Source organism: Dama dama, chromosome 20 (assembly GCF_033118175.1).
Source record: "Dama dama isolate Ldn47 chromosome 20, ASM3311817v1, whole genome shotgun sequence".
Lineage (NCBI taxonomy): Eukaryota > Metazoa > Chordata > Mammalia > Artiodactyla > Cervidae > Dama > Dama dama.
In genome coordinates this window covers 33,140,710-33,212,798 of record NC_083700.1, presented here as the reverse complement: position 1 = coordinate 33,212,798, position 72,089 = coordinate 33,140,710, and the positions used below count along the sequence as shown (strand labels likewise).

General features: G+C 37.3%; 1 protein-coding gene across 4 annotated transcripts; it reads right to left on the bottom strand.

The window, feature by feature from the left end:
- Positions 1 to 25,688: 25,688 nt before the first annotated feature.
- On the bottom strand, positions 25,689 to 44,854 carry LRIF1 (ligand dependent nuclear receptor interacting factor 1). Of its 4 annotated transcripts, none has more exons than XM_061121187.1 (4): positions 44,372 to 44,854; positions 30,624 to 32,125; positions 29,182 to 29,454; positions 25,689 to 28,277 (listed from the first exon to the last, which is right to left on the bottom strand). In XM_061121187.1, the coding sequence occupies exons 2-4, from the start codon at positions 32,118 to 32,120 to the stop codon at positions 27,837 to 27,839; spliced, it is 2,211 nt and encodes a 736-aa protein (XP_060977170.1). In that variant the 5' UTR covers positions 32,121 to 32,125; positions 44,372 to 44,854; the 3' UTR covers positions 25,689 to 27,836. The 4 variants fall into 4 exon arrangements, with proteins under 4 accessions (XP_060977170.1, XP_060977168.1, XP_060977169.1 ...); XM_061121185.1 differs by having other exon boundaries at positions 30,624 to 32,133; positions 44,372 to 44,853; XM_061121186.1 differs by having other exon boundaries at positions 25,689 to 28,274; positions 30,624 to 32,133; positions 44,372 to 44,849.
- Positions 44,855 to 72,089: the final 27,235 nt, after the last annotated feature.

Genomic DNA, 72,089 nt, shown 5'->3' with positions numbered 1-72,089 from the left:
CTTGAGAAAGAAGAATGGAACTGGAGGAATCAACCTGCCTAACTTCAAGCTGTACTACAAAGCCACAGTCATCAAGACAGTATGGTACTGGCACAAAGACAAATATAGATCAATGGAGCAAAATAGAAAGCCCAAAGATAAATCCATGAACCTATGGACACCTTATCTTTGACAAAGGAGGCAAGACTATACAATGGAAAAAAGACAATCTCTTTAACAAGTGGTGCTGGGAATACTGGTCAACCACCTGTAGAGGAATGAAACTAGAACACTTTCTAACACCATACAAAAAAATAAACTCTTAATGGATTAAAGATCTAAATGTAAGACCCGAAACTATAAAACTCCTAGAGTAGAACATAGGCAAAACACTCTCTGACATAAATCATAGCAAGATCCTCTATGACCCACCTCCCAGAATATTGGAAATAAAAGCAAAAATAAGCAAGTGGAACCTAATTAAACTTAAAAGCTTTTGCACAACAAAGGAAACTATAAGCAAGGTGAAAAGACAGCCTTCAGAATGGGAGAAAATAATAGCAAATGAAGCAACAGACAAAGAATTAATCTCAAAAATATACAAGCAACTCCTGCAGCTAAATTCCAGAAAAATAAATGACCCAATCAAAAAATGGGCCAAAGAACTAAACAGACATTTCTCCAAAGAAGACATACAGATGGCTAACAAACACATGAAAAGATGCTCAACATCACTCATTATCAGAGAAATGCAAACCAAAAGCAAAATGAGGTACCACTACACATCAGTCAGAATGGCTGCTATCCAAAAATCTACAAGCAATAAATGCTGGAGAGGGTGTGAAGAAAAGGGAACCCTCTTACACTGTTGGTGGGAATGCAAACTAGTACAGCCACTATGGAGAACAGTGTGGAGATTCCTTAAATAACTGGAAATAGAACTGCCATACGACCCAGGAATCCCACTGCTGGGCACACATAGGAAACCAGAACTGAAAGAGACACGTGTACCAATGTTCATTGCAGCACTGTTTATAATAGCCAGGACATGGAAGCAACCTAGATGCCCAGCAGCAGTAGAATGGATAAGAAAGCTATGGTACATATACACAATGGAATATTACTCAGCCATTAAAAAGAATTCATTTGAATCAGTTCTAATGAGATGGATGAAACTGGAACCTATTATACAGAGTGAAGTAAGCCAGAAAGAAAAACACCAATACAGTATACTAATGCATATATATATGGAATTTAGAAAGATGGTAATGATAACCCTATATGCAAGACAGAAAAAGAGAAACAGATGTAATGAACAGACTTTTGGACTCTATGGGAGAAGTAGAGGGTGGGATGATCTGAGAGAATAGCATTGAAATATATATATATTATCAAGTGTGAAACAGATCACCAGTCCAGGTTCGATGCATGAGAGAAGTGCTCAGGGATGGTACCCTGGGATAACCCAGAGGGATGGGATGGGGAGGGAGGTGGGAAAGGGATTCAGGATGGGGAACACATGTAAACCCATGGCTGATTCATGTCAATGTATGGCCAAAACCACTACAATATTGTAAAGTAATTAGCCTCCAACTCATAAAAATAAATGGAAAAAAAAAACACAAAAAGCAAATCAAAGATGACACATAGATGAAGAAATAATGGATTGGAAGAATCAACACAGTGAAAATGAGTATACTACCCAAAGTAATCTATAGATTCAATGCAATCCCTATCAAGCTACCAACTGTATTATATCAGAGAACTAGAACAATTAATTCACAATTTGTATGGAAATAAAAAAACCTCAAATAGTCAAAGTTATCTTGAGAAAGAAGAATGGAACTGGAACCTGCCTAACTTCAGGCTGTACTACAAAGCCACAGTCATCAAGACAGTATGGAACTGGCACAAAGAAATATAGATCAATGGGACAAAATAGAAAGCCCAGAGATAAATCCACGTACCTATGGACACCTTATCTTTGACAAAGGAGGTAAGAATATACAATGGAAAAAAGACAATCTCTTTAACAAGTGGTGCTGGGAATACTGGTCAACCACTTGTAAAGGAATGAAACTAGAACATTTTCTAACACCATACACAAAAACAAAGTCAAAATGGATTGAAGATCTAACCATAAGGCCAGAAACTATTAAACTCCTAGAGGTAAACATGGGCAAAACCCTCTCCGACATAAACCACAGCAGGATCCTCTATGACCCACCTCCCAGAATATTGGAAATAAAAGCAAAAATAAACAAATGGGACCTAATTAAACTTAAAAGCTTTTGCACAACGAAGGAAACTATAAAAAGACAGCCTTCAGGATGGGAGAAAATAATAGCAAATGAAGCAACTGTCAAAGAATTAATCTCAAAAATATACAAGCAACTCCTGCTGCTCAATTCCAGAAGAATAAATGACCCAATCAAAAAATGGGCCAAAGAACTAAACAGACATTTTGCCAAAGAAGACACGTGGATGGCTAACAAACACATGAAAAAATGCTCAACATCACTCATTATCAGAGAAATGCAAATCAAAACCACAATGAGTTACCATCTCACGCTGGTCAGAATGGCTGCTATCCAAAAATCTACAAACAATAAATGCTGGAGAGGGTGCGGATAAAAGGATACCCTCTTACACTGTTGGTGGGAATGCAAACTAGTACAGCCACTATGGAGAACAGTGTGGAGATTCCTTGAAAAACTGGAAATAGAACTGCCATACGACCCAGCAATCCCACTGCTCTGCATACATACCGAGGAAACAAGAATTGAAAGAGACATGTGTACCCCAATGTTCATTGCAGCACTGTTTATAATAGCCACGACATGGAAGCAACCTTGATGTCCATCAGCAGACGAATGGATAAGAAAGCTGTGGTACCTATACACAATGGAATATTACTCAGCCATTTGAAAGAATACATTTGAATAAGTTCTAATGAGGTGGATGAAACTGGAGCCCATTATACAGAGTGAAGTAAGTCAGAAAGAAAAACACCAATACAGTATACTAACGCATATATATGGAATTTAGAAAAATGGTAATGATAACCCTATATGCAAGACAGCAAAAGAGACAGAGATGTATAGAACAGTCTTTTGGACTCTGTGGGAGAAGGCAAGTGGGGGGGATGATCTGAGAGAATAGCATTGAAACATGTATATTATCATATGTGAAACAGATCGCCAGTCCAGGTTCGATGCATGAGACAGGGCGCTCAGGGCTGGTGCACTGGGATGACCCAGAGGGATGGGATGGGGAGGGAGATGGGAAAGGGATTCAGGATGGGGAATACATGTAAACCCATGGCTGATTCATGTCAATGTATGGCCAAAACCACTACAATGTTGTAAAGTAATTAGTCTCCAATTAAAATAAATAAATTAAAAAAAATACAAATACAACAAATACATGAAAGAAGTGCCTAACATCAGTAGTCACCAGGGAAATGTGAGTCAAAACCACAATGATATATCCTCTCATGTCTATTAAGATGTCTATTATCATAAGACAAGAAACAAAAATATTGATGAGGATGTGGAAACAACAGGATCTTTGCACATTGACTGCTGCTGAGAATGTAAACAGGTAAAACCATGGTGGAAGACAGTATGGAGGGTCTTCACGAAGTTAAAAATAGAAATATCATATGACTCAGTGATACCTCTTCTGAGTCTAGGTGCAAAGGGAACAAACCCACTATCGTGGATTAATATCTATAGTCCCATGTTCATTGCAGCATTACTTACAATAGCAAAAGTAGGTAAATAACCTAGATCCTAAGTGTTCATTATGAACGAATGGGTGAAGAAAATGTGATATACACATACAGATTGGAATATTATTGAAGTCTAAAAAGAAAGAAATCCTATTGGTTATAGAAAGATGGATGAACCTGGAGGGCATTATGCTAAACATAAGAAAACAGAAAGAAAAAGATAAATACTGTATGATTTTACTTATATGTGAAATATTTTCTTATAAATCATTGAAACAAAGAGTATAAAGTGGTTTCCAGGGGGTGGGAGGCCGGGGAGTTGGGGAGATTTGTACTTTAAAGCACACACAGTGATCATAGACAGAAGATCTGAGATGTACAAATTAATAACGAGAAAAGAAAGTGAGCAAATGTAAATGAACATGAGTGTATGAAACAATAATACTAGTGTTTACTGGAACTTTAAAAACTTACTTAAGAGATATACTCAGTTGTCATATAACAATAGCATTTAAAGAGAGGTATATGTGAAGCTAAAGTGTTTTAAAGTCTTTGTATAATCTGGGAGATGAGTGTTGTTGTTCAGTTGCTAAGTAATATCTGACACTTTGCGACCCTGTGGATTGCAGAACGCTAGGACTCCCTGTCCCTCACTATCTGCAAGAGTTTGCCCAAGTTCATGTCCACTGAGTTGGTGATGCTATCCAACCATCTCATCGTCTGCCACTCTCGTCTCCTTTGGCCTTCAATCTTTTTCGGCTTTAGGGTCTTTTCCAAAAGACCATCAGCCCTGGTCTTTTCCAGGGCTGTTCACATCAGGTGGCCAAAGTATTGGAGCTTCAGATTTAGTATCAGTCCTTCCAAAGAGTATTCAGGGTTGATTTCCTTCAGGATTGACTAGTTTGACCATCTTGCTGTCCACAGGACTCTCAAAAGTCTTCTCCAGTACCATATTTGAGATGAGTAGAGGTTTCAATTAAATTAAGACTTTATTAAGTTTGCAGGTTGTCACCAGTTGGTTACCACTGAAAGTACAAATACCACAACTAGCTTCCAAACTAGTAGAGGTAAAAGGTAAAGTAATTTAAAAAGAATACTTATTGAACCCCAAAATATCAAGAAAGAAATTTTCTGTTAATGGAACTAACAGAAAGCACAAAATAACAGAGCAAATATGAATCCAACTATTTCAATAGAAAAGCTAAATGTGAAATTTCTAAAGGTCCAGTTTAAAAAATTATTAAATTGGATAAAAACAAAGTTTAACAATAATAACAACAAAACCTGTTGTTAAATCAGGCAAAAAGTACTTTAAGTAAAACAGTATTATTTTAGGTGAAAAATCACTTCACCAGAAAAAAAAAGTATTAAAAATTTTTTATGTATCTAATTACACAATTTTTAAATATATAAAAGCAAAAATTGACAGAACCACAGGGAGAAATAGACAAGTATAGGTTAAAATTTCTAGAAAATTTCTTTCAGTGGTAGATGGAACAAACACTTAAAAAACATCAGTGAAGATTTAGTAAATGTGATAAATAAAGTTGACCTAACATACCCATATATTGGGTTAGCCAAAAAGTTCTTCCAGTTTTTAAGTAAAAATAAGACACCTTTTTCATTTTCATCAAGAACTTTATTGAACAATGTATTCACCATTTTGTTCCACTATTTACTGCCATTTTTTTCCAGGCAACTTCGTAATTCCATCTTTCCAAAGTTTTTAATCTTTTTGAGCAATGAACTGTGCCAGGTGCCTTTTATAGTCTTCCAGCGAATTAAATTCTTTTTCCATTACAACAACTTTGTAAAAGACTGAAATAAATGGACATCTGAAGATGTAGTGTCCGGTGAATATGGTGGATAAATCAGAACTTCCAAGCCAAGCTGTAAGTTATCCTGATGGAAGATTATGCATTATTCTGTTGACTAACTCCAGACACTTTTCATCAAGTGCAGCTTTTAGTTGGTCTAACTGGGAGTAGTACTTGTAGGAATTAACCATTTGGTTTTCTGAAAGGATCTCATAATAGAGGACTTCCTTCTAATCCCACCATATGCACACCATCACCTTCTTTGGATGAAGATCAGTCTTTGGTGAGGTTGGTAGTGGTTCATTTTGCTTGTCCCATGATATCTTTTGTTTCACAGTATTCACATTTCATTGCCCATAACAATTTACTTTTAAAATGGACCATTATTTTACATTTAAGTAGACAATGACATGTGGAAATATGGTCAACTTTGTTTTTTGTTTTGTTTAACTTACATGGGACTCAAACATCAAAGCAAATAACATAACCATGCTAGTGCAAATGACTTTCAATGATTGATTTGGATATTTTGAGTATGCCAGCTATCTCCTGCATAGTATAACATTGATTGTTCTCAAATAAAGTCTCGGTTTGTCATTATCAACTTTAACTGGTCTAGCTGACCATGGAGCATCATCCAGCAAGAAAACTCCAGCATGAAACTTTGAAAACCATTTAAAAATTTCTTTCTATCATTCTTTTCAGATTCCACATATAAGGGATGTCATAGGATACTTCTCTTTTGTGTCCGCAAACCACTTTTGACACATTTGATCAGTCGCAGTACCTTCTCCATGCACAGCACAAATCATTTCTTTGCATTTCAGTTGTGCTTTTACCTTTCTTGAAATAATATAGCATAATATACTGAAAATGTTGCTCTTTCTTCCATCTTCAATATTAAAATAGCTACATAAAAATTCACCAATTTTGATAAGATTTTTTTAATGCATGCTGATATGACAGCTGTCACAATAAAATGTAACCAAATGCTACTAGAGACATCTTATGGGAAAAAACAAACAAATGTTTTGGCCAGCCCAATAGAATGCTACCCATCCAATATGAACAATGCAGATTGTTTTCAAATACACATACTATTAGTTTCCTATTACTGTGTCACAAATTTACTGGCTTAAAATAACATAAATTTATTTTCCTGTAGTTCTGGATATTCAATGTCTAAAATGACTCTTAAGGGCTAAAGTCAAGACTCCATCAGGTTTGACTCTTTCTAGAGACTCCAAGGAGAAAATATGTAAATGCAAATGTAAAACCAGATACTCTAAAACTCCTAGAGGAAAACATAAGCATAACACTTTTTGACATAAACTGCAGCAATATTTTTCTTTGGATCTGTCCCCTAGAGTAACAGAAATAAATACAAATATAAACAAATGGGACCTAATTAAACTTAAAAGCTTTTGCACAGCAAAGGAAACCATAAACAAAACAAAAATACAACCACAAACTGGGATAAAAATGTTAGCAAACAATGCTATCAACAAGGATGAATTTTCAAAATATACAAACAACTCATATAGCTTAAAATAAAAAAAAAAAAGTAAAAAAAAATGGGCAGAAGACCTAAATAGAAATTTCTCCAAAGAAGACATACAGGTGGCCAACAGGCACAAGAAAAGACACTCAAATTGCTAATAATTAGAGAAATGCAAATCGACACTATAAGGAGGTATCACCTCACACTAATCAGAATGGTCATCATTAAAAAGTCTACAAATAATAAATGCTGGAGAAGGCATGGAGAGAAAGGAACTCTCCTACAATATTGGCAGGAATGTAAATTGATACAGCCACTATGGAGAACAGTATGGAGGTTCCTTAAAAAACTAAAAATAGAGCTACCATATGATGCTGCAATCCCACTCCTGGGCATATATCCAAAGAAAACTCTAATTTGAAAAGACACATGCACTCCAATATTCATAGCAGCACTATTTACAATAGTCAAGACAGTATCAACCTAAATGTCCATTGACAGATAAATGGGTAAAGAATATGTGATGTATATATACACAGTGGAATATTACTCAGTCATAAAAAAAGAATGAAGTAATACCTTTTGCAGCAATATGCATGGACCTGGAGATTATAATACTAAGTGAAGTAAATCAGATAAAGACAATCATCATACAATATCACTTACATGTGAGATCTAAAAAATGATATAAATGAACTTACAACAGAGAAATAGACTCTTAGAACTAGAAAACAAACTTATGGTTACCAAAGAGGATACTGGGGATGGGAGGTAGATAGACTAGGAATATGGGATTAACATATACACACTGTTATACATAAAATAGATAAACAAAGACCTACTGTGTAGCACAGGGAACTATATTCAATATCTTGCAATTACCAATAAAGGAAAAGAATATGAAAAAATATATATAACTGCATTACTTTGTTTACATTTGACATCAATATAACATTGCAAATTGCATGTCAATAAAAATGGTTTAAAAAGAAATGAACACACACATAATAATAAATATACTATTTTTATAAATCTTTTTTACAAAATCAATTGCAAGTGAAATAAATATCTAACTATGAAAGAAAAAGAAACATAAAGCTTTTAGAGGATAATATAGGAAATTCTCTTCTTAATCTTGGGGTAGATAAGGAATTTTTAAAGAACATGGCAATAATCACAGAAAGAAGAGACTGATGAATTTGATTACATTTTGTTGTTGTTCAGTTGATGAGTTGTGTCTCACTCTTTGTGAACCGATGGACTGCAGCATGCCAGGCTCCCCTGTCCTTCATGATCTTTCAGAGTTTGTTCAAATTCAAGTCCACTGAGTCAGTGATACTATCTAACCATCTCATGCTCTGCTGTCTCCTCCTTTTGCCTTCATGAGGGTCTTTCCCAGTGAGTCAGCACTTCACATCAAGCAGCCAAAGTATTAGAGCTTTAGCATCAGTCCTTCCAATGGATATTCAGGGCTGATTTCCTTTAGGATTGACTGGTTTGATTTCCTTGCTGTCCAAGGGACTCACAAGAGTCTTATCCGGCACCACAATTCAAAGGAATCAATGGTTCGGCGCTCAGCCTTCTTTATGGTCCAACTCTCACATCTGTACATGACTATTGAAAAAACAGTAGTTTTACCTATATGGAAAATTTTCAGCAAATTGATGTCACTGCTCTTTTATACACTGTCTACATTTGTCATAGCTTCCCTACCAAGGAGCAAGTGTCTTTTAATTTCATGACTACAGTCACCATCTGCAATGATTTTGGAGCCCCCCAAAATAAAATCTGTCTGTTTCCACTTTTCCCCCTTCTATTTGTCATGAAGTGATGGGACCAGATGCCATGATCTTGATTTTTTTTGCATGTTGAGCTTCAAACCAGCTTTTTCATTCTCCTCTTTCACCCTCACCAAGAGGCTCTTTAGTTCTTCCTCAAATTTCTGCCATTAGAGTGATATCATCTGCATATCTGAGGTTATTGATATTTTTCCTGGAAATCTTGATTCTAGTTTGTGATTCATCCAGCCTAGCATTTTGCATAATGTACTCTGCATAGACATTAAGTAAGTAAGGTGACAATATACAGCCTTTTGTATTTCTTTCCCAATTTTGCACCAGTCAGTTGTTCTATGTGCTGTTCTAGCTGTTGCTTTTTGATCAGCATATAGGTTTCTCAGGAGACAGGTAAGGTGGTCTGGTAGTCCCATCTCTTTAAGAATTTTCCAGTTTGTTGTAATCCACACACTCAAAGGCTTTAGCAAAGTCAATGAAGCAGAAGTAGATGTTTTTATGGAATTCCCTTGCTTTGTCTATGAGCCAATGAATGTTGGCAATTTGATTTCTTGTCCCTCTGCCTTTTCTAAACCCAGACTGTACATCTAGAAGTTCTCAGTTGAAGAACTGTTGAAGCCTGGCCTGAAGAATTTTGAGCATAACCTTACTAGAATGTGAAATGAGCACAATTGTATGGTAGTTTAAGCATTCTTTGGCATTGCCCTTTTTGGAGACTGGAATAAAAACTGACCTCTTCCAGTCTCGTGGCCACTGCTGAGTTTTTCAAATTTGCTGGCATATTGAGTGAAGCACTTTAACAGCATCATCTTTTAGGATTTAAATAACTGAGCTGGAATTCCATCACTTCCACTAGTTTTGTTTGTAGTAATACTTCTTAAGGCCTACTTGACTTCACATTCCAGGATGTCTGGCTCTAGGTGAATGAACACACCATGTGGTTATCCAAGTCAGTAAGACCTTTTTTGTATAGTTCTGTGTATTCCTGCCACTTTTTCTTAATCTCTTCTGCTTCTGTTAGGTCCTTACTCTTTCTGTCCCTTATTATACCCATCTTGCACTAGATGTTTCCTTGATATCTCCAGTATTCTTGAAGAGATGTCTAATCTTTCCCACATTACTGTTTCCCTCTATTTTTTTTTTTTGTGTTGTTCATTGAAGAAGGCCTTTTTATCTCTCCTTGTTATTCTCTGGAACTGTACATTCAGTTGTATATATTTTTCCTTTTCTTCCCTGCTTTTCACTTCTCTTCTTTCCTCAGCTATTTGTAAAGCCTTCTCAGACAACCACTTTGCCTTCTTGTGTTTCTTTTTCTTTGGGATATTTTTGGTCATTGCCTCCTATGCAGTGTTACAAACCTCTGTCCATAGTTTTTCAGGCACTCTATCTACTAGATCTAATTCCCTGAGTCTATTTGTCACCTCCACTGTATAATCGGAAGGGATTTGATTTAGGTCATAGCAAAATGGCCTAGTGATTTCCCTTACTTTCTTCAATTTATGCCCAAATTTTGCAATAAGGAGCTCACAGTCTGAGCCATAGTCAGCTCCAGGTCTTGTCTTTGTTTACCATATAGAGCTTCTCCATCTTTGATTGAAAAGAATATAATCAATCTGATTTTGGTATTGACAATTTGGTGATTTCCATATGTAGAGAAATCTCATGTATGTTAGAAAATGGTGTTTGCTATGAGCAGTGTGTTCTCTTGACAAAACTCTGTTAGCCTTTGCCCTGTTTTATTTTGTACTCTGAGGCCAAACTTTTCTGTTACTCGATCTCTCTCTCTTTTTTAGAATTATGACTGATTTTAATCTTTTTTTAAAATGTATTTATTTTAATTGGAGACTAATTACTTTACAATATTGTAGTGGTTTTGGCCATACATTGACATGAATAGCCATAGGTTCACATGTGTTCCCCATCCTGAACCTCCCTCCCACCTCCCTCCCTATCCCATCCCTCTGGGTCATCCCTGTGCACCAGCCCTGAGCACCCTGTCTCATGCATCGAACCTGGACTGGCGATCTGTTTCACATGTGATAATATACATATTTCAATGCTATTCTCTCAGATCATCACCCCCCCCCCCCCCGCCTTCTCCCACAGAGTCTAAAAGACTGTTTTATATATCTGTGTCTCTTTTGCTGTCTCGCATATAGGGTTATCACTACCATCTTTCTAAATTCCATATATATGCATTAGTATACTGTATTGGGGAGAAGGCAATGGCAACCCACTCTGGTACTCTAGCCTGGAAAACCCCATGGATGGAGGAACCTGGTAGGCTGCAGTCCATGGGATCGCTAAGAGTCAGACACGACTGAGCGTCTTCGCTTTCATTTTTCACTTTCATGCATTGGAGAAGAAAATGGCAAGCCACTTCACTGTTCTTGCCTGGAGAATCCCAGGGCCAGGGGAGCCTCATGGGCTGCTGTCTATGGGGTCGCACAGCATCGGACACGACTGAAGTGACTTAGCAGCAGCAGCAGCAGCATACTGTATTGGTATTTTTCTTTCTGGCTTACTTCATTCTATATAATAGGCTCCAGTATTGACTTCATCCTTTTACATTCTAGCTCCCTGTGATGAAAAGGGCATCTTTTTTTTTTGGTGTTAGTTCTAGTAGGTCTTCATAGAACTGTTCAACTTCAGTTTCCTCGGCATCTTTGGTTTGGGCATAGACTTAGTTTACTTAGGTTTACTTTACTCAGGTTTACTTACATTTTAGGTTTACTTTGATTTACTTAAGTTTGGGCATAGACTTGGATTACTCTGATGTTGAACGGTTTGCTTTGGAAATGAACTGAGATCATTCTGTCGCTTTTGAGGTTGCACTCAAGTACTGCATTTCAGATTCTTTTGTTGACTGTGAGGGCTATTCCATTTCTTCTAAGGGATTCTTGCCCAATCCCTTAGTAAATATAATGGTCATCTGAATTAAATTCACCCATTCCTGTATATTTTTTTTCATTTATTTTTATTAGTTGGAGGTTAATTACAATATTGTAGTGGGTTTTGTCATACATTGACATGAATCAGCCATGGAGTTACATGTATTCCCCATCCCGATCCCCCCTCCCACATTTTAGTTCACTGATTCCTAGGATGTCAATATTTCTCTGTCATCTCCTGCTTGACGACATCCAACTTACCTTGATTCACGGACCTAACATTCCAGTTTCCTATGCCATATTGTTCTTAACAACCTCAGACTTTACTTTCAGCACTAGAGACATCCACAACTGAGCATTGTTTCCTCTTTGGCCAGCCACTTCATTCTTTCTGGAGCTATTTGTAATCGCCCTCCACTTTCCCCCCATAGCATAATGAACATCTTCCGACCTGGGTGGCTCATCTTCTGGCGTCAAATTTTTTGTCCTTTGAAACTTCATGGGGTTTCCCAGCAAGAATCCTGGAGTGGTTTGCCTTTCCCTCCTCCAATGGACCAGATTTTCTCAGAACTCTTCATTATGACTCATCCATTTTGGTTGGCCGCACATGGCAGGGCTCATAGCTTCACTGAGTTACACAAGCCCCTTTCCCATGACAAGGCTGTGATCCATGAAAGGGTTGATTACATTCATCATATCAAAAAAACTCACCAAATCGGAACACACCACAGAGGTGGAGAAAATATCTGCATCATGGAGAATTAAAAAAAAAGGCTTATATTCAAAATTGATAAAGAATTCCTGAAACTGGATAAGAAAAGACTAATACAGAGAAAATGGGCAAAAGATTTGACATAAGTTCAGTTCATGTGGTCAGTCATGTCTGACACTTTGCAACCCCATGGACTGCAGCACGCCAGGCTTTCCTATCCATCTCCAACATCTAGAGCTTACTCAAACTCAGGTCCATTAAGTTGGTGATGTCATTGAACCATCTCATCCTCTGTCATCTACTTTTCCTCCCACCTTCAATCTTTCCCAGTATCAGGGTCTTTTCCAATAGTCAGTTCTTCACATCACGTGGCTGAAGTATTGGAGCTTCAGCTTGAGCATCAGTTCTTCCAAAGAATATTCAGGACTGATTTCCTTTAGGATTGGCTAGTTTGATCTCTTTTCAGTCCAAGGGACTCTCAAGAGTCTTCTCCAACACCACAGTTCAAAAGCATCAATTCTTTGGCACTCAGCTTTCTTTATAGTCCAACTCTCACATCCATACATGATTACTGGAAAAACGATACCTTTGACTAGATGGACCTTTGTTGGCAAAGTAATGTTTTTGTTTTTTAGCATGCTGTCTAAGTTGGTTATAACCTTTCTTCCAAGGAGCAAGCATCTTTTAATTTCATGACTGCACTCACCATCTGCAGTACTTTTGGAGCCGAAGGAAATAAAGTCTCTCACTGTTTCCATTGTTTTCCCATTTATTTGCCATGAAGTGATAAGACTGGATGCCATGAACTTAGTTTTCTGAATGTTGAGTTTTAAGCCAACATTTTCACTCTCCTTTCACTTTCATCAAGAGGCTCTTCAGTTCTTCGCTTTCTGCCTTAAGGGTGCTGTCATCTGCATATCTGAGGTTATTGATATTTCTCTCAGCTATCTTGATTCCAGCTTGTGCTTCATCCAGCCCAGCATTTCGCATGATGTACTCTGCATTATAAGTTAAATAAGCAGGGTGACAATATAGAGCCTTGAAGTACTCTTTTCCCAATTTGGAACCAGTCTGTTGGTTCATGTCCATTTCTAATTGTTGCTCCTTGAATTGCATACAAATTTCTTAGGAGGCAGGTGAGGTGGTCTGGTATGCCCACCTCTTTAAGAATTTTCCATGGCTTGTTGTGATCCACACAGTCAAAGGCTTTGGCTTAGTCAATAAAGCAGAAGTAGATTTTTTCTGGAACTCTCTTGCTTTTTTGATGATCCAACAGATGTTGGCAATTTGATCTCTGATTCCTCCGACTTTTCTAAATCCAGCTTGAACATCTGAAAGTTCATGGTTCACATATTATTGAAGCCTGGCTTGGAGAATTTTGAGCATTACTTTGCTAACATGCGAGATGAATGTAATTGTGCAACAGTTTGAATATCCTTTGCCATTGCCTTTCTTGGGGATTGGAATGAAAACTGACTTTTCCAGTCCTGTGGCCACTGCTGAGTTTTCCAAATTTGCTGGCATATTGAGTGCACCACTTTCACAGCATCCACTTTTAGGATTTGAAACAGCTCAATTGGAATTCCATCACCTCCACTGCCTTTGTTCATAGTGATTCTTCCTAAGGCCCACTTGACTTCACACTCCAGAAGGTCTGGCTCTAGGTGAGTGACCACACCATCGTGGTTATCTGGGATCATGAAGATCCTTCTATGTATTCTTGCCACCTCTTCTTAATATCTTCTGTTTATGTTTGGTCCATACAATTTATGTTCTTTACTGTGGCTGTCTTTGCATGAAATGTTCCCTTGGTATCTCTAATTTTCTTGAAGAGGTATCTAGTCTTTCCCATTCTATTGTTTTCCTCTATTTCTTTGCACTGAACACTGAGGAGGCTTTCTTGTCTCTCCTTGCTATTCTTTGGAACTCTGCATTCAAATGGGTATATCTTTTTTTTTTTCTCCTTTGCCTTTCACTTCTCTTCTTTTCACAGCTATTTGTAAGCCCTCCCCAGACAGCCATTTTTCCTTTTTCCATTTCTTTTTCTTGGGGATGGTCTTGATCACTGCCTCCCATACAATATCACAAAACTTCATCAATAGTTCTTCAGGCACTCTATCAGATCTAATCCCTTGAATCTGTTCTGTCACTTCTACTGTATAATTGTAAGGGATTTGATTTAGGTCAAACCTGAATGGTCTAGTGGTTTCCCTACTTTCTTCAATATAAGTCTGAAATTTGCAATAAGAAGTTCATGATCTGAGCCACAGTCAGTTCCCAGTCTTGTTTTTGCTGACTCTATAGAGTCTCTCCATCTTTGGTTGCAAAGAATATAATCAATCTGGTTTCAATATTGACTATCTGGTGATATCCATGTGTTAAGTCTTCTCTTGTGTTGTTGGAAGAGGATGTTTGCTGTGACCAGTGTGTTCTTTTGGCAAAACTCCGTTAGCCTTTGCCCTGTTTCATTCTGTATTCCAAGGCCAAATTTGCCTGTTACTCCAGGTGTCTCTTGACTTCCTACTTTGGCATTCCAGTCCCCTATAATGAAAAGGATATCTTTTTTTGGGTGTTAGTTTTATAAGGTCTTGTAGGTCTTCATAAACCCTTCAACTTCAGCTTCTTCAACATTACTGGTTGGGGCATAGACTTGGATTACTGTGATATTGAATGGTTTGCCTTGGAAACGAACAGAGATCATTCTGTCATTTTTGGGATTGCATCCAAGTACTACATTTCAGACTCTTTTGTTGACCAGGAAGTCTACTCCATTTCTTCTAAGGGATTCGTGCACAGAGTAGTAGATATAATGGTCATCTGAGTTTAATTTACCCATTCCATTCCATTTTAGTTCACTGATTCCTTAAACGTCGATGTTCACTCTTGCCATCTCCTGTTTGACCTGGACCCACCATTCCGGGTTCCTATGCAATACTGTTTTTCACAGCATTGGCCTTTACTGCCATCACCAGTCATATCCACAGCTGAGTGTTGTTTTTGCTTTGGCTCCATCTCTTCATTCTTTCTGGACTTATTTCTCCATTGATCTCCAGTAGCATATTGGGTACCTACTGACCCAGGAAGGTCATCTTTCAGTGTCCTATCTTTTTGCCTGTTTATGCTGTTCCTGGGGTTCTCAAGGCAAGAATACTGAAGTGGTTTTCCATTCCCTTCTCCAGTGGACCACATTTTGTCAGTACTCTCCACCATGGTCCTCCCATCTTGAGCGGCCCTACATGGCATGGCTCATAGTTTCATCGAGTTAGACAAGGCTGTGGTCCATGTGATTAGATTGGTTAGTTTTCTGCAATTGTGATTTTCATTCTGTCTGCCCTCTGATGGAGAAGGATAAGAGGCTTATGGAAGCTTCCTGATGGGAGAGACTGACTAAGAGGGAAACTGGGTCTTGCTCTGATGGGTGGGGCCAGGCTCAGCAAATCTTTAATCCAGTTTTCTATTGATGGGTGGAGCTGTGTTTCCTCCCTGTTGTTTGATCTGAGGCCAAACTATGGTGGAGGTAAAGAAGATAATGGCGACCTCCTTCAAAAGGACCCATGCATGCACTGCCGCACTCAGTGACCCCAACCCTGCAGCAGGCCACTGCCGACCCACGCCTCCACCAGAGACTGACATGACACTTCACAAAAGAGGAAATTCAAACAGCTGGTAAACATAATAAATTACTCAAATTCATGAGCAATAAGGGAAATAAGATATCACTGCATACCTATTACATTGGTTAAGTAAATAAATAAATAACAGAGCTGACTAGCTCCTGTATTAAAATATGAAATATTTGGAAATCTTATATATTGCTGAGGAGTACATAAATTAATACAATCCTTTGTACAACAGTGTGACACACTCTTTGATGCAGAAATTTCACTCTTAAATAAGGATCCTACAGAAATGCGTAGTTAAATGCTCATGGACATAGTATAAATTTGTTTTACAGAAGCCTTGTCTATAGCAGCTGAATACTGGGGAAATTCCTAATCTCTATCAATAATAGAGTAGATAAATTGTGACATATTCATGTGATGAAATATTAGATGTCAATGAAAATGAATTAACTAAATGATGATGTTTTAAAACATAGTACTGTATTAAAAAACAACATGCCAATAAATATATACAATATATTTCTATTGAAAACCTTTAGAGTTATGCTATATTTTCCATCAAAAAATTAATTATCATTCTTAATAGAGCAAAAATATAAGTATCTAGAAATAAACTTCTAAAAAGTTATGCAAGAGCTTCTTGGAGAATCGTTTAAAACTCAGTTGAAAAGCATTATAGAAAACTTAAATAGAGAAATGCACCTTGCTTAGAGATTGTATCTGTTAACATTATATAAGTTAATACATGTTAATTATTTCCAATTTAATCTATTGATTTAATTCAACCTGAATACATACCAACAGATTACATTATGGAATTTGAGAAGATATTTCTAAAATTTATATAAAGATGCTAAGGATCAAAACACCAAGATACTGTTGATCAAGAAAAGTAAGATAGGGTACATGCCAAGATTTATATTAGAGCTACTGTAATTAAGACACAAGTACTCACTGATTTATAGATATCACTTATGTTAGGTACAACTATACTAATATATATACATAGATACACTAAGAGAAAGACCAGAAAACAAACCCATACATGTATGTTCACTTGCTATATGAGAAACTTGATATTACCTGTCAAAAGAGAAAAGATGGACTTCTCAATTAAGGATCTTGAAACAATGGGTTAATCATCATTTGGAAAGAAATGGAATTGAACTCATTCACACTGTACATACATGAAAATCAATATGAAGCAAGTTAAAGACCACTCTTTGAAAGGAAAAAATTCTAAACTCTTAGCAGAAATTGTTGGAGAATTTTAAAATAAATTCAGGGTAGTGTATAAGTCAGAGTTCAATCAGAGAAGCTGAACCATTAGAATGTGGAATATGTATGTTTGTGTATGTGCAAAAGGATTCATTCTAGGAATCTAATCTTCTTGCGTCCTTGGGAAGAGCTATTGTCTACCTATCTGATTGTGAAACTTCAAGACCACAGGGCAGGAAATCAGCAAGAAATTCTGAGGGAGAGGAAGAACAAGTCGGAACACACAAGGACAAGCTGAGGGCCACAGGACAGATTGAAATTTGTGTCAATTCCTGTTGTCTCTGATCTTGATGATATGCATGTTCTCTTTGTCACAGAACTAAACTTAGTGACTTGGCCACCAAGTAAGAGAAGCTGAAGAAAGATACAGGGAAGATGAAGTAGTTCCATATCTGGCCACACCTCATGACAAAGAGATGTGCCAGTAGATCAGACAATCTGTGTGAGCAATAAAGTGGCTACTGCTCTGCTTTTGCCTCCCAAGTTTCCCACAGAAGTCTCTCTTGTAGTCCACCCTAACTAGAAATATGATATACAAAAGGAAGTTCTAGGAAATGTAGCTTAGCCTAGCCAGGGTGACTTAGTACAAAGCCACTGTTGTTCAGTCACTCAGTCATGTTCGACTCTTTGTGACCCTATGGACTGCAGGACGCCAGGCTTCCTTGTCCTTCTCTACCTCCCAGAGTTTGTCCAAACTCATGTCCATTGAATTGGTGATGCCATCCAACCATCTCATCGTCTGTTGTTCCCTTCTCCTTCTGCCTTCAATCTTTCCCAGCATCAGGGTCTTTTCCAATGTCAGCTCTTTGCATCAGGTAGCCAAAGTATTGGAGCCTCAGCACCAGTCCTTCCAATGAATATTCAGGGCTAATATATTTTTTAAAATACAATATGCAAGGAATGCCCTGGTGGCCCAGGGTTAGGACTGAAAGCTTCCAATGCAGGAGGCCTGGGTTCAACCCCTGGTGGAGGAACTAAGATTCTGCTAGCTGTGGGGCCAAAACAAAAGCCCTACAATGAGCTGTAATAGCACATGTTAAAATAGTTTTATTCAATAAGGAAACCTGAGAAGCATATTTTCTGGGTTTTTGCATATTTGAGAATATCTTGTTCTACATTTCATTTTTCATTCAGAACTTAGGCATGCAGAAAATTCTTTAAAAAAAAATTTTTTTTTGGAGCATCATTAATTTACAGTGTGTGGTTTCAGGTGTACCACAAGGTCAATCAGTTATACATATGTCCATTTTGTGGGTTTTTTTTTTTTTTTTTGGCCACACCTTGCAGCATGTGGAATCTTGGTTCCTTGATCAGGGATTAAACTCATGACCCCTGCAGTGGAATTGTTAACCAGTAGGTTGCCAGGAAAGTCCTGCACTTTTTTTTAAAAGATTCTTTTCCCATATAGGTCATCACAAAGTATTGAGTAGAGTTCCCTGAGTGAAGTCAGACACAGAAAGACAAATATCATATGGTATTGGTAATAGGTGGAATATAAAAAAGGGATACAAATGAACTTGTTTAAATTACAGAAGTAGAATCACAGATGTAGAAAACAAAATTATGGTTACCAGGAGATAAGGGGGAAGATGGGGAGGGATAAATTGGGAGATTGGGAAAATTCTTTACATTTTATCCCTCAGAACCATAAAAGTTGTGCTTCCCCTTCTTCTTAATATTATTGAAACAAAAGTATAAATTTATGAAAGCTTTTGGCTACCTCCTAAGTAATATTATATTTTTGTCTAGTTTAGAATATTCATTCTTTGTCCCTCTAAATTTTTTGTCAAAATGTGGTAGATATAGTTTTTGTGGCAGACATTATCAGTAGCCTACCCAGTAACCACTTCCTTTCTTCTTTATTCAACAGAAACTAAATTTTGTTTGAATAGTAATATTCCCAGGTCCAAAAAAAAAAAAAAAAAAATTCCCAGGCTTCATTACAGATGGTCATGTAAAATATTTGGCCAACACATGAAGATATGATGAGAGGTTTTGTTTTCCTAATATATTTCTTCTTTGAGTGTGTGTGTATGTGTGTGTGTGTCTTTCTTTCTGCTCTTGAAACTAGAATAAGACATTGGAGATGAAGCAACCTCCACATGACTATTCATTCTCTCTTCATTTTCACTGGGATAACATCAGTGAAAAAAATAGATCTAACTTTAACTTAGGTGCAGCTTAAACTCTGCTGTATTATCAACATACAATAATATAATCAGTATCAATAAAATATTCAGTATATTGATAATGGTAACAAGAGCAGTGGAAAAAGTAATATCAGAATATGGAATTTCAGGTAGCTGGTGGGTATAAAATAAAATAGGGTAGTGAGAAATGTTTCACTGATAAAATGATATTTGAGTAAAGACAAAAAATGTGAAAGAGCAGGTACTTGCAGCTAGTTACAGCCAGTAACTAGAGGAAGAACAGCCAGTGGTATTGGGAATAAACCAATGCAAAGACATAAGCCAGAAATGTGCCTGCTATACTAAGGAAAAATAAGAACTTAGTTTGGCTGAAGTTTAGTGGGGAGGGGGAGACTAATAGGAGATGTTAGAGATGAAGCAAGGGAACAGTGAGTATAAGGCTTCTCCTATATGAAATTTGTATAGGGCTTTCCTATTGTACAGAATTTGGCATCTAATTTGAGTGAGATAGAAAGCCACTAAGAGGATTTTGAACAGGAGAGGGAATATTCTGATCTGCATTTTTTAAAGATTTTGTTTTGTTTGTAAATTTTTTGCTCTAATTCTAGAATAACAGAAAATTTGCAAAAATGGTACAAAGAGTTCCTTTATATCCTTTATCCCACTTCCCCTATTTAACATCAAAAACAGGAAATTAGTACTAGCTCAATACTATTACTAAGCTACAGATCTTTTTCAAATTTCACATTTTTCATTCATGTCCTAGAATCCTACTCCAGGTCCCATATTGTGTGAGTTTATGTTTTTGTTTTCCTCCTAGTCTCTCCCAGACCACAACCGTTCTTTACTCTTTTCCTTGTCTCTCATGACCTTGACACTTTGGGAGAATACTAATCAGTAATTTTGTAAAATGCTCCTCAAATGGGGTTTACTCATATTTTCTCATGGTTGGAAAGAGCATTAGCTCAGGCTGCCATAACAAAATGTCACAGACTGAGTGGCTGCAGTAACAGATACCTATTTCTCACTTTTGGAGGCTCAAGTCCAAGGACAAGATTCCAGTCAGTTCAGTCTCTAGTGTGAACTCCAATGTGAACTCTCTTCCTGGTTTGCAGATGGCTACATTCTCACCATGTCCTCACTTGATCTTCTTCACAGCGAGCATGCTGGTTCAGTACATTCTTGCTGGGAGGGGTGATTGTGGGGGATCATTCTAAAGTCTCATAAGGACACTAATCTTACTAAATCACAGTCCCATTCCTATGACCTCATTTAACCTCATTTACTTCCTTAGAGGCCCCATCTCCACACTGGGGCTTAGGGCCTCGGTGTATGAATTTTAGAAAGGACACAAACATTCAACCTGTAACAGAAAGGTTTTGCATTTTTGGAAAGACTACCACATACAAAAATGTCGTTATGCATCATATCAAGGGATTCATGATATTGATATGTCTACTTACTGGTGTTATTTATCTTGATCATTTGGATAGGTTGGTGTCTGCTAGGTTTCTCCCCTAAATTATAGTTACTTTATTTCCCCTAATAGTTAATAAGTATCTTTGGGGAGATATTTTGAGATTGAAAATCCTTCTCAAACTTTTGCCCCCTAATTTTAGCACCCATTGGTGAATCTTGTCTGCAACAGATATTACTAGGGCACTTACAATGATGATTCTCTAATTCCCCTTTCCATCTACATTTAATTGAAATTCAACTTTAAGGAAGAGCTGTCTCTTTTCCTTCATTTATGTATTTGATTTTTATATTCACATAGTCTCCCTGAGTATATTATTCTAGAGGTTAAAGTCAAGCACTATTATATTGTTATCCACATTATTCCAGTTCTGGCCATTAAATGCTCCTTCAGATTGGCTTCTCTGTTTTTAATAAGCCTCCATCTTTCAGAGGAGCACTTCCTTACCTTCTGACATCACAAAATGTCCTAAGTTTATCTTGTATTTTTTTTGCTCCAGGCTGCCCTTGAATCAAATTATCCAAGGAACTCTGGTCCCTTATGTTGGAGCATGGCATTTAGAAACCAAGATCTGGTAGTAGGTGTGTTCATTGTTCTGGAGTGTCAACTGCTTCTAGGTCTTCTCAGTGAGTGAGTTAGGAAATATGAATATATACTAACCCACACATATGTGTGTATATATATATATATATATATATATATATATATGTCTGAATTATATATTAAAAACCATGAATCTATGTAGATGCCTCTTATTCTAATCCAATACCACAGGCTTGACTTTATCCTTCTTCCTTTCTTTACAAAGTCTTCCTCCAACAGTAAGAAGCTTGGCTCTCACTATCCACAATATACGTACTTACTTGTTCAATTCTAGTATATAGTAAGCAAATGCAGTTTCAGGGTTGCTAACTCATATACCTGTGAGAAAAACATTTACTAACTAGAAGACAGTGCTTAAGACTTCAGCTTTGCGCCTAGTGACGATACTGCTTCTAAGTTGCTTAGGTTGATTTTTTTTTTTTTTTCCCATCTCCTTAAGTATGGTCATGTTATTCTTTCATAATACATTTACTTTCATTTGTTAGTATTGGCATTCCAATTTTCTTTTGTCATTTCCTGCTTGGTTTTAGTCATTTGTTTATTTAAGGGTATGTGAAGAGTATGCAAGATTCTAAGAATCATATGAAAAGATATAATCAGAGAAATGTTACTCTACTTCATTCTTGCTAACCTATTGCCATTCTCTTCTTCTTTCTATCCCTTTCCTTTAGGTAGTCTGTCTTGTTAGCTTTTGGCTTATGCTTCTCATATTTTTTATTTTGTACAAATGAGAAGATGTTTATTTTCTTTTAGTTCTTGTGCCTGCTAAGTTGCTTCAGTCGTGTCTGACTCTTTGTGACTCCAAGAACCGCAGTCTGCCAGGCTCCTCTGTCCATGGGATTTTCCTGGCAAGAATACTGGAGTGGGTTGCCACGCCCCCCTCCAGGGGGTCTTCCCCACCCAGGGATCCAACCTGTCTCTCCTGCATTACAGACAGATTCTTTACTGCTGAGCCACAGTGGGGAGATATTATGAAGGGTAGATACATGAAGGGTAACATGCTATACTCTTCTGTGTTTTGCTTTTTTTTCATTTTAGACCATGTCTTAGAAATCACTTATCAGTTCATAAAGCTCTTCCTCATCCCACTATGTAGACATATCATGGTTTTTTTCAACTACTCTCCTATGAATGGGCATTTAAATTGTTTCCAATACACTGCAATTAAAAACTATTATAATTAATACATTTTTGTATAACTTTAATACTGTTGGAGGGATATCTTCAGGATAGATTCCTGAAAACAGAGGAGCTGGCCCCATTGGTTGAAATGTAAATGAATAATTTTGTTACATACCATCAAATTTTCCTCCAGAAAAACTGTATCCATTTGTAGTCCCATCAGCAACATGTGAACATGACTATTTCTTTATGTGTTGCCATATTCTTAAGTATTTTCCATTCTGACCAATGAAAAATGTTGAGTGGTTTTAATTTGCATTTATCTAATTGGGCTTCCCTCATAGCTCATTTGGTAAAGAATCCGTGTGTGATGCAGGAAACCCCGGTTTGATTCCTGGGTCGGGAAGATCCGCTGGAGAAGGGATAGGCTATCCATTCCAGTGTTGTTGGGCTTCCCTTGTGGCTCATCTGGTAAAGAATCTGCCTGTAATGTGGGAGACCTGGGTTCAATCCCTGGGTTGGAAAGATCCCCTGCAGAAGGGAAAGGCTACCCACTCCAGTATTCTGGCCTGGAGAATTCCATGGACTGCGTAGTCCATGGAGTTGCAAAGAATCAGACACGACTGAGCAACTTTCACTTTCACTTCACCAATCTCAAATGAATTTGAATATTTTTCGAGTGAAGATTATATCTTTCATCACGAATTATCTGTTCCTATATTTTGCCCATTCCCATTCTGCTTTTGGTCTTTTACTCTCATTACCTATACTTTTGGGGCTTCCCAGGTGGTGCAAAAGTAACAAATCTGGCTACCAATGTAGTAGCTGCAAGAGATGCAAATTCAATCCCTGGGTCTGGAAGATCCCCTTGAGTAGGAAATGCCAACCTATTCCAGTATTCTTGCCTGGAAAATTCCATGGACAGAGGAGCTTGGCAGATCCACTCCACAAGGTCACAAAGAGGTGGACATGACTGAGCATGCACACATTTATATTTTTAGCAAAATTACTTGGCTATGGTGCTAAGTAAAGGTTGTAGGAGGACACTGGTGGAAGCAGGGACACGGTTGTTTCAATAATCCAAATGACAGATGATGCAAGGTTGTCACCATACAGGTGGTAAACAATGGTCAGATTCCATGTAAATGAAGACAATTTCCTAACAGTCTAGGGTAAGAGAAAAAGAAAAATCAAGGTGTACTCCAAGATCGACTTTGGTGTATGTAGACCCTCAGTCATGTCCGACTCTTTGCGATCCCATAGACTACAGCCCTCCAGGGACATCAGTCCATGGGATTCTCCAGGCAAGAATACTGGAGTGGGTTGCCATGCCCTCCTCCAGGGGATCTTCCCAACTCAGGGGTCAAACCCAGATCTCTGCATTGCAGGTGGATTCTTTACTATCTGAGCCACCAAGGAAGCTCAAGAACACTGGAGTGGGTAGCCTATCCCTTCTCTAGAGAAGCTTAGAGTATAAGAAAAGAAAACTCAAGGTGTACTCCAAGAGTGTACACTTGAATTAGTGGAAGCCTGGATTTGTCATTAACTGAGATAGAAATCTTAGTTGAGGAAAATTGTGGGTGTGGATTAGAACTTCGGTTTGGTCTATGTTAATTTTGAGATGCCCACTGGACTTCTAAACAGAAATATCAAGAAGGTGGTTGGATACACAATGTTGAAGTTCAGAGAAAAGTTCCTGTATATAGATGGTATTTCAATTCATGAGAACTAGATGAGACTATCATAAGTGAATATAGGTGTAAAATCAAAGACACACCAGGACTGAGCTGTATGTAACTTCAACTTTAAGAGATCATGGAGGAGGGAAAAAATAATGAGACTAAGAAGGAGCAACCAATAAGGTAGTAGGAAATCAAGAATATGTCTTGGTAGCAAGAGTGAAGAACAAATTTCAGTGTTGTTGTTCAGTCACTCAGTTGTGCCCGACTGGATGGAGAAATGAGAAATTGACTAGAAACAGGAACATGGAAACTCTTTGGAGCAACAGAAACACATCTTGCTTGGTATAGGTGTGTGTATCAGTTCAGTTGCTCAGTTGTGTCTCTTTGTGACCCCATGGACTGCAGCACTCCAGGCTTCCCTGTCCATCACCAACTCCCAGAGCTTGCTCAAACTCACGTCTAGCGAGTTGGTGATGCCATCTAACCATCTCATCCTCTGTCGTCCCCTTCTCCCACCTTCAATCTTTCCCAGCATCAGGGTCTTTTCAAATGAGTCAGTTCTTTGCATCAGGTGGCCAAAAGTATTGGAGCTTCAGCTTGAGCACCAGTCCTTCCAAATTATATTCAGGACTGATTTCCTTTAGTATGGACTGGTTTGATCTCCATGCAGTCCAAGGGACTCTCAAGAGTCTTCTCCAACACCACAGTTCAAAAGCATCAATTCTTTTGTGCTCAGCTTTCTTTACCGTCCAGCTCTCACACCATACATGGTTACTGGAAAAACCATAGCTTTGACTAGACGGACCTTTGTGGGCAAAGTAATGTCTCTGCTTTTTAATATGCTGTCTAGGTTGGTCATAGCTTTTCTTCCAAGGAGCAAGATTCTTTTAATTTCATGGCTGCAGTCACCATCTGCAGTGATTTTGGGGCCCAAGAAAATAGTATCAAATTTCAATGACAGACTTAAAAAAACTGTCAAATGCTGCTGGCAGGTCAAGTGAGATAAAGACTAAGCATTGACCATTAGATTTAGCAATATGATAATTTGAAGACCTTGAGAAAAATAGCTTTAATGGAGTGATAAAGATAAAACCCTAATTTGAGTGAATTTTAGAATGAAAAATAAGAGTTTGAGACCATCAGTATACATAAATTTTGAGAATTTTGCTCTGAAGAATTCAAGCTACATTTCCATATTATGGAATTTATTATCAGAAGAAATGAGTGCTCGATAATTCCGTAAGCAGCAAAACCTTAATAATAAAAGCAGAAAACATCAAAAGGAGGAGGTAAAGTAAGAAAATGAAATGAAAATGGATGCAATATGTCTATTAGGATGATTTTAGATGATTTTATTTAACAAATACTGATACATTGCTGTCAGGCACTATCCAAGGATTTATAAATACAATTCATTCAAGAAGCTTCTGATTCTCAAAATTCATTTGAGACTACCCTTTTCCCAATCTTTAATTGTGCTAAGACATGAGCCCACAATTTCACCTTCTTCTCTGTTTATACTGTTTCCCTAAGTGAAGTTATTCAGACATATGGCTTCAAAAGGTATTTATTTACTGATAGCCTTTAATTATGTATCCCCAAGCTCCAATATTTAATATTTTAGCTTGATAGGAAAGTGAATTTTTAATATTTTAGGTTGTTGTATTTGCAGTTTTCCCACAATGGACATGTACTGCTTCTCTTTTTAAAGCTTAATTTTTTTTTCAAAGGAGGTAATTAATTCATGAACTAATCTCCCCACAGACAGATAAATTAAGAAGACTGAGAACTAACCACTGGATCTAGCAACATGGTAGTCACTGGCATCCTTAACAAAATAGGATGAAGGGGGAGAAAAATCTGCCGGGAATAATCTGGCAGCTCCTCAAAGTTAGGGTATGGCCCAGCAATTACACTCCTAGGTATATACTCAAGAGACTTGAAAACATTATGTCCATACAAAAACATATACCCAAACATTCAGAAAAACACAACAATATAACATCCTAGTAGCCAAAGTATACACAACCCAAATGTCCATAAACGAATGGATAAACAAAGTATGGTATATTCATACAATGGAATATTAGCAATTTAAAAAATTAAGTATGAATACATGTGACAGCACAGACGAACCTTGAAAATACTAAACTAACTCAAAGAAATTAGTCACAAAGGAAAATATACTGAATGGTTCATTCCATGCATATGACTGTCTAAACTACGCAAATTTAGAGAGACAGAAAGTGTACTGGTAGGTTGCCAAGGGATGGGGAAAGAAGGGTCTAGGGAGTGACTGCTAATGAGTATGAAGTTTTCTAGGTGATAATGAAAATTATCTAAAATTAGGTCATGTTGAAGGTCACACAACTCTGTGAACAACAACTGTACACTTCAAAAGCGTGAAACTTACAATATGCAAATTACCTTAATAAAGTTGTTACCAAAAAAAAGGGGGGGGAGGGCAGGAGAATCTAGTTGATACTCAGTTTGCATTTGTTTTATTCCCTCTCAGTCTTTTCTGACTTTCTGTTTTCTATTTTGTTGCCAATGTCCAGGTTTTATTTGACCTTACTTCCAGGAATTTATCATTTCTTAAAAATAACCTTTTCCTCCTTCCCCTTAATCCCTATCTCTACGCCACTCTCCAACTCTCCAAATCAAAGATAACCAGAGATAAAAATGTCTGGCTCTATTAAGAAAAGCTACACTTTACAATTTTAAAAAGTATTAAATGTGGCCATGTTCAGATTTACTTTTCCTACAGTCTTAGTCATATATTTACATATTTCAAAAAAGGGAAGCATTTGCCTAGAGATTAACATACCACTTTAAGCAAACAATACATTATACAGCCTGAATTCTAAAACCCATTTTGTGTCATAAGAAACTACTTTGTAAAAGTTACAAAACAAACATCCCTCATTCTTGAGAAATGTTTGAATTTTTTAATAATGCTGCTATAATACATTTTCTTTCATAAAATTTAAGAAAAACTTACAACAATGGTGAGTAGAGGTATTGTCATTTTACGGGTAAAGAGACATATAAAGATACAAGCTCATTGGTAAAGTTAAGCTTTGAGCTGATTTCCTATCTTGGATTATATAATTTTAAAAGTACCCAATAATCAACTATTGCTGGAATAACATCTGAGCAATTTAGCTAAACATACAAACAATAACAAATATTCAAACTTCAGGAATTCTAGTTTAAGTAATAGAAAAATAGAAAATTTTTCCTTCCAAAAAAAGGTATCTATAGACAAGGATTCAGATATCACATGAGTTATTCATAAAAGTCAAATGTGAGTTAACGTTTTCTGTATTTCTTACATAAAATTTTATAATCAGCTGATGAAAAGACAATTTTCACATTCAAAAACACTTTCAGAATGCACCTATAACTAACTTAATGCAAAAGTATATGAAAAAACACAGCTATTTCATTGATGCCTTTAAGAACAGCCATTTTACTATTTTTGATGCATCTTCTTACGCATTTCTTCAAGAGCTGCTTCTTTCTCTCTCAGCACTTGCTTAAGTCTTCTTATCTTTTCATCTCTAATGGTTTCTTCTAACTCTGGTGGTGTCATCAGGAAAATATCTTCAGTATAATTTTTATTAAAGGAATGGCTTTGCTCAGAAGCTGTACTTGAGCTCAATGTGCCTTTTTCTTGGTTTCCGTGAGTATAATGCTCTACCTCAGTTCTCTTTTCTTCTCTGGTTTTGTTGCAGCTTGTGAGGATGTTATGGTTTGACACATCTGAAGTTGGTAAAATACTGTTAATGAGCTGGGAACTGGTGACATTAGCTCCTCCATTTATAGTTGTGTTATTAACACTATTGGTTCTTCTCTTCTTTGGACGATCCATCTTCTTAGTGGTTTTTGCTTTTCTTTTCTTATCAATACCCTGCTGCAATTTGGGTAAGATTTCAAAAGAAAAACAAAATATTATTGCTGAATATATACTGTGCTCTTGAATTTAAAAATGTTTCCAGTTACAAATATTTAGCCATTAAATTCAACTCAACAAAACTACTGAGAACAACTACAGGAAGAAAGTAATGTTTGCCACTCTATGGTATCAAAGCGAATGGCAATGTCCCAATGATATTCACTGAGAATAAATTGCCTAATTCACATTTTCCTGCTTAAATCAACTATTAGAAGCTATACTGATCTACTACAAAAGCATAACAATCATTTGTGAAGAGCCTAAGAAATAGATTTAACATATTTAACATTTTTTTTCATCTGCACAGTAGGCACGTATAAAAGATTATCACTGGGAAAGGTTGACTGGTTTCTGATCTGAAGTTCAGGATATTAAACAATAAGGAAACATTTATAAGTAGAATGACAGTAGGCAAAGCTACAGGGATTTTTTTTGTTCATCATTATTGTATAGATTTCTCTTAAGGCTTATATTAAAAGCCATACTGTAGTGAATATCTACATGCTTATATTTTCCCTACATTTCTGTCATTTATTTTTCTTTTTAAATTTTTTTGGCCACACTGTGCAGCCTGAGGGATCTTAGTTCCCTGACTAGGGATTGGGTCCTTGACAGTGAGAATGTGGAGTCCTAACAACTGGACTGCCAGGGAATTCCCTAAACAACATTTTAATTAACTGGGGATATCTTTTTACCTTTTTACCTTTATTTTCTTATATGTTTTGGTATAATACATATAGACGCAAATTTGGTAAGAACTATCATTCATATTAATACATAAGACTAAAAAATAAAAATCAAGAAAATTAATACATTCATGTATCTTTGGAGTACCTACAAAGGACACTTTAAAATCTATTACCTGTTTTCTCCCTTCCTCCTTCACTATAAACTCTGCCTCTTTGTAAGTTTCATTCTTCACCAAAGGGCTAAAGGAATCAAAACCTTCTCCAGAGCCCAACTGCTGAGGAATCCGAGTAAGGCACACTCTCAAATCTTTAGTGATACCACATATCTTTTTAAGTTCAGCATCACTCTTCAGATATGACGCCTTATTGCTTCTTCGTTGAGAACTGTTCTTGTCATTTCTTTCTTGAGTAACTTTTTCTAGTGTTGATGCCATCTCATTCTGGATCTGGAAATAGGAAAAGAAAACACACAAACAATACTGCCAATTACTTAAGCTATTTTATCACACTAGCAACTAAGTAATTACCTCATCTTACTTAAAATGCCATGCTTTAAAGTCCTAAATGGTTGGATTGCATTACTCTTACCTTACCACCCACACTTGAAAAGCTGCACTTTACTGGGCAAAATCAAAATACTCCCCAACAATTTTACTTTCTTGCACTAGGAAAGTAACAGGTAGTCAATTCTCAAACAAATGAAATGAGAATACAGACTAATAACAAGTTGAAAATAATCTACATGACATTATGTTGGAAACTGTCATTTTCTGAAAAACCCTTATACCTTTAATCAATCTTGTACTTAATCAGAATTTACCTCATTATATCCCTGGAGTTCAATGAATTCTGTACAAAAGGGGAAAATACTGACATTATTAAGTAGACCTCTAAGTACAAATATTTAGAGGTCACACATACACATATCTTAAGTAGAACAGAAATAATTATGTGGATATGTTGGGTAACTGAATGAGGAGTCAGAAAGAAGGGCTAGAAAAAGGAAAGGGAAATTTGTATATTAAAAAAAACACAATCAAGATGTTGATAAAACTTTTTCCACATATGAATGAAAGGTGTTAATTAGTCAAGTCCTACCCCTTCCACCATCTACCTAAAAAACTGCCAGATAGCTCCCTACCACAAAACAAACAAACAAATCCCAGCTCTCCTCTAGGCGTAACATTAATCTCTTCATATACTAAAAGTAAGCTCTTAAATATATGTATGTACATGTACTTATGTGTACAAATATAAGCATGCATATATATTTACACACACAATTTTACGAAGCTGTGAATTCACATTATCCTTCTCCAACTCTTCTAAATCTTGTTGCTCTGTGATTTGTTTGTTTAATTTTGCTTTTAACATTTGGCATGCCAAATGATTCAAGAGAAAAATACTGTTTGGGCTCTATTACACTTCTCAAACATTTCCCTCAAATGAAAGCTTTGGCTTAAGCATTCATGTGTGTATGGTATGTGTATGATGAAAAGGAGGATGGGAGAGGAGGGAAAAAGAGGTATCATAGATAACTAACTTTAAGAATCAAGAAAGAAAAATTTTCTATATACGTAAGATTAAAAAGAACACCCTGACATGGGAAAATTACCTTTGGTTCTTGGTCTCTGAAAACACACTGTTGTGAAGTAACAGTTGTTGCATCAACAGAGGAACTTATTTTCTCTATGCTCTGGATGATATTTCCTTTCCTGGGGGCATTTTGTCCTGTACTAAATCCATCTGGTAAGACTGGCTTTGAGAATAAAGTCTTACTCTGCTTTAAGTAGTTAATAGATTGGTTCATACTATGTGGGTCTGGGGCAGAAAGAGATGGTTTCTCCACTTTCTTATTCTTCTCTGCCCTTAAATTGGCCATGGAAGCAAGCTGAGTATTTGAAACTGATTTTGTCTCCATCTGGGAAGATTTACTTTTAGCCAAAACAATATTTACAACCTCTCTGGATATTTCTGTGACTGGACTTGAACTCACTATCTGTGATGCATCTTTTCTTGGTGGAATATCAGAAGAAACTGAATTCTGTTTGTCAATTAGTGATGGCAAAACATCTGTCCCCTTTTTAGCCAAGAGATAGACTTTCCCATTAAACATAACCAAAGCATTATCTTTAATAGGCATACTTTTGGATTGTGTCCCACTAGGACTGATGGTACTCAATGGTGGCATATTTACAGTATTATCTCCCAAATTTTTTCTATCTACAAAAGTTTTTAAAATCTTTGAAGCCACATTATTTGAAGATTTAACAGGAACAAGAGATGGAGTGCAAGGCTGTAGATTTTCTTGAAAAATCCATTTCACTGGAGCAGCTTGAGAATGCTGACCACCTTTTAACTGTGTCTCTTTAGCAACATTCATTGGAATCTGTGTGGTGTTTAGAATCATTGGCTTTGCTATTTCTGTAACAGGTTTTGGGTAAATGTTTTGAAAGTTCTTGGTAACTACATTTTTCACTGTATTTACAGGAGATACATAAATAACAGTAGGTATTTGGGAGGGCTCAACTGTTCCTGAGGTACTTGTGGTGGCAGTTGCAAGTATCTTTTGCTGAACTGAAGGAGGCAATGATGACGCTGGTACAGATTTCACTTCAGCATGGGCTGGAATCTGTAAATGATGCCCAGAAGGCAAAACCGGAGACTTCACAGTCATTGGGAGACTCTGGGTATTTACTAAAATGTAAGATGAATCATTTTGTGTTGAAGAGGGAGAAACAGCAAATGTTTGCATGGTGAGTCCATCAATTTTCACACCATGACTCTGAACTTTAGAAACTGATGAGGTAAAATTTTCAGTTCCCACAGAAGTAACTCTAACTTTTTCTGCTGTATCTACTGTTCTTGTAAGAAAATAGTTTGAAGAACTGGCTGGCTGAAAAATGGGCAATTGAACTGATGCACTTGTGGAAGAGCTGGAAATCTGAGTCTGAAAAGTAACTTGAACTGGACTTCCTGTATTCCCTTTCAAAGCATCAGACATGACTGAAGATTGAACTAGTGGCATAAGATTTCCAGAGGAATTAGGAATTGGAAGTAATTGCAGAAGATTTTTTCCATCCGAGCCAATCGTCTGAACTACTTGGTACATGCAGCCTGAAACACTTAAAAAAAGATTGAGTAAATAAATACAACATACTATATGGTATATACATTTTATTTAAAAACAAGTATTTGTAAATATTATTTTTAAAAAGTAAAAATTTATAAAATATAAGTATGTAATTTGACACTTTGAGTTTTCAAAGTGAAATACTGCAAAAGAAAGATTTTGAAGTAGAAGAGATAATTAAAGATATGGCAAGCTTTGATTTAGATCTTCTCATATGATTAGGCAATGCATATGAGATATTAGCATTTATTCCTAAAACTAAAAGTAGACTTTTCTAAGGTTTTATCTTGTATAAAATTTCACCTATTAGAATATGCTCCTCTTAAACCACATATTCTCCCTTCTTCTTTTCCTTAAATTCTTTCCTCTAGTCCTTCTTCTTTACTATTACTGACCATGATTCTCATTTTACCCCCATTTATGTCATTCTATTTCCCTTTCTCTTTTCTTTCCCTAGCTAATCTGTTCTGTGTTATTCTCACTGACAATGACAAGTTCTATTGTCAGCTATTCTTTTGCTCAATGCATCTCTTAAGACACCACCTTCATACGTCACGTGTCTGGAGACTGAACTGAGTTACTCACGTAGAAAGCAGATTCTTCTTTGATTTCAGTATGTTTGACATTTAGTACTAAATAGCTCTTGGTATGGCAATTAGTCATATTAGTTTCAACTGTCAATCTATATTTTAATAGCAACACCATTTCAGCTGAATGGCTTTCAATGAATATGGAATATGAACAACATCATTCACAGTAAGCTATCAAATACACTGGAAGTCAGTATTTCTTTTTAACAGCCTATTTTGATCCTGATAGTTATTAGCCATTACTTAGCACAGGTTGTCTGATTTAAAAAAAAAAAAAAAATCAATACATAACAGTATCAGATTGTATAATCATTAGTTAAATGCAGACACCTAAAGCTATATACCTAAAACCAACCTCCAGCTCTTGGAAAATACTAAACCCTTAGTATGGGAATCAGGGTCATCACACATGCTGATTAGTTATTAATTAAGTTATTCTTCATCCACCCATGTAACTTAAGTCTCAACATAAATGATATTTCCAAGAAGATACATCCTTTGGCCACTTTTAACTATCCTTGCTCCTCCTTCATAATTAACAACATTACATTTGTTAACTTTCTTCATGGTATATATATCACAAGTTTTTACCATATCTTAATTTTTTTTCCATCAGTTTATGTACTGTCTCTCACGCTAAATTCTAGCAATATGGGTACAGAGTCCATGTCCTATACAGTTAACATGGCCTTATATGACTAAGATCAGATGAAAAAAAAATTAAGAATGAAAAATAATGAAATAATAATTAGAATTCTCAGCAGTGTAAACGTATGTTTTACTGCCTAAAGGCGTTTTTTAAGCCTCAGGTATTAATACAAATCAAAGTAAAAAGAATTCATTTGAATCAGTTCTAATGAGATGGATGAAACTGGAGCCCATTATACAGAGTGAAGTAAGCCAGAAAGATAAAGAACATTACAGCATACTAACACATATATATGGAATTTAGAAAGATGGTAATGATAACCCTATATGCAAAACAGAAAAAGAGACACAGATGTACAGAACAGACTTTTGGACTCTGTGGGAGAAGGCGAGGGTGGGATGTTTCGAGAGAACAGCATCGAAACATGTATATTATCTATAGTGAAACAGATCACCAGCCCAGGTTGGATGCATGAGACAAGTGCTCAGGCCTGGTGCACTGGGAAGACCCAGAGCAATCGGGTGGAGAGGGCAGTGGGAGGGGGGATCAGGATGGGGAATACATGTAACTCCATGGCTGATTCATGTCAATGTATGACAAAACCCACTTCAATACTGTAAAGTAATTAGCCTCCAACTAATAAAAATAAATGAAAAAAAAAAGTAAATAATTCTATGCAGTACACAAGCTAAGAATGCTTTTTTAAAATGTTTTTTTTAAAAAAAAACACAAATATTTTGTCATATGTAAAAATTATGAATTTCACTCACTATCCATGAATAAAGTTTTATTAGTAGAGAGTCACCCCTACTTTTTATGTACTGTACATGGCTGCTCTCATGCTGCAACAAGAGTTCAGTAGTTGCACCAGAGATTATATGGCCTGCTGCTGCTGCTAAGAGTCATTTCAGTCGTGGTCGACTCTGTGCGACCCCATAGACGGCAGCCCACCAGGCTCCTCCGTCCGTGGGATTTTCCAGGCAAGAGTACTGGAGTGGGTTGCCATTGCCTTCTCTGATTATATGGCCTATATAGCCTAAATATTTACTATCTAGCCCTTTACAGAAAATGTTTGCTAGCTTCCAATGTAGTTCAACCCACAATCCCTAAAAGAACTTAAACTGTTGGGTACATGAACATGTAAATAGCCAATTATCATTGAGATGATGATCTATTTGGATGACAACAAACATGCTGACTCCTTTCTTAAAACATTTTCTTCCCAAGGTTTCCTAGATACCGTATTCTTCTATCTTTGTAGTGGTTACTCAGTCTTTGCCAACTCCATCCTTGAATCAGCCTTAAAATGTTGGAATTCAACAAAGTTTAAAGTGAACTCTTCCTACTCAATAAGCTTTGCCCCAGATGATTTATTTTATATACATGACTTAAATTACCATCTATATATCAACAATTCAAATATTTATATCTTAGCTCTTTTGAGTCAGGCTTGTATGTCCAACTTCCCTCTTCACATTTCCATTCAGAATCTCAAATGCAACTAAAACTAAACACAGTCTTTCCCAGTGTTCTTCCTTCAATAAATGGTATCCCAACTATCTTAGATGCCCAAATCTAAACAAGTAATTCCAGCTTTCTAACCATATGTATCCAACCTATCTCAAAATCCTGTTGATACTATTTCCTAAATTTCTCTTGATCTATTCAACTGTTTCCAAATCAATTGTTCCCACTCCAGTCTATCTCTGGCTTGGTCTGTTACGGTAGCTTAACAACCAATCTTTTCTTCAGTCTATCATCTTCTCTTCAAATTACTTAGCACTCTTAAAGCTGGCTGGCCCTTCCCTACTTAAAATGTTCCATCAGCTTCCCAGGTTCTCTGAGTGGTAAAAAAGAAACCAAGAGATTCTGATGCAATTGAAGACAAAGGAAGAGAGAATTTCAAGCAAACTGGGTAATTCCACTGAAAGTTTCTGAGAGACCAAAGAGAAGGCAGATTAAAAATGTATACAGGAATTAATGACATGAGGATCACTGATGGCATTAAAGGGCAGTTTTGTGTGGAAAGAAGTTGGTAGGAGTGAATATGAAGAAAGGGGAAAACTGGCAAGTAGCTGGAAACTAAATGGGGTCAAAGAGGAGATTTTTTTTTTTTTTAATGTTAGGTGAACTAGAGCAGCAGTCCCCTATCTTTTTCGCACCAGGGACTGGTTTCATGAAGACAATTTTTCCATGAACCGGAGTGGGGGGATGGTTTCAGGATGATTCAATTACATTACATTTATCATGCACTTTATTTCTATTATTATTACATTAGTTACTACATCAGCTCTACCTCAGATCATCAGGCATTAGATCCAGAAATTGAGGATCCCTGAACTTGAGCATAAGTATTCATGTGAGTCACCAAAAGGAAGAGACTGGAAATAAAGGAGCAAGAGGGGTAATTATAATGTAAAGTTTGAAAAGGAGGTAGGAAATTGAGACCACAAGTCAGGTGAAGAGACCTAGAGAAGTGTCTCTCTTCATTGGAAGAGAGGTTAGGTACATTTGGAGGTTAAGTTTAAAGCTTTGGCATTACAAGGTTGAGGTAATTCTGATCTAGTGACTTTTATTTGCACTGTGAAATAAGGACATAACACCATTTGCTAAGAAGAGCAAAAATAGGGAGAAATTTCAAGAAATCAGAAAGATGCAAAAACAGTCTTTCAGCAAGAATAAACTGACTTTAGAAAATATCAGTCATCAGACAGTGTTAATGGCCCAGGGAGGTAGGTAACGATCATTAATTTATAGTGATACCAACTGTGCTGGTGAGTCTCCTTGTTTTACCAGGTATAGCCAAAAAGAAAGTGTTATCACTAAGTTCATCCAAGGTTGCAGTGACTTCAGAAGTGTATAACAAAAATCAAAGAGGAGCAAATGATTTTAGGGTATTGAAAACTTTTTTCAAATAATGAAATGCAGAATCTATACTAGATGGGATGAAAATGAGAACATAAAAGGCTAACATTTAGGGAAAAAGGGGCTTCCCTGGTGGCTCAGACAGTAAAGAATCTGCCTACAATGCAAGGGAGCCGGGTTTGATCCCTGGGTTGAGAAGACCTAGAGAAGGCAATGGATACCCACTCCAGTATTCTTGCCTGGAGAATTCCACAGACAGAGGAGCCTGGCAGGCTACAGTCCACGAGGTTGCAAAGAGTCAGACATCACTGAGTGACTAACATTTTCCCTTTTTCACTTTCATAGGGAGAAAATAAAGGGAATGGACTGAAGGGCCAGATAAAAAAAGTCAGCATGGGAGCACTTAAAACAACTAAGCTAAAATACAGGAACTGGTGTTTGGAAAGCAGGATGCCTAAAACCAAGAATTTTGTAAATGCAGCAATTTCATCTGATAACAACAACTACAGAGGTGGATTGATGGTGACAGAATGGAGAAAACATTGAAGAAAAAAGATCTTTGTTTTGAAAGACCAGGTGACAAAAGAGATCACCCACATAGATGCTGAAGTCATTTGGATTAGAGAGATGATTAGGAGGTGGGTGCTTAAATTCAGTGACAGGAAGTTGGTACATGGTGTTAATGAACCACAATTAAGACCATCGACCAACTTTCTGTTGCTGATATGCTAGAAAGTTGACTTGAAGCTCACTGTCTTCAATCTATTTTTCCCCATATTCTACTACACCTTATTTCCAAAGATTACCAAGTATGTCCTCACAGTTAAATCTGGCTTACTCTGTCTTCATTTCCTAGGTGCTCTCTGCTGAAGCTAACATTGGTAGCTAATTATCTCCCTATCTTGAACCTCTTCCAAACACGGTTTCCATTGTGTGCAGTATTTCTTTTGTCTTTCTTACTGTTCCACTTCTTATTAATTTTCTTCATTTTAAGCATCCAACTATGGCTACTCCTGATAGTACAGTTCTTGACTATTTTTCTTTCAAGACATTCCTTTGTAAATCAACCATACTTCAATTTTAAAAAACTATTTTTAAAGGCATTCTTGCATAAAGACTGCATCAAGGTAAACAGTTCAAAGCTTCATCTATTAGCTTCAATTATCTCCTTTGCAATAATGACTCTATTTATTATTTATCTCTATTTATTCATTCCGATTCTTTAATATTTATCTCAATTCTATATTTGTAATGTCTGACCAAATATTTTCACTTTTAAAACCATTACTTGAGTTAAAATTACTCTGTATTGAAAACTAATACTCTTTCTTACCATCCAGTCATGTGTCAGCATTTTCCAAGTCATTTAGGTCTTACAGTATCTAGCCATCTCTATCTTCACCACCCCCCTTATTCACCTTTAATTCACTCAGAGTACCTTGTATTGATACCTTCAAAGGATAAACATACAATAAATGTATACCGAATGAATCACCAAGTCTATATTCTTCCCCCCTTTTTTACAGCTCTTTGTCACATTCTCTTTGTCTTCACCACTTCTACTTCCTAGATCAGACCTGTATCACCTTGTGTCCTGTCCTCATTATCTCATTCCTATATTTTTTGGCTCTGACTTTTAAACTAGATTTCTTGACTGCAGCCATTATTATGATGTATCTCTGGCAGACTAAATCATTGTTTCCATCCTATTACCTTCTTGCTCAAAGTTTCAATAATTCATCACTGCCAATTCAGTCTGAGGTTAAAATCATCTACAACCTAGTCCCAACCAATCTCCTATAACATCTCAACATAAAATCTCTGGTCTTATCATAAAGGTCTTTACTATTCTGGACTGTCCCATGTACAATATTTACTCTAACTATTCTTTCAAGTTTTTTTTTTTCTTCTCTAACAATATAAAACAGTTATAAATTGAGGACCAATCCATTTTCTCCATGAAATATCTCCTAGACACTCAAGCTCACATTAATTTCTCCCAACCTGGAATCCCTAAAGCACTCTTGTTGTTGCCATTAATGCCACGCATTATATAATGCTTTCTGTATTGTCTTTAATCTATTAGTTAATTTTTTAAAATGAGTAAGCTATTGTTTTCTTCAGTAAGGCTGAGACTCCTTATGGTCAGAGACTATATCATTTACTTTCTAACTGTTCTTCCAATACCAAGCACAGAAGGCCCTAACAAAATTATATAAAAAATAACGCAACTCTTTGAAATATTTCAAACACATTAAAATGCCTCAATATCTGTATTGTTTAGTTAATGTATTTCATCTGTCAGTAATATCTGGCTAACAGATTAGAAGTTTCAACAGAACAGAATCCATGGTTTTATAATTATTTGCATAGTGGATAACATAGGTTGGACTTCCCTGGTGGCTCTGATGGTATGGAATCTGCCTGCAATGTAGAAGACCTGGGTTTCATCCCTGTGTCAGGAAGACCTGCTGGAGAAGGAAATGGCAACCCATTCCAGTATTCTTGCCTGGAGAATTCCATGGACAGAGGAGCCTGGCAGGCTACAGTCCAAGGGGTCCCTAAGAGTGGGACATGACTGAGCAACTAACACGTAGTCTTTTAAGGACTTCCCAGATGGCACTAGTGGTAAAGAACTTGCCTGCCAATGCAGGAGACGTAAGAGTTGCGGGTTCAGTCCCTGGGTCAGGAAGATCCCCTAGAGGAGGAAATGGCAACCCACTCCAGTATTTTTGCCTGGTGGATCCCATGGACAGAAAAATCTGGCCAACTACAGCCCACAGGGTCACAAAGAGTCAGATACCACTGAAGCGACTTAGCACACACGTAAACATATTTTAATCAGCACAGTAGTTAAGCAAATCACACTGGCTCCCAATAGGTCATTCACATACTTCATTATATGACCCCTGTATTCATTTTATAAAAAAACATTTTTCTTTTTAAAAATCTGATCCAGTTTTTTTCCTCTTTTCCACTTCCCCTCGAAAAAGGGATGGAAAATACAGTCTCTTTTATGTCAGTATATCAGTAGAGATTCATATGATCCGCCAGAGACCTATTCATATCTATGTTCTCTATACCTAATAGAGCAATTGGCACACTGTTAACAGTATTAGCTAATTTGAATCCTACAAGCTGTAATTTTTTTAAAAACCCATGATTTCCTAGTAATAAATGGAATGAGTTCCAAAGATTAAACAGAAATGCAGAATGCTAAGGAAAGAAGTAATAAACCAGGATGAAATTCATACTTCTTCCATCACTACACATTTTTTTCAGATACAGAAGAGACCTTCCATTTAAGATACTAAAGATTATATTCTTCTAGCTAAGGTTAGAACTAAAACTAGAGCCAGATTTTGCATCCCATGCTCCGGTTAGGTCACTTAAACAAAGAATAATCAACATGCTAATTACTTTAAATCAATTAGGATTTGAACTGAGAAATTACATTGGAAAGTTATACAGTTTAAGACTTTAAAAAAGGACAGAGAAATGCATTAGGAAGATTACTGGCTTCTAATCCTAGCTCTCCCAATTATTAATTGACTTTGGTAAACTTACTTAATTTCTTTGAATCTCTCTTTATTTGTAAGTTTTGCTATAACTGGTTGGGATGTTGATAAGCTCCCAATACATGCTAGACATCATCTTCCATTAAAATACTATAATTGCTGTCCAAGATCAAGAAAATGAATCAGGTAGTCTTCTGAAAATGTGAGAACTTTAATAAAAGATATTCAATAAACTTATTATATAACTTTTTTTTCATTTATTTTTATTAGTTGGAGGCTAATTACTTTACAATATTGTAGTGGTTTTTGCCATACATTGACATGAATCAGCCATGGATTTGACATTTTTGACTTTTTGTTTTGAATGAAGCATTTACAGATTTGATATGGAATCATAAAAATTTTGCAGGTTAGGACTTCTCTGATGGTACAGTGGATAGGAGTCCTCCTGACAATGCAGGGGATGCAGGTTTGATCCCCCGTCTGGGAAGATTCCCCACATCACAAATAGCTAAAGCCCATGTGCCACAACTACTGAGTCCACACTCTCGAGCCCGTGAGCCACATCTAACAGCCCATGTGGTGTAACTACTGAAAATGATGTGCCTAGAGCCTGTGCTCAGCAACAGGAGAAGTCAGCTCAATGGGAAGCCTCTACACCATGACCAAGAGTAGCCCCTGATCACTGCAACTAGAGAAAGCCTGTGCTCAGCAACAAAGACCCAGTGCAACCAAAAATAAATTATTTTAAAAAATTTTTGTAGGTTAATAAACATTTTGTAGATAATTTCACAAAATTTTCAGCTGCTAAGAGATTTTTTCCAACTTACTCTCTATGATTATTATGATAATCTCTATAATTATTATTACTCTATTATGCACATACATAACATATACAAGTACATAATGTAATAATATATATGACAATATATTTCACATGACATCATATGCATAACAGATGTTGCTATAAATAGTTGTCATTAACTCTAATCCTAAGAAACAGTTCAACAAGGTAGGTACTGCCATTCCCATTTTATAGTTAAGAAAATGGAAGTTTAGTAATATTAAAGAACTTATTCAGAAGGACATGCTTTCTTGGGCAATCCCATTCACTTTCCTGTATTTACTTTAGCATAACCTCAATATAACATGGTCCTCAAAACTCATGCGTAAACTGAGATATTAATGAGAAATAGATTTCATTTAACCGGTATGTGTCTGTCTCTCATATACACACACACACTCAAATCACATAAACAAAGATAATAACACACTGTACAAAACTATATGCACATCAAACTGACAATGAAACATTTTATAACCAAACCAAGTCTCCTGCTGAGGACACCCATTTAGCTCCCTATTTAAGAACAAAGGCTCAAAGGCGGATAGAAGCCAACTGCCAATCACATGGCATCCTAATTCCTATTATTGTGGGATATATTGTCACAGGCTTTTACTATAATTCTTCTAAGCTGATGACTCACAAGTCTCTTTGTGAACTCTGACTCTCAAATTTCCAGCTTTGATTCTACCTGAATTTCAGATTCAAATATCTCACTGATCGCTTTCTTGGTGTATTCCTCATCTCAATTAATTTGCCAATATCTGCCCAGAAAACTGGCATCATAATTGACCCACTTTTCTTCATACCAATTCACTGACAAGATCTGCCCATTTGCCTTTCTGTATTTCTTTGAATCCAACCCTTGCTCTACATTCTAGCACAGGCTTTCAGAATCTCTGAAAGGACAACTTAAATAGAATCTTTATTCACCTGACTTGGCACCTCAAATCCACAGTCATCAGTTACCTAAAATTGACACGTGACTGTAACAGTTCTTTTCTTAAAATCCTCAGAAGGGTCTCCAATGGAGAAAAGTCTAATCTCTTTAGCAAATCCTTATGAGCTATCTATTTATCCTACTTGTAGTATAGACTCAAACAATAAATACCAATTACTAGTAATACCTTTTTTTTCCTTTTTAAATTAATTTCCTCTGCCTGCGTATGGCCTTCATTCATCTTTTAACTGGACAGCTAATACTTAATATTCCCCAACCTGGCCACTCCAGAAACCTTTCCCACAATTTCCTTTCTCTATGCCCTCACAGGATCATCCTGTGCATATTTTTTATTAACAAGTGTATTATGTTATATTTCCCCCATATGTTACTATTTTTCATGGGCATGGTCCATGGCCTATTCTTTAATCAGTCTCTCCATTTAGTACAGTCTGTCACACAGTAGGCACTCAGTAAACAGCTTTTAACCAAATGTTTTAACTATACTAAGTGATGAACTAGAATATGAACTTAGGTCTCTGTTAACTATCTTCTTTCTCTAACTCTACCGAGGTCTTTGTACCTCAGCTGTACCATTCTGACTCTCGCTTTGCTCTTTACATATAAAGTCCAAATCTAAATAAACTTAATGCCTACTATCACAGATATCTTCCAGATTTCTCCTTTGTACTATAAGATTAAATTTTGGTTTTACATCTTATACCCTGATGAATTTAAGAGACACTTTTAAAGCAATCAACATTCTGTATTACATTACTGAAAGCTTTTACAGCAGGAAAAAGGTAACTCAAGATAAATCCAAGTATTCACAGAAAATAAGAAAATCATATAATAATTTTAAGCTTATAAAAAATGATTTTGTACAATAAAAATATTATTTGATATGTAAGACCATGAAGCTTCCAAAAAACTATAGAGCTGACATTAATCCACCTATTTACAAAAGTATCTTTGGATGTCCTGCAGATTGTTAATTATAAAACAACAGAATCAAATATGCAATCAGTAACCAAAATAAATGTCAAAGAGTTTCAGAAAGGCATCTGGCAAATGTCCTCAATATGTGATTTAAAATCTCAAGGACTTGAAGAAAAATGCATTCAAAGATGATAAAAATTATGCATAAACCAATGAGTTAGCAAACTCCAAATAATTGATAAATGTAGAAAACATAATTCAATTTGCAATGTTTTTAAATATAGACAAAAGTAGAAACAGGAAAATAAAGTACACAATAAACAAAAAGTAAGGTTCTTACTCTAATTTCTGATATTTAAAAAGAATAAAACCCTGAAACAAATTGTATTAAACTAGGGTAAATCAAACGTTATCAAATATGCAGGTATTAAAACAAGATAGAAGAAATCAGCAACCATTAAAGATTAGTTCCATTTTTGCATATCCATACAAGGCACTATCTCTGCCTTTCCCCTTAACTTCCACCAAAAATAAGCCAACAAAAAACATACATGCACAAAAGATGGCTCTCGTTATGATTTGAAATACAATGGTTCTTTCTTGGCAGTTTTCAATGCAGTTTTAGCTAACCACTTTTGATGATCATTTCGTTTTAGATTATTACGCATGCTTTTTTAAAGTGTTTATCACAATTAGGTTTCATATCTACGCATAACTACCTACTTCCTGGGCTAAAATTTTTACAGAAGTAAAATTGTATCCTTAAAATTATAATAATAGCTAACATTTAAACAATGCTTTTCTATGTTTACTGCACTAAGTATTTTAGTATATTCATTCTTTTAATCCTTAAAATACCTCTGGGTGTTCTTACTTACAGACTGGAAACCAAGTCCCTTTGGCCTCACAAATAGTAACTAGCAAAGCAAGGATTAAACCTAGTGACACTGGTTTTCTTCAAACATAAATGCTCTTCCATGATTTTTACATCTCCATTTCTACGGTTTCTTCTTCTCATTTTCTTCTACATTTTTTTCTCACCACTTATTATATACTCACAAACCACGGAGAGTTTAACTTAAAATATTTTACCTTAGCTTACAATTTTGTTCGTTTTGCTTCATCTTGAATGTTTTTTTAAAAAAATGAGTTAGTGATACACTATTGTCTAAATTTACAAATAAGTGTCTAAGAAATACAGGAATCCCCCTCTCACAAATGTAGTTCCTCTACATGTACATCCAATTCGAGATGGCATTCTCATTACACCTGCTTCAAATACGCTGTTCCAAAGGCTTTTACATGATAATTCCTCTATTTTCATTTTTCTGTATCTTCAAATAAAGCTATCATTTGAAAAAAAATTTTTTTAATTGATTCCCTTATTTTAAAACAACTTTTCAGTTTCTATATTCTTATCAATCACGAGAAAAGAAAAAAAAAGCCTTTCCTTCTCACAAACTCTTACATTACAGCTATTTTCCCTGACGGTCCAGCGCCACCTGTGCTGCACTTGCTAATCCGCTCTGATTGCTGCGTGTTTCTCTGCGAATGCGCGAGAATCTTCCAGAAGATTTTGGTCATAGAGGCGCGCCGGCCATGTTGATTTTTCTGTCCCATGGAGATCTACTCTGTCAGCCTATGAAATTCAGACGCTGGAGTCCTGCGGCGCCAGGGCAGAGGCTGACTGCGTCAGACTCTGAAGGGGGACGTGCTCTAAGGGATCTAAGCGCCAAACTGCCGCGCACTTTCCCTGGAGTGCTCACCCAGAGGGATCAAAGGCGTCTGAATTGCAGAACGTCAGGAAACGACGGCCGACTCGACATCCTGCTCAGAGACGGGAGAGGGGCCGCCGGGTCGAGGGAGATTCGAAACCGGTACTTACCAATGCGAGGCGTTGCCTGTCTTTTCCTCTGTAGGTTTCAAGAAGACCCTTTGTAGGTTATTGGACATTTTATAGGGTTGGGAGGGGCCAGTACATCCAGGAAAGGGGGTAGTGTCGGGGCCGAGGTCCTCCAAGGGACGAGAACGAGAGCGAGAGCGAGAACGAGAATGTTGGGCTGGAGTTGTCCCGGAGCAATTCAGAGGGGTTTGAAGCTGAAAGGAGAAGGATGGCAGGCTCTCGAAAGGGTGTATCCTCACGCTTCGGAGGGAGGCGGCGCAGCCACCAAAAACCGGAAGAATAGAAGAGACTGACGGGGCGGGTCCGTCCCTAGCCTCTCAGAGAAGGGTCTCGAGTCACCACCCATTCAGCGCCTGGGACTTCGCTCCAGAGCCGCCCGGAATCAACGCTGGAGGCGTGGCCTTAATGGCGCCGCCCCTATGGGTCCCGGGTCAGCCGTGAAGACCGAGCCAGCAGGGCTCGGCCGACCCCGCCCACCAAAGCCGCCAGCTAGCGAAGCTCAGCCTGCCAGCTTCCGGTATCGTCACATCCGGTCGCCAAGATGACTGGCTCGCTAGCACCTCGCCCTTGTACTGTGATCCAATCAAAGGTGATGTTTGCCATCTCTTCTTCCGGATCAAGTAACGAATCGCAGAAAAAAATTCTCCAGATGCCTACGCAAAATAAAATGTTTCCGGGGCAATCGCAAATTTCCTCCCTTTGTATTTGCCGCTGGTCTAAATTTTCTTTTCCGTCCGTGCTTTAAAAGACATTGGAGGGCTGTTTCGGAGTCATATGCACTCCTGGAGTGAGAAAATTTTAAGACACCTGCCTGTGGCAAGCGCCTGTTTTATTGCTACTTCCTGAGGGTTTCTCGGGTTTTATTCTCTTACTTAAAGCTTTGCCTCGAGAGTTAACCTACGGTCTCCCTCCACTCCGTAATACTCGCTGGAAATAACACTGTCATGTAGTTTTTTAATTCCCTAAAAGCTTTATTTCTTGTATTGACTTACTTTTTGGCATCTTTATCTGACTTTCCAGAGAAATACTTGGCAGACATCTCTTGATTACTGTTGTTAAGTCTCTTATCTGAGAAACGGGTTGAGTCTTTGGCTTCAGCTAGGACTAGGAGGAAGTTGTGGGAGGAATGGTTTAAAAGATCTAGTTTTATCAGCTACCAGCAGTAAAAATGTAAACTTAAGAGACTGATGTATGGGAGCCAAGTTAAAGGTTTATTTTGGTCTTTTAAAAATGCTGGTTAGTCATTCTCCTAACTCGTTAATGAAATGATGAAAGATCTTGATGACTCGATTATCACGGAGTAATACCTTTTAACTACCATTCACTCTTTGTTAAAGATTAATTTTGGCGATATTGAATCCTGTGTGTGTAAGTGGTATTTATCTTTCAGTCAAATATTCCCATACTAAAGAGGAGGCAGAGTGTTGAGCCCCTTTTACTATCTTGGTTTTGGTCGTCCTTCTGTCTGTGAAAGCAAAATTACATAAATGAGTTGCCCATTCTTGGCTTGTTTCATTTTTGTCACCACTCATTTCTTAATTTTTGCATTTCTTAACTTCTCATATCCATCAGCACTTCTCATAAATGAAGCTCATTGTCACAGATTGGGTTTCCTGGGAGACGGACCCTTCAGATAGACTTTGGTGGGCAGGAAGTTTGTTAGGGATCAGTGTCTGTGGAAGGAAGGCATGTTGTTTAGCTGTAAGTCCTGTTGGATTCTTTGTGACCCCATGGACTGTAGCCCAACGTGTCTCCTCTGTCCATGGGATTTCCCAGGTAGGAATACTGGAGTGGGTTGCCATTTCCTTCTCCAGAGGATCTTCCCTATCTGGGAATTCGAACCCAAGTCTTCCACACTGGCTGGCAGATTCCTTACCATTGAGTCACCAGGGAAGCCTAGAAAGGAAGAAAAGGGAGCAAAGTTGGGCAGAGGGAGAAATTAGGTTGTGATGCCCAGTCTTAACAAAGGCCTTAGAGGATCCCACATAGAGCTCTATCTAAAATTAAGATGAACTTTTGAAGCTTTCCCAAGTGGAATTCAGGCTTTGCCAGGGAAGGGTGCATGAGCTTAGGTAAGGAAGATCTCTTTAGCCAAGGCAGTTACTCAAAGAGGCATAGCTAAGGCATGTCTGCTGGCAACATTCCCAGTTGGAATGTTGGCAGAATAAAACCTTCATTTCTCAAAGAAGTTCTGGAAAATGCATCAGAGTGTCAAGTGTACTCATTAAACCACTCATTCAGCTATTTCAGTTGATGCTGTTTATCACATTTATTTATATCTTTATTCAGCACCAGATTTATTAATTAAAGGTTTATTAATCTTTCCACTTGGTGCCATTGGTAATGTATTTTCTTGAATTCCCTCCTACTTTTTTGTGTACTCCTTTTCAGTTTCTTTTGAAGTTTTATCCCTCACATGGCCATTAAACAGATTTCCCTAAATTTGATCATTGATCCTTTTATTTTCTCAAACTAACCTGTCTCCTAAAGTGACTTTAAACATACTTATGGTTTCAATGGCCACCTCTAGCCATTTTTATCCTAACCAAACACCTACATGAAACTACATGCCAAGCACTATCCTAAGTACTTTACAAATATTAACTTGTTAACTCTTAACAGCTAGTGAAAAATAGTACATTCTATGGAGAAACTGATGCACAGAGAATAATACAACAGCATGGATAAAGGAATGAGACACCAAAGAGAAACAAGCATATTAAGATAAAGATCTTGTTAGCTAAAAGAGTGACAAATTTAAGCAACAACTGACAGAAATGAGTAGAGCAACAAACCAACAACTGTAGAGGATGGCTTTATAGACATAGATCTCTGAGAAATTAATAGCTAAACCATACAAAAGCTAAGCATAGATTTCAAATTTCTAAACAATTCAATAAACCAGATTGGGACATCAGGTGTGTAAATAACTCTCCATTCATTTAATAATTCACATTATTTTTGAGACCATATAGAATATGTATAAAATAACATGCTGGATTAGGATTAATACTATACATACTATGTTTACCAACCATAGGTTGGTTAAAATTAGCTATTCAGATAATTAAGAATAGCTTTTAGACATTTGGAAACTGAGTAACCTATTACTAAATTACTCCTGCATTAAAGATGAAATTATACTGAAAATTAAGTGATTTAGATGTTTGTCATAAAATAACAATGTTTAAACACACGAGTTACATATGCTGTAACTAAAAAGATTTGAAAAAGATACCACATACCACAAGGAAGATCTTGCATACTAAAACTTAGATACAACACAGTCAAATTAATTAATTAATTTTTAAAAACTTAAGAACCCAATTTAGACATGTTTTTAGAAGCAACAGAATACAAAGGAAACAAAAATAAGCAAGTGAAGTAAATAATAATGCAGTAAGTTAACAAAGCCACAAGCTGATTCTTTGATAAAATCAACACTAGAGAGAGATGTTAAGCGAGGTTAATCAAGCCAAAAAAAAAAAAAAAAGCAAAAATACAGAATAAAAAGGGGAAATAACTATAAATACAGCAGAGATTTTTCTTTTCAAGTACTATAAATAACAATTATAACACAACATTTGTTGAATCCTGCTACAGTGATGAACTAAGACCTGCTGTTTCTCTCTCCTATATTATAAAAGGGAAACATATTCTAAGAACTAAGAACAGTGTTAGCTTAAGACTCAACATTCAGAAAACTAAGATCATGGCATCTGGTCCCATCACTTCATGGCAAATAGATGGGGAAACAGTGGAAATGGTGACAGACTTTATTTTGGCGGGGAGTGCTCCAAAATCACTGCAGATGGTGATTGCAGCCATGAAATTAAAAGACACTTGCTCCTTGGAAGAAAAGTTATGACCAACCTAGACAGCATATTAAAAAGCAGAGACATTACCAACAAAGGTCCATATAGTCAAAGCTATAGTTTTTCTAGTAGTCATGTATGGATGTGAGAGTTGGACTATAAAGAAAGCTGAGAACCAAAGAATAGATGCTTTTGAACTGTGGTGTTGGAGAAGACTCTTGAGAGTCCCTTGGATTGCAAAGAGATCGAGCCAGTTCATCCTAAAGGAAATCAGTCCTGAATATTCATTGGAAGGACTAATGTTGAAGCTGAAACTCCATTACTTTGGCCACCTGATGCAAAGAACTGACTCATTTGTAAAGACCCTGATGCTGGGAAAGATTGAAGGCAGGAGGAGAAGGGGACAACAGAGAATAAGATGGTTGGATTGTATCACTGACTCAATGGACATGAGTTTGAGTAAACTCTGGGAGATGGTGACAGGGAGGCCTAGCGTGCTGCAGTCCATGGGGTTGCAAAGAGTTGGACATGACTGAGTGACTGAACTGAAGAACATTTTGAAAACTCCAGTGGGAACTAAAGGCTGTCTTAAAATGAATGTGTAGGGAAGAAAGTAGCTGCGATCTGAGCACAGAAAACTGAAATCATACGTTGGAAAAGGGCGGTCTTAAATTATTTCTGTTCCCTCTCTCCCATATTGCCTGGGATTATCAATGTCTGTCCATCCACTCAGAAGGAAGTTAAAGAAATAGTCAAGATTCCTGGTGCAAGTGTTCATGATAATATCAAGTCAGCAAAGAGCACTTCAGGCTTCTCTGGTGGCCCAGATGGTAAAGAATCGTCCTGCAATGCGGGAGACCTGGGTTCGATCCTTGGGTTGGGAAGATCTCCTGGAGGAGGGCATGGCGACCTACTCTAGTATTCTAGATTGGAGAAGCCCCATGGACAAAGGAGCCTGGCGGGCTAGAGTCTGTGGGGTTGCAAATAGTCAGGCACACCTGAGTGACTAAGCACACAGAGCGCTGCTGGTGTGAAGAGCTGAATAAGGGATTCATAGATACGTAGTTTGAGATACAGGCATCTCTGTCTCTCTAAAAAGCCCTAAGACTTATAGATGAGAGTCTAGGATGCGGCTTCCTCCCCAAATTCCAGTGAATTATTTCAGTCAAGTGAAACCCTCACTTAGGGACCTGGTTTGTGGTGAGACAGAAAGCGTGACTATTTTACTGTTTGGGGATACCTGGAGTTCTCTGTTCTAGACTTCAACCTGCCTTCGTTTTACTGGAAAATGACATAAATATGGGTAAGGCCTTTGACCCTTGCTTAAAACGCATTACCAGGTAAAGCAACCACAGTCAACAGGAGAATATAGCATCACAAACCAAAGTAAGTAAAAAGGAATACACTATTTCAGAAGAAGACAAATGGAATTATTGAAACAATACAATATGAAGAATAGTTACTAAAACAGATAAACCAAAATTTTAAATATGCATTATCAATCAAATTAAGATTATAAGGAAAATTAAAGGAAATTGTAATTGGAAAATAACCAAAAGATGAACTTACTAGGTCTGTAATATATGAGTTAAAAATACATTAGATGTGACAATTAGTAGAACCATACAGGTGAAGGAAAACTTAGGGAACTGAGAGAACATATCAAGAAAAATGTTGGACAGCAGCTGGAAAATATAAAAATATTAATTATTTAATGGCAATCTTTGAAATTAAATAATAATAAATAAATAATAAAATTGTGTTAGATGGAAGCTATGTGCCAGTATCTAGATAAGAGTTGCAGAAAGAGAAAAATGAAAACAATTTTTAAATCTATAAACTATTTTTCCAGGATTAAATAAAGTAGAAAGATGTCAGATGAAAAGAGCCATAAAGAAATAAGTAGGGAAGAAAAGGAAAAAAAAAAAACAGAAACAAAAACCATGCCTAAAAATAGAGAAAATAGAGACTACAAAAGAGAAAGAGAAAATTTAAAGCTTCTAGAGAGGAAGACTGTATTATATAATGCTGCATTAGAAATTACCACAAGTTTGGCAAGTGAAAAAAACCCACTCTTTATTATCACATGGTTTTTCTGGGTCAGAAGTCCAGGCACAGCTTAGCTGAGTCATCTGCTTTAAGGTCTCTCACAAGGCTGCTGTCAAGGTGTTGTCCAGGGCTGCAGTCTCATTTGAAGGTTCAACTGGGCAATATCTACATTAAAGCACTTTTGGTTAGCAGAATTCAGTTCTTTGCAACTGTTAAACTGAGGGCCTCACTTTCTTGCTGGTTGTTTCTTCAGAGGCTGCTTTCACCTCTTTGCTATGTGAGCTGTAAGAGATAATCACAGATGGGCATTAGTTAAAACAGTGAAAACATTTCTGCTGCCAGTAAGAGAAAGAACTGAGCTTCATACCAATTTGCAAGGAAGTGTTCTGATATTTAAAAGGGAAAATCAAGGAAAGGTGAGTGGAGACTCAAGGAGAGTTAAAGAAGTGAAAAATTATGAAGGGTTGGTCAGTGAAAATGCAGTTGGGCCAGTGTCTGCTAGCTGGCAATTATCAAGGTTAGGATTTTATGTTACCCCGGAGACTGGGAGTGCTCTATCCTTCCTTATGATTACATTTTGAAGCAATGACTTTCTGGTCTTTGAGAAAGACACATCTAGTTGTAGGACATAGATATACATCTCAAAAGGACAGAGAAAGGATTCATAATTGTAAGTCCTTTTATAGTAAATGCTCGAATTAAGGGAGCATTAAGACAGTAGTGGCCTATCATTAGGTACTGGTTAGGACAAACAGTATATTCTCTTGGCAGTGTTTAGCTTTCTCAGGCAGGCATTTTAGTGGGGTCATCCTTAGAATTCCAGGATGTCTGACTCTAGGTGAGAGAGCACACCATTGAGGTTATCTGGGTCATGAAGATCTTTTTTGTATACTTCTTCTGTGTAATCTTGCCACTTCTTAATATCTTCTGCTTCTGTTAGGTCCATACCATTTCTGTCCCTTATTGTGCCCATCTTTGCATGAAATATTCCATTGGTATCTCTAATTTTCTTGAGATCTCTAGTCTTTCCCATTCCAAGCTTTCCCTCTGTTTCTTTTTTTTTTTTTTTTCATTTATTTTTATTAGTTGGAGGCTAATTACTTTACAATATTGTAGTGGGTTTTGCCATACATTGACATGAATCAGCCATGGATTTACATGTGTTCCCCCTCCCGATCCCCCCTCCCGCCTCCCTCTCCATCCGATCCCTCCTGAGGAAGACTTTCTTATCTCTCCTTGCTATTCTTTGGAACTCTGCATTCAAATGGGTATATTTTTCTTTTTGTCCTTTGCTTTTCACTGCTATTCTTTTCACAGCTATTTGTAAGTCCTCTTTGAACAACCATTTTGCCTTTTTGCATTTCTTTTTCTTGGGGATGATCTTGATCACTACCTCCTGTACAGTGTCACAAACTTCCATCCATAGTTATTCAGACACTCTATCAGATCTAATCCCTTGAATCTGTTTGTCATTTCTACTGTATAATCATAAGGGATTTGATTTAGGTCATGCTTGAATGGTCTAGGGGTTTTCCCTACTTTCTTCAATTTAAGCCTGAATTTGGCAATAAGGAGTTCATGGTCTGAGCCACAGTCAGCTCCCCGTTTTGTTTTTGCTGACTGTATAGAGCTTCTCCATCTTTGGTTGTAGAGAATATGATCAATCTGATTTTTGTATTGATCATCTGGTGATGCTCATGTGTAGAGTCTTCTCTTGTGTTGTTGGAAGAGGATGTTTGCTATGACCAGTGCGTTCTCTTGGCAAAACTCTGTTAGCCTTTGCCTTGCTTCATTCTGTAGTCCAAGGCCAAATTTGCCTGCTACGCCAGATATCTCTTGACTTCCTGATTTGCATTCCAGTCCCCTGTGATGAAAAGGACATATTTTTGGGTGTCAGTTCTAGAAGGTACTGTAGGTCTTCAAAGAACCATTCAGCTTCAGCTTCTTCAGCATTACTGTTTAGGGCTTAGATTTGAATTACTGTGATATTGAATGGTTTGCTTGGAAACGAACAGAGATCATTCTGTCATTTTTGAGATTGCATCCAAGTACCGAATTTCGGACTCTTTTGTTGACCATGATGGCTACTCCATTTCTTCTAAGGGATATATCTACAGTAGTAGATATAATGGTCATCTGAATTAAATTCACCCATTCTATTCCATTTTAGTTCACTGATGTCTAAAACTTCGATGTTCACTCTTGCCATCTCCTGTTTGACCACTTCCAATTTACTTTGATTCAGGGACCTAACATTCCAGTTTTCTATGCAATATTATTCTTTACAGCATCGAACTTTACTTCCATCATAAGTCACATCCAGAACTGAGTGTTGTTTTCACTTTGGCTCCATCTCTTCATTCTTTCTGGAGTTATTTTCCCACTGTTCACCAGTAGCATATTAGGCACCTACTGACATGGGAAGTTTATCTTACCTTACCTGCCTCCTGAGAAATCTGTAGGCAGGTCAAGAAGCAACAGTTAGAACCAGACATGGAACAATAGACTGATTCCACACTGGGAAAGGAGTACATCAAGCCTGTATTTTGTCACTCTGCTTATTTAACTTATATGAAGAATACATCATGCAAAATGCCAGGCTGGATGAAGCACAAGTTGGAATCAAGATTGCTAGGAGAAATATCAATAACCTCAGATATGCAGATGACACCACCCTTATGGCAGAAAGCGAAGACGAACTAAAGAGCTTCTTGATGAAAGTGAAAGAGAAGGGTGAAAAAGTTGGTTTAAAACTCAACATTCAAAAAACTAAGATCATGGCATCTGGTCCCATCACCTCATGGCAAATAGATGGGGAAACGATGGAAACAGCAAAAGACTTTATTTTGGGGGGCTCCAAAACTACTGTAGATGGTGAGTGCAGTCATGAAATTAAAAGATGCTTGCTTCTTGGAAGAAAAGCCATGACCAGCCTAGACAGCATATTAAAAAGCAGAAATACTACTTTGCCAACAAAGGTCCATCTAGTCAAAGCTATGGGTTTTCCAGTAGTCATGTAATGATGTGAGAGTTGGACTATAAGAAAGCTGAGCGCTGAAGAATTGATGCTTTTGAACTGTGGTGTTGGAGAAGACTCTTGAGAGTCCCTTGGACTGCAAGGATATCCAACCAGTCCATTCCAAAGGAAATCAGTCCTGAATATTCACTGGAAGGACTGATGCTGCAGCTGAAACTCCAATACTTTGGCTACTTGATGTGAAGAACGGACTCATTGGTAAAGACCCTAATGCTGTGAAAGACTGAAGGCAGGAGGAGAAGGGGACGATAGAGGATGAGATGGTTGGATGGCATCACCGACCCAATGGACATGAGTTTGAGCAAGCTCCAGGAGTTGGTGATGGACAGAGAAACCTGGCGGGCTGCAGTCCATGGGGTTTCAAAGAGTCAGACACGACTGAGCGACGGAGCTGAACTGAATATAGGGCCATTATAAGAGCACAGTTTCCTGCAGCCACAATTTTTGCAACTCTCTGACCTTCCCAGTTTGGCACCTTGATTTGTCAAATCCAACATGCAAGAGATTCTAGTAACAAGAAGGAGGTCACAAGCTCATGTAACCTAAACACAGAGGTGATATCCCATCACTTTTGATGAATTAAATTCGTTACACTTGAAAAGAGATGCTTACACTAGATTGTCAACAGAAGAAGATGGGAATCATTGGAGACCAATCTTTAAGTCTGCCTGCCACAACTAGCAAGAATTAAAAAATGATATTGGCATCATACATCTCAAAAAAACATTTGATACAAAAGTAAGGTGAAGGGGACTTCCCTGGTAGTTCATTGGTTAAGACTCCATACTTCCAATCCCACATGTCATGCAGAGTGGCCAAAAAAAAAAAAAAAAAAGGAAGTGTAATGGAATTTTTGAACTGTTAAATGATAATTCAAGAAAAGTAAAATTATGGCTTTCATGTAAAATTAAATGGGCATGTATTAATAATTTCATGTAGCTTATTAATTAATGAGGGAAAAATTAAGATGTTGAAATAGGTTTAAATAGAATCCTAAGAGCAGGCAACCATTTAGGCAATGGGAAATGCTGAACTGAATTTGATAATAGGTGTAAATAGGATATTTACCCAATATCTGCTGGGTAATAAAGCAAAATGTAATATTTAAAATCATCTCTTGCACAGAGGTTTGAAAGGGGTATAGAAACAATTGCATCTCTACCATACAAAATTCATTTGCATCTTTTTTGAGAGGAACCATTTGTTGCATCACTATCAGGCTTTTGAAAAGTTAACTTCATCACTGAAGAGTTGAAAAATTATCAGAGACAATGGAAAGTGTAAATTCTATAGAATATGATAACCCTTAAAGAGAATTGTGGATAAAGTCCAGCATTCCTTTGAAAGAATGTGTCATCTTTTTTCCATTTCTGTGCCAAATTTTCTGAAAGAATGAAGAAATTTATATGAAGCAAAATTATCACTTAATATGATATTCAAATCCTTAAAAAGATTTTCATTCTAATATATTTTAATTAAATACTAAGTTAAAAAACTTAGTATTTTTACTTAAAAACTTAAAAGTATTTTAATTAAATACTAAAATAAAAAGAGAAGTCCAAGAAATAAAAGGGGAAGATAGTTCTTCTATAATGTTTGGTCTGAAAACATGATTTGTTACTAGACATTTGATATATTACAGAAGAATTTGAGAGGATCTAAATTTTGAATTTCCTTAACTGCAGCCATGAAATTAAAAGATTCTTACTCAAAAAAAAAAAAAAAAAGACTCTTACTCCTTGGAAGGAAAGTTATGATCAACCTAGACAGCATATTAAAAAGCAGAGACATTACTTTGCCAACAAATGTCCATCTAGTCAAGGCTATGGTTTTTCCAGTAGTCATCTGTGGATGTGAGAGTTGGACTATAAAGGAAGCTGAGGACCAAAGAATTGATGCTTTTAAACTGTGGTGTTGGAGAAGACGCTTGAGAGTCCCTTGGACTTCAGGGAGATCCAACCAGTGCATCCTAAAGGAGGTCAGTCCTGAGTGTTCATTGGAAGGACTGATGTTGAAGCTGAAACTCCAATACTTTGGCCACCTGATGGGAAGAACTGACTCATTTGAAAAGACCCTGATGCTGCAAAAGATTGAAGGCAGGAAGAGAAGGGGATGACAGAGGATGAGATGGTTGGATGACATCACTGACTCAATGGACATGAGTTTGGTTAAACTCTGGGAGTTGGTGAGGGACAAGGAGGCCTGGAGTGCTACAGTCCATGGGATCACAAAGAGTTGGACACGACTGAGTGACTGAACTGACTGAAGTACAATTTTGTGCCTATAATACACTAGGTAACTGCAAAAGACTGCACCCAGATGAACTGAGAAATGTAGGTCATAAAACACATGTTCCCACATGCCTCAAGGACAGTGAGCCCCACACATCCATATCTGGTATTGAAATTTTCCATCTTATCTTGGACAACTCTCCTTCTATCACTTGACAATAATTCACAAGTTATATCCCTTCAAATGGTCATCTTGGCTGCTCAGCCTAGTACATTCTAGCTTTAATTTCCTGTCTGTCTTGTCAGGCTATTTGCACTTTTTCTCCATGTTCTTTGTTGTTTTTCTTTTTAATCTACCATTTCTCTCAATGTTTTTAAAAGCTCTTTTCCTTTCTTCCTCATACATGCAACCTGATGAGAGTGAGGTGGGCAGGCTGGCAGGAGAATGGGAATGTCCTCCCACAAGTAAATTTCATATTTTTCACAAGGTAAAGTGCCATGTTTGTTATAGTATTTATGTATTTATTAGTAATTCAACCTGTTAAAAACTGTACTTCCATTTTTATTTAGTACTTATCTTTTTATTTAATGTGTCAGAATTTTCTGGTGTTGTGTTTATAACCTAATTTTTCTATGAGCAAATTGGGTTTTTATTGCATAATTTTGCATGGCATGGTGATTTTTAGCAATGAGTATATCATGCTATGTTAAAAATGACTGAAAAGATAATTTTAAAAAAACTCTAGTAAAACCACTTCTGGACAAGACAGAGTAACAGGGACTGGATTTAACCTCCAACTTGAAGCAATGACAATAACAACAATCAAACAAGAATATATGAAACAACTGTTTTCAAGACAATCAGATAATGAACAATGTTTCAGTCAGCTTGGGCTGCCATAAAAAATACCATAAAATGGGTGGCTAATAAACAGCAGGCATTTATTTCTCACAGTTCTGGAGGCTAAGATCAGGGTGCCAGCATGTTCAGATTCTGTTGAGAGCAGATTATCAACTTCTCATTGTATTTCCACATGAAAGAGAACAGAAAGAGGACAGGAGTTCTAACTCTGATAAGGGCACTAATCTCATTCATGAGGACTCCACCCTCATGCCTTCTTCTAATTCTAGTTACTTCCCAAAAGCCCCATATTCAACTATCATGTGGAGCGGGTGGGTAGGATTTAAACATACAAATTTAGGGAGACACAAACATCCCCATCAGACAGTGATCCCTGAAAGATGGGAAACTTAAAGCTTACAAATGCCTCAGATTACTGCTTTGAGGGTTTCTACACTACAGATCAGGGAGGGGAAAGTGAGGAAGAACATGTCAGACTAGCTGAATTGTGAAGATGGAGCTGGTGGCCTAGGATACAAGGCAGCTAGAGTTGATAAGGTAAAGAATCCGTCTGCAAAGTAGGAGGTCCCAGTTCGATTCCTGGGTCAGGAAGTCCCCCTGGAGAAGGGGTAGTTTACCCACTCCAGTATTATTGGACTTCCCTGGTGGCTCAGCTGTTAAAGAATCTGTCTGCAATGTAGGAGACCTGGGTTCGATCCCTGGGTTGGGAAGAGCCCCTGTAGAAGGGAATGGGTACCCACCCCTGTATTCTGGCCTGGTGATTCCAAGGGCTGTATAGTCCATGGACTGTATATTTTGATAAATGGGGCTAGGAAAACTGGGCTGCTACATGTGAAAAAATAAAGAAAATTTCTCATACAATATACAAAAATAAGCTCGAAATGGATTAAACACCTAAATGCAAGATGAAAAACAATTAAACCTAAGAAAACATAGGCAATCTCTTTGGCATCTGTCTTAGTAGTATTTTAATATGTTTCTTCAGGGAGACAAACAAAAATAAACAAATGGGACTACATCAGACTAAAAAGTGTAATGTACAGTGAAGGAAACTGTCAACAAAATGAAAAGGTCACCTTCTGAATGGGAGACCATATTTGCAAATAATATATCTGATAAGGGCTTACTATTCTAAAAGGTAGGAAGAGCTCATGCAGCTCAACATCAAAAAAAGCAACCTGTTTATAAAATGGGCAGAAGATCTGAATAGGCATTTTCCTATGAAAACAGCAAATAGGTATTTTTCTTATGTTTTCCTAAGGAAACATACTGATTGCCAACAGTCAGATGAAAATATGCTGAACATAACTAATCATTAGGAAAATACAAATCAAAACCACAATGAGATCATCTCATGCTCATTAGAATGGCAACTATCAAAATCACTGCAAATAACAAGTGCTGTCAATGTTGTGGAGAACAGGTAACTCATATGCTGTTGGCAGGAATGTAAAATTGTACAATAGCTTTGGAAAACAGTGTGGAGATTCTTCCCCAAAAAACTGAAAATAGAGCTACCATGTGACCCAGGAATTTCACTCCTGGGTGTTTATTCAAAAACTATGAAAACACTAACTTGGGGGATTCCCTGAATAAACTTCCTATAAACACTTATGTGCAGGCTTTTTCGTGGATAAAAATTTTCAACTCATTTGGTTAAACACTCAGGATCATGACTGCTGAAACATGGTAGAGCATGTTTAATTTTGTAAAACATTTCCAAACTGTCTTCCACAGTGGCTGTACCATTTTTCATTCCAACCAGCAATGAATGAGATCTCCCACTGCTCCAAATCCTCACCAGCATTTAGTGTTCTCAGTTGTCTAGGTTTTGGTCATGGTAATAGGTGTGTAGTGCTATCTCACTGTTGTTTTAATTTGCAACTCCTTAATGACATATGATGTTAAGCAGTTTTCATATGCTATTTGCCATCTGTACATCTTCTTTAGGGAGATTTCTTTCTGTATCTTTTGCCCATTTTGGCAACGTTCATATTCTTTTTGTTGAATTTTAAGAGTTCTTTGTAAACTTTGGATCCTTGTCCTTCATCTGACATGTGTTTTGCGAAGATTATCTCCCAGTCTGTGGCTTGTCCTTTCATTCTATTAACAATGTCTTTTGTAGAGCAGATGTTTTTAATTTTAACAAAGTCCTTCATATCAGTTTTTTCTTTTATGGATCATGCTTTTAGTGTTGTACCTAAGAAGGCGCCAACAAATCCATGGTCACTTGGATTTACGTCATCTTCTAAAATTATCACATTAATTTTGATATGTTGAGCTTTTTTCTTGCTGTTCAGTCACTCAGTCTTGTCCGACTGTTTGTGATCCCGTGAACTGCAGCATGCCAGGCTTCCTGTCCTTCACCATCTCCCAGAGTTTGCTGAAACTCACGCCCATTTAGTCAGTGATGTCATCCAACCATCTCATCCTCTGTCATCCCTTTCTTCTCCTGCCCTCAATCTTTCCCAGCATCAGGGTCATTTCCAATGAGTCAGCTCTTCGCATCAGGTAGCCAAAGTATCGCAGCCTCAGCCTCAGTATCACTCCTTCCTATGAATATTCAAGGTTTATTTTCTTTAGGATGGACTGGTTGGATCTCTTTGCTATCCAAGGGACTCTCGAGAGTCTTCTCCAACACCACAGTTCGAAAGCATCAATGCTCCGTTGCTCAGCCTTCTTTATGGTCCAACTCTCATATCTGTACATGACTACTGGGAAAACCATAGCTTTGACTATATGGACCTTTGTCAGCAAAGTAAGGCCTCTGATTTTTAATACACTGCTTAGGTTTGTCATGTTCTTCTAAGGAGTAAGCATCTTTTTTCTCAGTAAAAAAAATTCTTTCTAAAAGAAAGCCAGAGTAGCAATACTTACATCAGATAAAATGGGGTTTAATATAAGGACTGTTATAAGACACAAAGAAGAACAATACATAATTATCAAGGGATCAACCAAAGATGAAATAACAATTTTAATATATATGCACCCAATATAGAAGCACCTCCCTGTATAAGGCAAATGTTAACAGATAAAAAAGGAGAAATTAAGATTAGCATAATAATACTGTTGGAGCTTTAACCTCCCACTTACACTAATAGATCATGCAGACAGGAAATCAGTAAGTAAAAACAGGTAGTAAGTGACACATTTGACCAAATGGACTTAATTAAAATTTATAGAGATTTCTGCTTGAAAGTAGCATAATAAACATTTTTTTTCAAGTGCACATGGAACAGTTTCCAGGATAGATCACATGTGGAACCACAAAGCAAGCCTTGGGAAACTCAAGAAAATTGAAATCATATCAATCATCTTTTCCAACAACAATGCTATGAGATTAGAATTCAATTACAAGGGAAAAAACCTTCAAAAAACACAAACACATGGAGGCTAAACATTATGCTACTAAACAACCAGTGGATCACCACACAAGTCACAGGGGAGTAAATAAATTAGCTAGAGACAAATGGAAATGAAAACATGATTTGAAACCTATGGGACAAAGCAAAAGCAGGTCTTTGAGGGAATTTTATAGTGATACAAGTTTATGTCAGGAAAGAAGAAAAATTTCAAATAAGCAAACTAACTTACATCTAAAACAACTAGAGAAAGAACAAATAAAACTTGGACTTAGTAGAAGGAAAGAAATCATAAAGATCAGAGAAGAAATAAATGAAATAGAGAACTAAAAATTAAAAAGATCAATAAAACTAAAACCTGGTCATTTGAAAAGTTTCATTTTAAGTTGATAACCTTTAACCTTATGTATCAAGAAAAAAAGGAGGCAGTTCCAAGTTGATGAAATTAGAAATGAAAAAAGTAGAAGTTACTACCAACACCTCAGAAATACAAAGGGTCATAAAAGACTATTATAAGCAACTATATGCCAATAAAATGGACAACTTAGAAAATACAGACAAATTCTTTAAAAGGTACAGTATTACAAGACTGAACCTGGAAGAAATAGAAAATATTAACAGACCAATTACAAGTACTGAAATTGAAACAGTTATTTAAAAACTCCCAAAAAACAAAAGTCCAGCAGAAGATGGCCTCGCAAATGAATTATACAAAACATTTAGAGTTAATACCTATCCTTCTGAAATTATTTCAAAAAATTGCAGAGGAAGGAACATGCCTGAACTCCTCTATGAGGCCACCATCACCCTGATACCAAAACCAGACAAAGATACTACAAAAAGAAAATTTCTGGCCAATATCACTGATGAGCTTAAGTGCAAGATCCTAAAAAATAACTAGCAAACTGATTACACCAATACATTAAAAGGATGATACACCATGATCAAGTGGGATTTATCCAACAGCTCTACAGATTAATATCCCAAAAGTCAAACAACCCAATAAAAAAAGTTGGCAGAAGACCTAAATAGACATTTCTCCAAAGAAGGCATACAGATGGACAACAAGCATATGAAAATATTCTCTATATCACTAATTGTTAGAGAAACACAAAGCAAAACTACAATAAGATATTACCTCACACCAATCAGAATCAGTTCAGTTCAGTTCAGTTCAGTCGCTCAGTCATGTCTGACTCTTTGTGAACCCATGAATCGCAGCACGCCAGGCCTCCCTGTCCATCAAAAACTCCCAGAACTTACTCGAACATATGTCCATTGAGTCGGTGATGCCATACAGCAATCTCATCCTCTGTCGCCCCCTTCTCCTCATGCCCCCAATCCCTCCCAGCATCAGGGTTTTTTCCAATGAGGTGGCTGAAGTATTGGAGTTTCAGCTTCAGCATCATTCCTTCCAATGAACACCCAGGACTGATCTCCTTTAGGTGGACTGGTTGGATCTCCTTGCACTCCAAGGGACTCTCAAGAGTCTTCTTCAACACCACAGTTCAGAAGCATCAATTCTTCAGTGCTCAGCTTTCTTCACAGTCCAAATCTCACATCCATACATGACCACTAGAAAAACCATAGCCTTGACTAGACGAACCTTTGTTGGCAAAGTAATGTCTCTGCTTTTTAATGTGCTATCTAGGTTGGTCATAACTTTCCTTCCAAGGAGTAAGCGTCTTTTAATTTTATGGCTGCAATCACCATCTGCAGTGATTTTGGAGCCTCCCAAAATAAAGTCTGACACTGTTTCCACTGTTTCCCCAGCTATTTCCAATGAAGTGATGGGACCAAATGCCATGATGGGACCAAATGCTTAGTTTTCTGAATGTTGAGCTTTAAGCCAATTTTTTTCACTCTCCTCTTTCACTTACATCAAGAGGCTTTTTAGTTCCTCTTCACTTTCTTCCATAAGGGTGGTGTCATCTGCATATCTGAGGTTATTGATATTTCTCCCAGCAATCTTGATTCCAGCTTGTGCTTCATCTAGCCCAGCGTTTCTCATGATGTACTCTCCAGATAAGTTAAGGGAGACAATAGAGAGCCTTGATGTACTCCTTTTCCTATTTGGAACCAGTCTGTTGTTCCATGTCCAGTTCTAACTGTTGCTTCCTGACCTGCATATAGGTTTCTCAAGAGGCAGGTCAGGTGGAATTTTCCACAGTTTATTGTGAGTCACTCAGTCAAAGGCTTTGGCATAGTCAATAAAGCAGAAATAGATGTTTTACTGGAACTCTCTTGCTTTTTTGATGATCCAGTGAATGTTGGCAATTTGATCTCTGGTTCCTCTGCCTTTTCTAAAACAAGCTTGAGCATCTGGAAGTTCACGGTTCACGTATTGCTGAAGCCTGGCTTGGAGAATTTTGAGCATTACTTTACTAGTGTGTGAGATGAGTGCAATTGTGTGGTAGTTTGAGCATTCTTTGGCATTGTCTTTCTTTGGGATTGGAATGAAAACTGACATTTTCCAGTCCTGTGACCACTGCTGAGTTTTTCAACTTTGCTGGCATATTGCATGCAGCACTTTCACAGCATCATCCTTTAGGATTTGAAATAGTTCAACTGGCATTCCATCACCTCCACTAGCTTTGTTCATAGTGATGCTTTCTAAGGCCCACTTGACTTCACATTCCAGATGTCTGGCTCTAGGTGAGTGCTCACACCATCGTGATTATCTGGATCATGAAGATGTTTTTTGTACAGTTCTTCTGTGTAGTCGTGCCACCTCTTCTTAATATCTTCTGCTTCTGTTAGGTCCATATCATTTCTGTCCTTTATCGAGCCCATCTTTGCATGAAATGTTCCCTGGATACCTCTAATTTTCTTGAAGAGATCTCTAGTCTTTCCCATTCGGTTGTTTTCCTCTATTTCTTTGCATTGATCACTGAGGAAGGCTTTATTATCTCTCCTTGCTATTCTTTGGAACTCTGCATTCAAATGGGAATATCTTTCCTTTTCTCCTTTGCTTTTCATTTCTCTTCTTTTCACAGCTATTTGTAAGGCCTTCTCAGACAACCATTTTGCCTTTTTGCATTTCTTTTCCATGGGGATGGTCTTGATCCCTGTCTCCTGTACAATGTCACAAACCTCCGTCCATAGTTCATCAGGCACTCTATCAGATCTAGTCCCTTAAATCTGTTTCTCACTTCCACTGTATAGTCATAAGGGATTTGATTTAATTTATACCTGAATGGTCTAGTGGTTTTTCCTACTTTCTTCAGTTTAAGTCTGAATTTGGCAATAAGGAGTTCATGATCTGAGCCACAGTTAGCTCCTGATCTTGTTTTTGCTGACTGTATAGAGCTTCTCTATCTTTGGCTGCAAAGAATATAATCAATCTGATTTTGGTGTTGACCATCTGCTGATGTCCTTGTGTAGAGTCTTCTCTTGTGTTGTTGGATAGCTGCCATCAAAATGGCCACAAATAAGCACTGGAGAGGATGTAGAGAAAAGGGAATGCTCTCACATTGTTGTTGGTAATGTAAATTGGTGTAGCCATGAGGGAAACCAGGATGGAGACTCCTTTAAAAACTAAAATAGATTTGCATTATGATCCAACAATCCCATTCCTGGGCACAGAAACAAAGAAAACTCCAATTTTAAAAAAATCAGTGTTCACCTCAGCATTAGTGACAGTAGCTGGGACATGAAAGCAACCTAAATGTCCATCAACAGATGAATGGATAAAGATGTGGTATATATACAATGGAATGCTTGTTTTTCAGTCACTAAATCATGTCCGATTCTTTGCAGTCCCATGAACTACAGCATACCAGGCTTCCCAGTCCATCACTATCTCCTGGAGTTTGCTCAACTGGAATACTACTGAACCATGAGCAAATATGAAATAATGACCTTTGCGATAATATGGATGGAATTAGAGATTATCATACTAAATGAAGTAATAAAAAGACAAAACCACGTAATATCATTAACCTGTAGAATCTAAAATATGATGCAAATGTATTTATTTACAAAACAGAAATAGACTCACAAACATTGAAAACTTGGTTACAAAAGTAAAGTTGTGGAGTGATAAATTAAGAGTTTGGAATTAACAAACTACTGTATATTAAACAGACTAGAAAATGAAGTCCTATTTATAGCTCAGGGAAGGATAGTCAATACCTGTAATAAGCCATAATGAAGAATATAAAAATAATTCTATATTTTTATAACATATACATATGCATATATAGGTACACAGACAATACAATATTACTCAGCCATAAAAATGAATGAAATAATGCCATTTACAGCAACATGGATGGACCTAGGGATGATCATACTAAGTGAAGTAAGTCAGAAAGAAAAGGAGAAATACCATATGATATCACTCATGTGTGGAATCTAAAAAAATTATACACTGTCATTTTGTTTACTGCTTCCTTCATTGCATAATTTTTTTAGTTTGATGTGGTTCCATTTGTTTGCTTTTGTTTCCCTTGCCTTTGGAGTCAGCCTCACAAAAACATTGCTAAGACTGATGCTACTGAGGTTACCGCCTGTATATTCTTCTTGGAACTATATGGGTTTTGCCCTTAGATTCACATCTTTAATCCACTTCAAGTTAATTGTTGGGCATGGTGTAAAATGCCTTTCATGGAACACAGTCTTGTCATAGAGTCGGGGCTTGTTGGAAATGAAGCTGTTGGAAAATTCTGACCAAAAAAAATTGTAGAATGGAGGAGGGATGCCACCACTTCAGTATTCTTTCCAGGAGAACCCCACGAACAGTATGAAAAGGCAAAAAGATATGACACCTAAAGATGAGCTCCCCCAGGTCAGAAAGTGTCTGACAGACTATTGGGGAAGAGTGGAGGGCCATTACTAAAGTGTCCAGAAAGAATGAAGCAGCTGGGCCAAAGTGGAAATGATGCTTAGCTGTGGATGTGTCTGCAGGTAAAAGTAAAGTCCAATGATGTAAAGAACAATATTGCATAGGACAATATTGCAAAGAACATTATTGCATGTTAGGTCCATGAATTAAGGAAAATTGAATGTCATCAAGCAGGAGTGAACATCAACATCTTAGGAATCAGTGAACTAAAATGGACAGGAATTGATGAATTTAATTCAGATGACCATTATATTTACTACTATGGACAAGAATTCCTTAGAAGAAATGGAGTAGCCTGCATAGTAAACAAAAGAATCCAAATGCAGTACTTGGGTGCAATCTCAAAAACGACAGAATGATCTCAGTTTGTTTCCAAGGCAAACCATTGAATATCACAGTAATCCAAGTCTGTGCCCCAACCACTGACGCCAAAGAAGCTGAAGTTGACCAGTTCTATGAAGACCTACAAGATCTTCTAGAACTAACACCAAAAAAAAAAAAAAAAAAAATCCTTTTCATCATAGGGGATTGGAATGTGAAAGTAAGAAGTCAAGAAATACCTGGAATAACAGGCAAGTTTGGAGTACTAAATGAAAGAGGACAAAGGCTAACAGAGTTTTGTCAAGAGAACACACTGGTCATAGCAAATACCCTTTTCCAACAACACGAGAGATGATTCTACACATGGACAACACGAAATGGTCAATACCATTATCAGACTGATTATATTCTTTGCAGCTGAAAATGGAGAAGCTCTATACGGTGAGCAAAAACAAGACCTGCAGCTGACCGTGGCTCAGATCATGAGCTCCTTATTGCAAAATTCAGGTTTAAGTATGGAAAACCACTAGACCATTCAGGTATGACTTAAATCAAATCCCTTGTGATTATACAGTGAAGGTGCAAATAGATTCAACGAACTTGATCTTATAGACAGAGTGCTTGAAGAACTATAAACAGAGGTTTGTAACACTGTACAGGCAGCAGGGACCAAAACCATCCCCCCAAAAAAGAAATGCAAGAAGGCAACGTGGTTGTTTGAGGAGACTTTACAAATAGCTGAGGAATGAAAAGGAGTGAAGAGCAAGGGAGAAGAAAGATATACCCAACTGGATGTAGAGGTCCAGAGAATAGCAAAGAGCGATAAGAAGTCCTTTTTCAATGAACAATGCAAAGTAGAGGAAAACAATAGAATGGGAAAGATTAGAGATCTCTTTCTCCACTCCAGTACTGTTGCCTAGAGAATCCCATGGACGGAGGAGCCTGGTAGAATGCAGTTCATGGAGTCATGCAGAGTCAGACACGACTGAGCGACTTCACTTTCACTTCCATGCATTGGAGAAGGAAATGCAACCCACTCTAGTGTTCTTGCCTGGAGAATCCCAGGGATGGTGGAGCCTGGTGGGCTGCCGTCTATGGGGTCACACAGAGTTGGACACGACTGAAGTGACTTAGCAGCAGCAGCAGCAGCAGCAGCAGAGATCCCTTTAAGAAAACTGGAGATATAAAGGGAACATTTTAGGCAAGGATGGGTGCAATAAAGGACAGAAATGGTAAGGACCTACCAGAGGCAGAAGGCATTAAGAAGAGGTGGCAAGAAAACAGAAAAACTATACAAAGAAGGTCTTAGATAGCCATGATGGTGTGGTCACTCACCCAGAGCCAGACATCCTGTAGTCAGTCTGAATGAAGTCAAGTGGGCCTTAGGAAGCATTATTATGAACAACGTTAGATAGAATTCTAGCTGAGCTATTTCAAATCCTAAAAGATGATGCTGTGAAAGTGCTGCACTCAATATGCCAGCAAACTTAGAAAACTCAGCAGTGGCCACAGGATTGGAAAAGGTCAGTTTTCATTCCAATCCCCAAAAAGGGCAATGCCAAAGAATGTTCAGACTACCATATAATTGTGCTCATTTCACATGCTGGCAAGGTTTTGCTAAAAATCCTTCGAGCTAGGCTTCAGCAGTACATGAACTGGGAGCTTTCAGATGTGCAAGCTGTGTTTAGAAAAGGCAGAGGAACCAGAGAGAAAATTGCAAACACTCGTTGGATCATGAAGAAAGCAAGACAATTCCAGAAAAACATATATTTCTGCTTCATTGACTATGCTAAAGGCTTTTACTGTGTGGATCACAACAAACTGTGGAAAATTCTTAAAGAGATGGGAGTACCACACCACCTTGCCTGTCTCCTGAGAAACCTATATGCAGGTCAAGAAGCAACAGTTAGAACCAGACATGGACCAACTAACTGGTTCACAATTGGGAAAGGAATAGGACAAGGCTATGTATTGTCACTGTTTATTTAGCTTCTATGCAGAGTACATAATGAGATATGCTGGGCTGGATGAATTAAAAGTTGGAATCAAGATTGACAGGGAAATAGCAACAACCTCAGATATGCAGATGTACCATTCTAATAGCAGAAAGTGAAGAAGAACTAAAGAGCCTCTTGATGAGAGTGAAAAAGGAGAGTGAAAACACTGGCTTGAAACTCAACATGCAAAAAATGAAGACATGGCATCTGGTACCATTACTTCATGGCAAATAGAAGGGGAAAAAGTAGAAACAGTGACAGATATTATTTTCTTGGGCTCCAAAATCACTGTGGATGGTGACTGAAGTCATGGCTAATTCATGTCAATGTATGGCAAAACCACCACAATATTGTAAAGTAATTAGCCTCCAGTTCAAATAAATTGATTAATAAAAAAATTAAGGACACTTGCTGGAACAACTTAGACAGCAAATTAAAAATCAAGGACATCACTTTGCTACAAAGTTCTGTATAGTCAAAGCTATGGCTTTTCCAATAGTCATGTACAGATGTGAGAGCTGAACCATAAAGAAGGCTGAGTATCAAACAATTAATGCTTTTGAAATGTGGTTCTGGAGGAGACTCTTGAGAGTCCCTTGGACAATAAAGAGATCAAACCAGCCAATCCTAAAGAAATCAACCCTGAACATTCATTGGGAGGACTGACGTTGAAGCTGAAGCTCCAATACATTGCCCACCTGATGTGAAGAGCCAACTTATTGGAAAAGACCCTGATGCTTGGAAAGATTGAAGGCAAAAGGAGAGGAGGGCAGCAGAGGATGAGATGGTTATATATCGTCACTGACTCAATGGACATGAGTTTTGAAGAAGCACAGGCTGGAATCAAGATTGCTGGGAGAAATATAAATAACCTCAGATACCTAGATGACACTACCCTTATGGCAGAAAGTGAAGAGGAACTAAAGAGCCTCTTGATGAAAGTGAAAGAGGGGAGTGAAAAAGTTGGCTTAAAGCTCAACATTCAGAAAACTAAGATCATGGCATCTGGTTCCATCACTTCACGGGAAATAGATGGAGACACAGTGGAAACAGTGGCTGACTTTATTTTGGGGGGTTGGGGGCTCCAAAATCACTGCATTGGTGACTGCAGCCATGAAATTAAAAGACACTTACTCCTTGGAAGGAAAGTTATGACCAACCTAGATAGCATATTAAAAAGCAGAGACATTACTTTGCCAACAAAGATCCGTCTAGTCAAGGCTTTGGTTTTTCCAGTGGTCATGTATGGATGTGAGATTTGGACTGTGAAGAAAGCTGAGAGCTGAAGAATTGATGCTTTTGAACTGTGGTGTTGGAGAAGACTCTTGAGAATCCCTTGGACTGCAAAGAGATCCAACCAGTCCATCCTAAAGGAGATCAGTCCTGGATGTTCATTGGAAGGAATGATGCTGAAGCTGAAACTCCAGTATTTCAGCCACCTCATGAAAAGAGTTGACTCATTGGAAAAGACCCTGATGCTGGGAGGGATTAGGGTCAGGAGAAGGGGATGACAGAGGATGAGATGGCTGGATGACATTACCGACTTGATGGACATGAGTTTGAGTAAACTCTGGGAGTTTGTGATGGACAGGGAGGCCTGGTGTGCTGCGATTCATGGGGTCACAAAGAGTCGGACATGACTGAGCAACTGAACTGAACTGACCTGAAACTTGGGAAACAGTAAAGGACAGGAAAGCCTGTCGAACTGCAGTTCATGGAGTCGCAGAGTCAGACATGACTTAGTGACTGAACAACAACAACACAGCTGATTTTGTTTATCTTTGCAAATAAACAACTCTCAGGTTCTTTCATCTTTTCAATTGTCTTTTTAGTCTCTTATTTATTTCTACTCGTATCTTTATTATTTCCTTTTTTTCTGCTAACTTTGAACTTCATTTATTCTTCTTTTTCTAGTTCCTATAAGGTGTGAAATAATATTGTTTCTTTGAGATCATTCTTGTTTCTTAAGATAAGCCTGTATTGCTATGAACTTCTCTCTAAGAATTTCTTTTGTTGTGGTATGTAATATTTCTGTTTTCATTTGTCTTAAGGTATTTTTAAATTTCTTCTTTGATTTTTTAATGTTGGTTATTCAGTAGAATGTAATCTAATATCTATATTTTTGTGATTTTCTATATTTCTCATTGTAATTGACTTCTACTTTTATATCATTGTGGTCAGAGAAAGCACTGATATGATTTCAGTTTTCTTGAATTTATGGAGACTTGTTTTGTATCCTAACATATGATCTATTCTGAAGAGTGTTCTATGTGCTCTTGAGGAGAATGTGTGTTATTGTTTTCAGCTGCTAAGTCATATTTAATTCGTTGTGATCCCATGTACTGTAGACCACCAGGCTCTTCAGTCTGTGGGACTTCCCAGGCAAAAATACTGTAATAGTTTGCCATTTTCTTCTCCAGGGGATCTTCCCAACCCAGGGATCAAATCCACATCACTATGTTGGCAGGTGGATTCTTTACTGCAGAGCCACCAGGGAAGTCCCATCTTTTACTGTTAGTGGGGTGTTAAAGTCCCCTACTATTATTGTATTGCTTTCAGTTTCTCCTTTTTGGTACATTACTATTTGCTTTATATATTCTGATGCTCCTACATTGGGTTGTTGTTCAGCTGCCAACTCACATCCAACTCTTCACAACCTGATGGACTGCAGCACTGCACCTACATTGGATGCATATATATTAATGAATATTTATCTTCTTGCTTTATTCACTTCTTTATTATTGCTGAGTGCCCTTGTCTTTTATTATAATCTTTGTTTTAAAGTCTAGTTTATCTGATAGAACTATTGCAAGTTTGTTTTCATTTTTGTTTGCATGGAATACTTTTTCCATCCCTTCGCAGCCTGTGTGTGTCCTTACTTCTGAGGTGAGTCTCTTTTATGCAGAATATAGCTATAGATGAATCTTATTTTTTTAAATCCATTCAGCCATTTTACCTATTTGATTAGCAAATTTAACCCATTTACATTTAAAGTAATTATTGATAGGCATGTGCATATTACCATCTTGTTCACTGATTTTTGGCTGTTTCCATAGTTCCTCTTTTTTCCTTTCTTCTCTTTCCCTCTTCTGGTTTGATGGTTTTCTTTGGTGTTATATTTAGATTCCTTTCTCATTTTCTTTTGTGTATTTACTGTAAATTTTTTCTTTGTGGTTACCAAGAGTTTCATAAATAACATCCTGTGCATATATTTAAGAATTTTTGATGGCAACTTATACTTGAACACATTCTAAAAGCTGTACATTTTTACTCTTCCAGTCAGGCTTCATATTTTAGGCTGATCGTACATATTTTTATTTTATGCATCTGTTATACTAGCTATTACAATTATAATTCCACTTTTATTCTTTGACCTTCATACTTGCTTTATAAGTGATTGATCCACTACCTTTCTACCTTGACTGTTTGTTGATCTTTTCCAGTGAGATTATTGCTTTTGTATGTTTTCTTATTATTAATTAGTATATTTTTTCAACTTATAGAATTCTTTTCAACATTTCTTGTAAGGTTTATTTAGTGATGATGAACTCCTTTAACTTTCGTTTGTGTGGAAAACTCTTAGTCTCTTCTTCAATTCTAAACAATAACCTTTCTGGGTAGAGAATTCTGGATTGGAAGTCTTTTCTTTCAGCACTGTGAATATATCATTCTACTCCTCTCTTGCCTGAGAACTCTACTGATAGTCTCATGGGGTTTCCCTTGTATGTAATACATTGTTTTTTCTCTAGCTGCTTTTATTTTTTAAATTTATTTATTTCAATTGGATGATACTTTACAATGTTATGATGGCTTTTGCCATACATTAGTATGAATCAGTCATAGGTATACATGTGTCCCCCCAATCATGAACTCCCCTCCAGCTTCCCTTCCCACCCTGCCTTCTAGGTTGTCCCAGAGCACAAGCTTTGGGTGCTCTGCTTCATTCATCAAACTCACACTGTACATCTATTTTAAATATGGTAATGTATATGCTTCAATGCTATTCTCTCAAATCATTCCACCCTCACCTTCTTCCATTGAGTCCAAAAGCCTGTTCTTTATGTCTATGTCTCCTTTGCTTCCCTGCATAAAGGATCATTGGTATCATCTTTCTAAATTACATGTATATGCATTAACATACAGTATTTGTCTTTCTCTTTCTGACTTATTTCACTCTCTATAATAGGCTCCAGGTTCATCTACCTCATTAGAACTGACTCAAATGTGTTCCTTTTAACTGAGTAATATTCCATTGTGTATTTGTACCACAACTTCCTTATCCATTTATCTGGCAATGAACATCTAGGTTGCTTCCATGTCCTAGTTATTGTAAATAGTGCTGCAATGAACATTTGGGTTAATGTGTTTCTTTCAATTCTGGTTTCCTCAGGGTATATGCCCAGCAGTGGGATTGCTGGGTCGTATGGCAGTTCTAGTCCAGTTTTTAAAGGAATCTCCACACTATTCTCCACAGTGGCTGTACCAGTTTGCATTCCCACCAACTGTAAGAGGGTTCCTTTTCTCCACACCCTCTCCAGCATTTATTGTTTGTAGACTTGTTGATGACAGGTATTCTGACCAGTGTGAGATGATACCTCATTGTGGTTTTGATTCGCATTTCTCTAATAATGAGTGGTGTTGAGCATCTTTTCATGTTTTTATTAGCCACGTGTATTTCTTCTTTGCAGAAATATCTGCTTGGGTCCTTTGCCCACTTTTTGATTGTGTTGTTTGTTTTTCTGGTATTGAGCTGCATGAACTGCTTGTATATTTTGGAGATTAATTCTTGGTCAGTTGTTTCATTTGCTGTTATTTTCTCCCATTCTCAGGGTTGTCTTTTCACCTTGCTTATAGTTTCCTTTGCTTTGCAAAAGCTTTTAAGTTTAATCAGGTCCCATTTGTTTACTTTTGTTTTTATTTCCATTACTCTAGGAGGTGGGTCATAGAAGATCTTGCTGTCATTTATCTCAGAGGCTGTTCTGCCTATGTTTTCCTCGAAGAGTTTTATAATTTTCTGGTCTTACATTCAGATCTTTAATACATTTTGAGTTTATTTTTGTATATGGTGTTAGAGTGTTCTAGTTTCATTCTTTTACACATAGTTGAGCAGTTTTCCCAACACCACTTGTTGAAGAAACTGTATTTTCTCCATTGTATATTTTTGCCTCCTTTGTCAAAGA

What these genes read in the sequence shown, in the direction of transcription:
- LRIF1 (XM_061121185.1), bottom strand. Translation starts at nt 44,439, where the DNA reads ATGTCCAATAACCTACAAAGGGTCTTCTTGAAACCTACAGAGGAAAAG. An exon ending in ACAGGCAACGCCTCGCATTG is followed by an intron (nt 32,134 to 44,371) that starts GTAAGTACCGGT and finishes TCTTTTTTTAAG; the next exon opens with TGTTTCAGGCTGCATGTACC. An exon ending in AGGAGGAAGGGAGAAAACAG is followed by an intron (nt 28,278 to 29,181) that starts GTAATAGATTTT and finishes CCCAAATTGCAG; the next exon opens with CAGGGTATTGATAAGAAAAG.